Source organism: Nicotiana tomentosiformis, chromosome 11, assembly GCF_000390325.3.
Source record: "Nicotiana tomentosiformis chromosome 11, ASM39032v3, whole genome shotgun sequence".
In the NCBI taxonomy this organism is placed as follows: domain Eukaryota; kingdom Viridiplantae; phylum Streptophyta; class Magnoliopsida; order Solanales; family Solanaceae; genus Nicotiana; species Nicotiana tomentosiformis.
In genome coordinates this window covers 95,700,608-95,761,555 of record NC_090822.1, presented here as the reverse complement: position 1 = coordinate 95,761,555, position 60,948 = coordinate 95,700,608, and the positions used below count along the sequence as shown (strand labels likewise).

The 60,948-nt window shown below is 38.7% G+C and overlaps 2 protein-coding genes and 1 non-coding gene across 3 annotated transcripts; all 3 read right to left on the bottom strand.

The window, feature by feature from the left end:
• Nucleotides 1-12,670: 12,670 nt before the first annotated feature.
• Nucleotides 12,671-15,920, bottom strand: LOC104121508 (uncharacterized). The gene is made up of 2 exons (XM_009633520.4): nt 15,620-15,920; nt 12,671-14,907 (listed from the first exon to the last, which is right to left on the bottom strand). Exon 2 carries the CDS (start codon nt 13,880-13,882, stop codon nt 13,013-13,015), a length of 870 nt encoding a protein of 289 aa, XP_009631815.1. The 5' UTR covers nt 13,883-14,907; nt 15,620-15,920; the 3' UTR covers nt 12,671-13,012.
• A 10,454-nt stretch (nt 15,921-26,374) lies between these two features.
• LOC104121507 (large ribosomal subunit protein eL30-like) lies at nt 26,375-29,074 on the bottom strand. Its single transcript, XM_009633519.4, has 5 exons — nt 28,915-29,074; nt 28,694-28,799; nt 27,995-28,096; nt 26,674-26,742; nt 26,375-26,580 (listed from the first exon to the last, which is right to left on the bottom strand). Exons 1-5 carry the CDS (start codon nt 28,933-28,935, stop codon nt 26,540-26,542), a joined length of 339 nt encoding a protein of 112 aa, XP_009631814.1. The 5' UTR covers nt 28,936-29,074; the 3' UTR covers nt 26,375-26,539.
• Nucleotides 28,328-28,432, bottom strand: LOC117273713 (U6 spliceosomal RNA). Its single transcript, XR_004503740.1, has one exon. It is a non-coding gene; the product is annotated as a U6 spliceosomal RNA (small nuclear RNA).
• Nucleotides 29,075-60,948: the final 31,874 nt, after the last annotated feature.

The window sequence follows — 60,948 nt, the reverse complement described above, 5'->3', positions numbered from 1 at the left end:
TCTATTATGAGGTTTATACTGATCACCGGAGTCTACAACATCTATTTAAACAGAAGGATCTTAATTTGCGGCAGCAGAGGTGGTTGGAGTTGCTTAAGGATTATGATATCACCATTCTCTATCATTCTGAGAAGGCCAATGTGGTGGCTGATGCCTTGAGTCGTAAGGCGGAGAGTTTGGGCAGCTTAGCATACTTACCGGTAACAGAAAGGCCTCTAGCCTTGGATGTTTAGGCCTTGGCCAACCAGTTTGTTAGATTGGATATTTCCGAGCCGAGTCGAGTTTTGGCTTGTGTGGTTTCTCAGTCTTCTCTTTATGATCGTATCAAGGAGCTTCAGTATGATGATCCCCATCTGCTTGTCCTTAAGGACACAGTTTAGCACGTTGACACCAAGGAAGTCACTATTGGAGATGACGGTGTATTATGGATGCAGGACAGGCTATGTGTGCCTAATGTAGATGGTTTGCGTGAATTGATTCTCCAGGAAGCTCACAGTTCACAATACTCCATTCATCCGAGTGCTGCAAAGATGTATCAGGACTTGAGACAACATTATTGGTGGAGGCGAATGAAGAAAGACATAGTGGAATATTTAGCTCGGTGCTTAAATTATCAGCAGGTAAAGTATGAGCATCGGTGACCGGGTGGATTGCTTCAGAAGTTAGAGATTCCAGAATGGAAATGGGAGTGGATCACTATGAATTTTGTTGTTGGGCTCCCACGGTCTCAGAGGTAGTTTGATGCAGTTTGGGTGATTGTGGATAGATTGACCAAGTCAGCTCATTTCATTCTTGTGGTTACTACTTACTCTTCGGAGCAGCTGGCTCAGATTTACATTTGCGAGATTGTTTGGCTTCATGGCGTACTGGTATCTATCATCTCTGACCGGGGTACGCAGTTTACATCACGGTTCTGGAGAGTCGTACAACGAGAGTTGGGTAGTCGGGTAGAGTTGAGTACAATATTTTACCCTCAGACGAATGAGCAGTCCGAGCGCACTATTCAGATATTGGAGGATATGCTTCGCACGTCTGTGATAGATTTTGGGGGTGCTTGGGATCAGTTCTTGCCACTTGTGGAGTTTGCTTACAATAATAGTTATCCGTCGAGCATTCAGATGGCGCCATATGAGGCCTTATATGGTAGGCGGTGCCGGTCTCCAGTGGGTTGGTTCGAGCCAGGTGAAGCTAGGCTATTAGGTACGGACTTGGTTCAAGATGCTTTGGAAAAGGTTAAATTGATTCAGGATCGACTTCGTACAGCCCAATCTAGACAAAAGAGTTATGCGGACTGGAAGGTTCGTGATGTTGCATTCATGGTTGGTGAGCGGGTCTTACTTCGGGTTTCGCACATAAAGGGTGTTATGAGATTTGGGAAGAATGGCAAGTTGGGCCCTAGGTATATCGGACCTTTTGAGATCCTTGAGAGAGTTGGGAGGTGGCTTACAGACTTGCATTGCCACCTAATCTCACTGCAGTTCATCCAGTGTTCTATGTTTCTATGCTACGAAAGTATCACGGCGATCCATCTCATGTGTTAGACTTCAGCTCAGTCCAGTTGGACGAGGATCTATTTTATGTTGAGGAACTAGTGGCTATTTTGGACAGACAGGTTAGAAAGATGAGATCTAAGAGCATTGCTTCAGTAAAAGTACAGTGGAGGGGTCATCCGGTCGAGGAGGCGACTTGGGAGACCGAGTATGATATGCACATCCATTATCCTCATCTTTTCATCACTCCAGGTATAATTCTAAACCCGTTTGAGAATGAACGTTTGTTTAAGAGGGGGAGAATGTAACGACCCGACTGATCGTTTTGAGTATTACAACCCCGTTCCCCCATTTACTACTCTATTTATGATTTACAGTTGTTATGTGACTCGTCGGGGTGATTGGTTCAGGTCCGGTAAGATTTTGGAATAAATTCGAACACTTAGTTCCAAGGTCTAAAGTTTAAGTTGAAATAGTGATCGGATGTCGACTTATGTGTAAACGACCCCGGAATAAAGTTTTGATGATTCCAATAGCTCCATATGGTGATTTTGGTCTTAGTAGCGTGTCCGAAAAATTATTTGGAGGTCCGTAGTGGAATTAGGCTTGAAATGGCGAAATGAAAAGTTTGACCGTGGGTTGACTTTTTGATATCGGGGTTGGAATCCGATTCTATAAATTTGAATATGTCCATTATATCATTTATGACTCGTGTGCAAAATTTGAGGTCAATCAGATGTGATTTGATAGGTTCCGACGTCGTTTGTAGAAATTTGAAATTTCAAAGTTCATTAGGCTTGAATTGGAGTATAATTCGTGGTTTTAGCGTTGTTTGATGTGATTTGAAGGCTCGACTAAGTTTGTATGATGTTTTAGGACTTGATGGTGTATTTGGTTGAGATTCCGGGGGCCTCAGGTGAGTTTCAGATGGTTAACGGATCAAATTCGGACTTAGAAGAAAATTTGAAAGTTTCTGCCATCTGATGCAATCGCACCTGCGAAAATTGGCTTGCAGATGCGAGCTCGCAGAAGCGAGCATGGCAGGAACAGAAGAGGACGAAGGGATGGTGAGGCAGTGTTCGCAGGTACGGACGGGTGATCCGCATAAGCGGCATTGCACCTGCGAAGGTTCGATCGCAGAAGCGAAAATGAGGGGGGCCAGCGGCTTCGCAGAAGCTAGTCCGCAGAAGTGGACTTCTTTCCGCAAAAGCGATGAAGCCACAGAAGCGAAAGAATTCTAGCATCTGTGAGACAATAGATGCGGCTAAAAATCTCGCAGAAGCGGAAACCCCTGGACAGTACAAAACAAAGGGGGTTCCGAGCTTTTGCCATTTTTGGGCATTTCAAGCTCGGGCTGGGCGATTTTGAGCGAGGTTTTCACAGGAAATCTTGAGGTAAGTCACTTATGATAATTTCTACTCCATAATATTGAATTATCATCGAATAATCCGACTAGATTACATGTTTTTGAGGTGTAAATCGGGGATTTGAACCCAGGGATTTCAAAATGAGAATTTGAGATTTGGAGGCCGAGTTGAGGTCCGATTTTGGTAAAATTAGTATTGATAGACTCGTGGTTGAATGAGCTTTCGGATTTTGTAACTTTTGTTGTGTTCTGAGATGTGGGCCCCACTGGCGATTTTTGAGCTAAATTTAGGATTTTGTTGGAAAAATTTATATTTTCATATGAAATTTATTCCTATAATTTGTATTGAGTGAATCAAATTAACTATGACTAGATTCGAGCCGATCAGAGTCGAAAAATCAAGAGAAAGGCATTCTACCTGACTAATTGAGCATGATTCGAGGTAAGTGGCTTGTCTAACCCTGTGTGGGGGAAATCTCCTTAGGATTTGATATTGTTGTAACATTTTGTGATATGTGAGCGCTGTGTACGCGAGATGATAAGTGCGTACATGGGCTAAATTTGGAAATATCGGTTATTGCTGAGTAGTCTTCTTTTAAATTCTTTAATTGAGTTGCTTTAGTATATGTAGTGATCACGTTTAGCCTAGTATCACATGTCTACGTGCCTTAACTCTTACTTGCAATGTGTGCAACATGCTTAGCCAAATTACCTGCTTCTTTGATTTGATTTAAATCTTTAACTGTAAGATTTTTGATGAAATATTTGTTGTTCCTCCGACTACCTGCTGCATATTTACTTTGGGACTACGAGGCGGTTCCTATGGAAATCCCCCTATACTGCATATTTACTTTAGGACTATGAGGCGGTTCCTCGGGAGATCCCCATGTACTGCATATTTACTTTGGGACTAAGAGGCGGTTCCTCAGGTGATCTCCCTGTACTGCATATTTACTTTGGGACTACGAGGCGGTTCCTCGGGAGATCCCCCTGTACTGCATATTTACTTTTGGGACTACGAGGCGGTACCTCGGGGAGATCCCCTTGCTTATTTACTTTTGGGACTACGAGACGGTATCTCAGGAGATCCCCTGTTGAGCATTTACTTTGGGGACTACGAGACGGTATCTTGGAAGTGCCCCTGTTGTTTACCTCTTTTTGCTGTGTTGTTCTCTCTTCAGGCATTTCATTATACTATTATATCCTCTGTCATATTTGTTTTATATTATTTCCAGTAGTGCATGACCTGACCTTGTCACTACTCTACTGAGGTTAGGCTTGGCACTTACTGGGTACCGTTGTGGTATACACATGCTACTCTTCTGCACATCTTTTTGTGCAGATTCAGGTACCGCTTACCAGCCCAGATATCAGTGAGCTACCTGTATACAAAGATTTCAAGGTACATCTGTTAGCGTCCGCAGACCTCGAAGTCCCCCTCTATCCTTATCATGTTGTTTTCTTATTTTAGTAGACTCTGATGTATAGAGACATTTAATATTTCTCTTAGAAGCTTGTGACTTGTTTCTACCAGGTTTTGAGAGATTGTAGTTCTTTGACTTGCAGTTTTCATCTATTACAACTATTTAGGTTTGAGTTTCAGACTCTTATTATGTTATTCCACAATTTGTTAGGCTTAACTAGTCTTAGAGACTAGGTGCTATCACGACATCCTACGGAGTGTGAATTGGGGTCGTGACAGGCGGGGTAGATGAAATATAGGTTAGCATCCAGCGTCTTGTGTGACAAGAATATGCCACCAAAACTAAAAGGAAAGTTCTACAAAGCGGTGGTTGGACCGACTATGTTGTATGGGGCTGAGTGCTGGCCATTCAAGAACTCTCATGTCCAGAAGATGAATGTAGCTGAAATGAAGATGTTGAGATGGATGTTGATGACGTATACAACACACCTCAATAAGAGATATGATACGGTCGTATGCAATAATAATTACCCAACTATGAGCCAGAGTCGAATCCACTGGAGTTTTAAGGGGTGTCTGGAGTATATATTTGAAGCAAGTGAATGGACTACCTAAATTGCGCTTCCACAACAGAGTTTTGATTTCTACTTCTACTATAACTCTAATGATTGTAAGCTAAGGTAAATAACTAGATATGAATGTTTTTGATGTTTTTTCAGATAGTTTAAAGTCTAGGGTTGTGAGCATAACCTAGGTGTTTGCCTAATTGAATAAAGATGTTAACACTTGTTTTGTTGATTGGGGTGTATTATAGCTCTCAACTCTACGTTACCCACTCACTACCTCTCAGTTAGAGAGTGATTTTGCCCAATTTGGCTTTCTCAAGCCCAATTCCTTGTTAGCCAAGTTATCCTAGACTAGGTCTCTCTTTCTCAAGTAGAGACTAAGTTTAATAGGCATGAATCAATGTTTGAGACCATTAGTTCTAAAATTGAAGCATGAACTAAGCTAAATAATCAATACCCAATCATAAGCAAGAATTAAATTAATGACCCATACACACTAGGGTTGGGTCACAACTCTAGTGAAAACTAGCTACTCATAATGGGTATTGAAGAGAATAAAGAAAAAAAGCTAATTAAACCCATATTGAAAGATTAAAATGATGAAATATAATGTTAATTCACCAAAATAATGTAAAACTTCCTAAAGTAGTAAAAAGAAATGGCTACAAATTTTTAATGTTCAAACTTCACCTAATTTTGTGAAACTCGTTTATTTATACAGGGCCAAAAATCACGGACAAAAATGCCTATCGGGAGGTTCGGCAGCCGCACAATTCCATGTGCGGTTCGCAGATTTCTACAACTGGCAGGAAGGTGAGTTATGCGGCCGTATTTTTGAACTGCGGCCGCGAGGCAACTTCTGCGGCCGCACAATTCTTGTGCAGCCCGCACTTCACAAAGGCTCCAGGACTTGTTCTTCTTGCATATTCTCTGAACTTTGCATCTTTGTCGATAAAAGCCCAGTTCTGCGACCGCATAATTCATGTGCGGTTCGCACATTCCTGAAAGTCCTGTTGGGTTTTTCATCTTGGTTTGCGGCCGCAGATGGAATTCTGCGGTCTGCAATTTCTTCTGCGGACCGTACATTTATGCTTATGCGCCCTTTATTGCCTTGTGCTTCAGAACACTCCTTTTTTAATCAGAATTCATCTCGAGAGACCAAACTTCCAGCATTCCTGCAATTTGCACAATTTCATTAGTTTCGAGAACATAATTCAGTACTTTCGAAACAAAACAAAAGCTAAAAGGCGCTAATAAGCAGTCAAAATCTCCACTTATCAACTCCCCCAAACTTAAGTCTTTGTTTGTTCTCAAGCAAATAAATTAGTTCCCACCTCCAAAAGTTAAGAGTCATTTCAGCGAGTCAAAGGTGAGCGATCCACACATCAGTTGGGACTAACAATTATACACACTACTCATGCATTATCAACAAGGTGACAATTTAAACATTCATGCACATATAGTTCTAATGTGACAATTGAGCTTCAAGAATTGACTTTACTCATCAAGGACCTTTGCTCAGTCATGTAGGCCATGGTGAACTCCAAACTCTTTCTCATATACTTTCCATTTGCCAAGCTCACTAAAGAAATTTAGCATTCAATCCAAAGATTTATGAAAGGTTCACTCATCTCTCTCAAGAGAATGTCACAAGTATGGCTTCAAGTACCATAGGCTTGCTCCTCATGTAGATCGCCACTAATGTAAGCTCACTTTGTTTGAAATAAAGTAGGACTTCTTTCGGGATGTAATGAAGGCTTTTGGGTTAGGGTAGGATAACGTATGGGTAAGTGGTTACACCTTTTCTTAAACACTCTATCTTTCATTTCTCGACTCATACTTTGCCAATTCTTAGAGGCACTTTCTTTTCATTAAGGACTAGAGAGACTTAGCATCACTATTTCTTGATCATTTCATTCTTTTTCTCCCTTTTTTTTGATTTCTCCATGTTTGGGATGATTACCTCTTTTTGAATCCATTCAACCCATTCACTTATTCACTTTTTGCATTTTGCTTTTTGTACTTTTCTTTTCTTGCCTTCTCTTCTTATAGAGATCATTTTTTTTCTCTTTTTGTGCCTTGATACCTTTTTCAAGTTCCTCATCTATCCCCTAGATTTACGTTTTAATCCATTTGTTTCACAAGAGTGTTAAGGAAAGCCCGGGTGCCAAGAGAGGGTCACGATAAAGCGGGTAAAGGCTTGTACATGGTTATCAAATGAGAAAGGCTAGAGGCTCAAAGGGGTTGACTAGGGATAATGACATTGGTCAGCAATAGAAAACTCAAAAGGGCCAAGGAGAGCCTACAATCACTTCTCAAATCAAGCAAAACTTAGGATTTCGCCTTGAAACACATTCGGGGCAAGTTCTTTACCTTTCGCACGGATACTTGGACTAGCAACAATTTATCTCAACCCTCACGCAACCGGATTGTAAAAGAAGACAGAGTCGAGGGCCCAAAATGACCACATTCAAGTTTAAAGATCACTATGATCTAATTAAACCACTCCGATGATTGCCAAAGTCAACATAAGAGTCACAAAGTCACTAACTAGAGCTATTTATTTCAAAAACCTTATTTCTAATCATAAGCACGTAGTTTAAGTGTGTTGGCGCCAATTTAAGCATGGTTGACTCTTCGAGCATGACTTAGTTAGGTCTTTTTATTGATTACTACTATTATTGTTACCTAAACACAAAAAAATCTAACTCATTCCCTTAAGAAAGTTATCACGCCATCCATCGTTGGGACGAGTCACCCAGTTCACACTAAAACTACCTTTGGAAAGAACCGTGGCATTAAGAAAACCAATGGCTTATTATCTACTAAAACATAAAAAGAAGCTACTAAGCGAAACAAAAGCTAATACACTACTAAAATATAAAAAGAAGTTAATAAGCAAAAATAAAGATAAAGAAGCTAATGAACAAAACTACCAAGGATAAAATGAATCTACATAGTAAGAGAGAGAAGATATATGCATAAAAATAAGAAAAGAGAAAATATCATCAAATTATTACAGGCCAAATGTATCAAAGTACCAAATGTATCAAATAAATTCCACCCTCCCCCGAATAAAAGTAAGTATTGTCCCCAATGTATAGCAAAATAAGAGTAGAAGAGGGAAGAATGAAGAAAATTTCCTATGGCTCCTTGGACATTTCTGTGTCCCCAATAATGTCATCGCCCTCAGGATCAGCCATTTGAATCTCATCATCCTCAAATCTAGGTGTGGCTGGGTTGCCAAATATCTGGCGCACTGCCTCATTAGTGTCAGCAGCAAGGTCTTGCTCTTCAGACTGGCCAGCTGGTTCCATCAGTCACTACAAGAAAAGGGTTTTTAGTGGCAGGTATCAGTGGCGACTCTACTAATCGCCATAAAAGTTAGGAATTTAGTGGCGACTCTAGCGAATCGCAATAGAAAGGTAAAGTTATTGGTGGCGACTATAAAAGGTCGCCACGGAAAAGACACTATAGTGGTAAATTTACCTAGTCGCAACAAATATTTAAACTACATGACAAATTTCACTTTCCCGCTAAAGGAGAAAATTTGGCTCCAAAAGATAGCTCGTTTACTTTTGTGGCAAATTGGTCCCACTATTTGTTTTTATTTTAAAGTTTTAAGGATAAATTAAAATACTAACACTTCACAAATATATAAAGTTATTTATTCTACCTTTTAAAATTAAAAGAATCTGCTCTCAATTCTCAAAAATCTCTCAAGCTCAAAAGGGGAATTGAACTCAAAAGTAGCCCTAACTCAAAAGGGCATATATCGTATCTCAAAACCCAAATGGAACTTCTATCTTCAAAATAGCCCTAAGCCAGAACACAAAGTCGACAAATCCAAGTGACGATTCTCACCCAAATGGCAACTTTTACCCTGCTGCTCTGAAGAACCCAACGAAGGTGTATTGTTTCTTTGATTTTCTGAGGTTTTACCATAGAACATCAGTAAGCTATTTCTACTCAATCAGTTTAGGAATTATTTGTTGCTTGAGTTCAACTTTATTGTTGAAGAAAAGATTCTCATATATATCAGCCAACCTCTGTTTTTCTCTGAATTTGTCCGGTATACTATCTGTAATATCATATATTTTCTCCTTATTTTTTTATTAAATTTTGTTGGGATTATTTTATGTGTAGTCTTTCTAACATAAGAATATTTTTGGGATACAAAAAAGTGAGATTTGTGGGTGATTGATGACTCTATATGGGTTTCTCGCTTGAAGATATTGTAGGATTTCATTCCTCTGATTTTATAATATATATTTCTGAATATTATTAGAAGAGAAACATTTTAATAAACAAGAAAAAACCATTAACTAAACTATTAGTTTCATTCCCTACATTTTATAACATATGTTCTTTCTCAGTATGAGTGTTTGTCTCCATTGAAATTTCATTAACTAATCTATTTTAGTTTTACCGATAAAAGAAAATGATTACATGTGTTAATTTAAAGGATTCTGTATTAAATCGTCTTCTAAACTATGAGTCTTAATGAGAGGCCATTCATGACATTTAAAGTTAAACAAGAGGTTATTCACTTTTTGAGATGGGGAAAATAAACTTAGTCTAACCTTATATGACAATTGAATTAATTTTTTGGGGGACTTGTCTTCTATAAGACCATTTTATGGTATTTAATTATTTTTTAGCATATCCAATGTATTTTCATTATTATAAAAAATAATTGATATCCTATATCCTTGTGTGTGTACGTGTGTAGAATCATTCAGTTCAAACCGTATTTATATAGCCTGTGTTTCCATTATTGATTTCTACTTCTGTAGAATGATTGGGTTCAACACTTGCTTATATAATTGATTTGCTTTGATTATTGATTCCCTTTAGTTGATTAATTGATTGTATTTCTTTTTGTAGAACAGATATGGATAAAAGTTGGTTGAATATTAGGGATAGATGTAACCGAAGGTATATTAAAGGAATAGATGACTTTCTTGGTTGGGCATACAGTCAACCAAATGTGAGCTCTGTAATTCGGTGTCCTTGTAAAAGGTGTAGAAATACTGCGTTTAAGACAAGAGTCTAAGTAAGAATAAACTTGGTGGGAAAAGGTTTTTGGGACAATTATAAAGTGTGGGACTTGCATGGAGAAGTATTAGTAAGAGTTGAAAATTCTAATGATGTATGAAATGTCGAAGTAGATGATGATACTGTTGAAACAGATGATATTCCATAAATGATTCATGATGCTTGTGGAGTTACAAATATGGAGAATATGAATAATTATCAAGAGGAAAGTGAAGAGCCAAATGTGCATGCGAAAAAGTTCTACAAATTATTGGAAGATTCTGAGAAAGAACTTTATCTTGGCTGTAAAAAAGTGTCAAAGTTATCTTTTGTAGTTAGACTACTTCATTCGAAGAGCCTTAATTATTGGAGCAATAAATCTATGGATGCATTGTTGAGATTCTTTAAAGAAGTTCTTCCAGAGGGGTCATTTGTACCAAATTCTTTTTATGAAGCGAAGAAGGTACTTCAAGACTTAGGCTTGAGTTATACCAAAATAGATGCATGTAAGAATAATTGTATCTTAATAGGGAAAAACAGATAACTAATCACTCTTGTGGGTCAAAATCGTTTGCCGAAGTGGAGGAATCGACGGTAAATGTATTTACCACAATCACTATAAAATTATTCGTCATTAATTTATAACATATTATGTGCTTATAAATATTTTTCTCTACTGAAATATATTATAGAGAGATTTTGTTAGTAGAAACAAAGCAGCACCAGATCGAGTTTGGGAGCTCCAACATACTCGTAAGGATGACAAAGGAGAAATTGTGTGGTCGGATCCATAGTTGCAACAAATTCATGTAATTTCTTAGCATCATTACTTTGTTATTTTATTATCTATTTCCTATTTTATACTATAAATTCATTCATAATTGTTGGATCAAGTCAAGAAAATTGTAACTCAACAACAATTTGAAGAAAATGAGCAGCCAATGAGTGCAGATGAGATTTTAGCCACTGTACTTGGCGAACTAACTGGCTATGTTCGTGAAAAAGAGTATGGAAAGAAGCCTACAAAAAAGAGCAGTTTGCAGTAGGTAGACTTATAGGCGAGTATGTCTTCTCAAATGAAAAGAATGTGTCAAGAGATGCAAGAGGAAATGGATAAAAAATTACAAGAAGAGTGTGAGCAAATGGTTGCCGAGTTGAAAAGCAAGCTAGAAGAAGAAATGGTTGTTGAGTTGCAAAGTAAGCTAGAAGAACAAATGGTTACTGAGCGTGCGCGGACGAATTTACAAGTTGACAAAAAGATCGAAGAAAAGATGGATGCATGGCTAATCAGAATGCAACAAGTAGGGATTTCTCTTGAAATCAGTTTAGTGTATATTCATAAATCATGAGCTTATATAGGGATTTCTCTTGAAATTAGTTTTACTTTATATTTATTAAAACTGAAGGAGTTGTCCTTGAAAACATAAGCATATATAAGAATTTCTACTGAGTCCATTCCACAAGTAGCTTTTCTTATTAAATTTTAAATATCAAGAGTTAGTAAGAACCAGTTGACTACTCCAGTTAAAAGCACTAGTTAGAATGTAGACTCTCCTCTTTTAGATTTGGGAGTATATGACATGGTTCTCCTTTTCTATTAATTTAACTTGATCATTTCTCAATTTCCAATGTTCAACTAAACTTAGCACAATATCGAAATTCAAAAGCAAATACTTGGGGACTCCACTGTCCCCACCCTCTCCTTTCACATTCAAGAAAATAATCCCCCCTGCTTTGCTGAGTGTTAAGTCTGTTGACAAAACCAGTCTAGATACTATGGGGACCAGCTAATTACTAAGAAATTCTCAAATTTATATCTGGTCATTTTGGTCCATGGTCCATGTCCCTCTCTCCTTAATGCAGAAGTAGTTTTTTGGTGAATGAATAAATTATTGTTAGGTGGTTGACTGCATAGAGTTCAATTATGTTATTTTATTAACTGGTGATTGATTGTGCATTATAGATGGTTTCAGTAGGTTCCTAGTCAAACATTACGTTGTCGCGTTGTAATTTGGACATAGATTATGTAATACGACTTTGTGTATTCAATTCAATTCGTGCACTATATTCAGATTTATAATTATTTCTTTTGGTTTTGATAACTGAATTTCATAAAGTATCAGTTGCATCTCACACTAATTGACAAGTTTTATTATAATTCAGACTAAGCATCCTTACTCTCTCTCTCTCTCTCTCTCTCTCTCTCTATATATATATATATATATATATATATATATATATATATATATATATATATATATATATTGTGACCGGAAGGTTGATGTTTCCATGCATTATAAAGTTATTGCTTGTGAAATTTTAAAAGGTTATTGCTTGTGGGGTTTTAATAGCTTTTCACAAATACCTTTCTTTGCTTTACTTCTTCTCATTTTTCTCGGCTAATTTTCTCTTCAAACTTACTATATTTTTTGTACATATGCATATATTAATGATGTTCATCTTTATTTTTTAATAGCAAGGACAAGATACTTCAAGAACGAGGAAGTGAAGTTGCTCAAAGAGTAGTTTGAAGATATTTTTATGGTCTTTTTGTTTATCGTAGAAGACATTGGAGTATGTCTTGAAGGCTATTCGTGAAATGACAATGTATAAACATTGACTACTTTTGATTGTGTAGACTTTTTAATATTAAAAAGACTACAATTCAATTTTGAGAATTGTTTTAGGGTTGTACAAATATTTGTAGTTTTATATAATTTTCTAAAACAAAAAATCCTTTTATGGAAAATTTGTGTTGTGACAAAAAATAAGAGCTTATGTGATTATAACCTACTGCCACTAAAAGAAAATATAATTAGTAGCGACATTTTGATGCCACAAAAAATAGAGATTTGGTGGTAATACCAAGTTGTCACTAAAATATAATTTTTAACAGCGACAAAAGTAGCCACCAAAGTTAGGCTTTTGTTGCACCCATAGTCGCCACCAATGATCTGTGGTGATATGAGTCACCACCAAAGGCTAGCGATTAGTGACGTCAGATTCTCTAGAGTGAATTCTAGTGGCAATCCAAAATAAATTTTGTGACGACAAATGTCGCCACAAAAGGTGGATCTTTTATGGCGACCATTATAAGTCGCAACCAATAAGTATCTGCCACTTAGTATAGTCAATGACCACTTGCTCGCCACGTCGTCGCAACGAAAGCTATTCTGTGGTGACAATTAAAATTTCTGTGGCAAATTTTGTCGATACTAAAAGCCCTTTTTCTTGTAGTGAATACAGATGGTGCTGAAGGATATGGGGCAGAATGGTGTGGGTCAAGCAGCATATCAAATGGGAGATCTCCGGCTGTAGCAACCCTGGTCACCACTTTCCGGAGCTTGTCCACTGACTTTTTGCTGGCCTGGGACTTCCTCATCTTCTTTACTTCCTTTCCTAGCTCTTCAATCACTGATCCATGTTGTACCAAGGTATCTGTGATAGTCTTCTGATTTTCCAAAATTTTCTTCAATGTCTCCTCAATGTCAGAGGGAACATGTGATGCATGTGAGGTAGATTGCGATGCAACAGTACTGGACAAGTCAGACAGCTTTACAGTGGCTATCTGCATCCAATTGTTGAGACTCACCAATGTCTGGGAGACTCGCAGTGCAGATAGTAGATGAGGAGGCACGGGCACTAGCTTCAAAGCCGAGGTGGGAGCTGTGGTAGGAGCTGCAGTAGGGGTTATGGAGGAAGGCGTAGGTATAGTTGTGGCACTGGAGGAAGGCTCGGCTGAAGTGGATAGAACATCAACTACCTCAGCAGCTACCATAGCTGGCTCATCAGACTGGCCTGCGGTGGTAGGAGGTTGAACTTTCTTCTTCGGATTGTTCGCATCCATCAGTGAGTACCAAGTAAAAGGCTTCTTCGGCTTCACCTTTGTGTCATAATCTCTGGGCTCTACCCTTACATCCATGAGATATTTTGTAATAGTGTTAGGGTATGGGTAGGACGAGTCATCTTGTCGAGAAATCACTGAGATGTTGGCCGACATCACGGCGCCCACATTGATAGGCTACTCGGCCATAATAGAAGCAACCAAAACTGCCCGAGGAATCGAAAGGTGAGTCTCATTTTGGCTCGGGTCCAGTCTGCTGCAGACAAAGGTTTGCCACCCCTTCGCCTTGAAACTCAGAGTGTTTCAGTGGATAGGAACCCCAACGGCAATCCATGGTGGTGGTGGTGGCCCTGGTGTTGCTAGAATCTCCGCTAACCAAGGTTGGACTGCGTCTCCCAGTGCAAACTTCTCCAAATACTCCTTCGGCTCAACATCTTCAAAGCCCAAGTACGTGTTAAGTGTGTGTTCATCAAACCTCACTTTGAGGTTATGCACTTTGGTCACCTTTGTCCCCTTTTTGATATGCGCCACATTGGCATAGAATTCCCGGACAAGGTACTCTTTGACATCTACTACACTCTGAATGAACCACATCCACTATTTGCATTCCCTGAACTGCCTCAAAATGGATGGATTGTATCTCTCTAAATCTTTCAACAGAAACTGTCGCTCAAAGGTTAGCGACTTCGCTGGCCACCATGTACGAAAGCTGGTGAAGGCATCCAAGCTAACAAAGCAGTCCTCCCTAACCTCTTTCTTCTTCGATCTTTCAAGACCGGAAGTTGTGGCATCTCCCCCTCTTCCGTCATTGGGGATATCCTGAACTGGTGCATCCCGTGCCTCAAATAGTGGTGTAGTCGATGGCTCTAAAGCCTGACTAGCACTTTTCGATTCCTCGGATGTGCTATGAGATAAGGACGACTCGTCCCTGAGTTGGTATCTCCCAGCCTTGACTGTATGGCCAGCTGCTCCTAAATAGAGGGTGAGTTTCCATCTGATGCTTTCCTAGACGGGACATATGAGCTCGTCTCGGAGAGATCTGCACCTCTCTATCTGTCGGCTGCACCTTTCTTTGTAATTGTCTTTTGTTGGCCAAGGGGTAAGACACTCTTGCGTCGACCCCGAGAAGGTTCATCTCTTCCTTTAGATGTGTCACCGCATCTTCTAGATCGAACCATTGTCTGTATCAAGCAAAGGTGATTGTTAGTTGCTATTCAATATTAAAACATACACAAGATATATGCAAGTAAGCTATAAACCAGAGGACACAATGAGGGTACACTGTTGGAACATGCTTGTAGGGAAATGATGTGCGGTCCGCATAATTTTTCTTACGGCCGCATATGAGGACTTGCGGATCGCACAATTTTGTTGTGCGGCCGCAAAAATGAAGTGCGGTCTACATAATTTCACTTGCGGCCGCACCTTTGAAACCCAGAAGATTCCAACTCTCTAATGACAGAGAATTGGTTGATGTGCGGTCACAACATGATTTTTGTGGTCCGCACAATTAGACATGCGGCCGCACATTGGAGTCAAAAAGTATAGACTCTCTGATGATAATAAAAATGCTATTCTGTAGCTGCGATGGAAATATTGCAATCCGCATATTTTATCTTGCGGCCGCAAATCTCTTCTTCACTAATGCTTCCCTAAAATCAATCTCTGCAGACCGCATGAATAGTTCAATTTTTTTCTATCTAGATTTTTCAATTTCGTGCACAATTTGAGATGGCAAATGATAGAGGCATGAAAATATGTTGACCCATTCCCCATAGAGCATGTATTAGTTAACCCATTACAGATTTACCCATACATGGATCCACAATTGAATTCTAATGACAAATAACCTAAAAATAACTAAAAATCTACAAATGAAAAGAAAAAAATTACCAAAAAATTAAAGCATATCAGATGAATGAGTGTAATGAGTGGCTGATCAAAGATGTTGTGTGTGTTGACAAATGAAATCACCAAGAAATTGCAAAAAGGCATTATTTTTTTGTTCAGAGAGTGAAAATAAAAACGTAATTGTGGCCATAATCCTCTATTTATATAACTTGGTTTGCTAAGGGAAAGAAGGGCGAGTGCGGTCCCACATTTTCATGTGTGGTCCGCACTCTGTTACCTGAAGATATCCTCTCAACACTTCATCTGCGATCCGCACAATTTTGTGTGCGGCCGCAGATTTCAAGTATGGTCGCACATCGACCTTTTCTCTGACAAACTAAACTTCAGAGAGTTGACATTTTCAACCTCTCATTTGTGTGGTCCGCAAGCTAATTGTGCGGCTGCAATGTTCTTTTGCTACAACACCCAAAAATGTGTGGTCCGTACAAATCAACTACTCCGAAATTCTTGCAACACTTACCTAGATTTCTATCCATAATTCCTGCAAGTCACACCCAGCCCTGTATCACACTTCAAATCAAGTTAGAACAAAAATAACACCTAATTACAAAAGAAAAAAAGGAAAAAAAAAACATGGGGTGCCTCCCAAGAAGCACCTGATTTAACGTCGCGACACGATGCAGAATACCATCAATTGAAATAAATGACCGCCACAATGTGGCTATCTCCAACCTTCCCCAAATAGTGCTTCACCTGGTTACCATTGACTCAGAATACTTCAATGTTTTTGTTCTTCAAGTCTAATGTACCAAAAGGTGTCACATCCACAATTTTAAAAGGACCACTCCATTTAGACTTTAGCTTCCCGAAAAACATCCTCCACCTTGAGTTAAACAACAATACAAGATCGCCCCCCTTGAACTCTTTGTTCCAAATGTATTTGTCATGAAGATATTTCATCTTTTCTTTGTACAAGGACGAACTTGCATAAGCATGGTACTGGAACTCATCCAATTTATTTAAATGTGCAACCCTCAAGTTAGCGACTATATCCCAATAAAGATTCAACTTCTTTAGAGCCCACATGGCCTTGTGCTCTAGTTCTACCGGAAGATGATAAGCTTTTCCGAACACCAACCGGTATGGAGACATTCCGATAGGTGTTTTGTAAGCCATCCGATAAGCCCATAATGCATCATCAAGTTTCTTGGACCAATCCGTCCGATTAGCATTCACTGTTTTGGACAATATACTCTTTATCTCCCGATTGGAGACTTCCATTTGCCCACTAGCTTGTGGGTGATAAGGAGTCGTGACTTTGTGAGTAACACCATACTTGCTAAGCAAAGTGTCGAAAGCCTTGTTGCAAAAATATGACCCCACGTCGCTTATAATAATACGTGGAGTACCAAACCTTGTGAAAATATTCTTCTTCAAGAAAGCCACCACACTTCTCGCCTCATTATTGGGTAAAGCAACAGCTTCAACTCATTTGGACACATAATCAAATGCGACCAAGATGTAGGTGTTTCCACATGAACTCACAAAAGGGCCCATGAAGTCAATACCCCACACATCGAAAATATCAATCTCCAAAATGGCTGTGAGAGACATTTCATTCTTCTTTGAGATTCCACCAGCCCGTTGACATTCATCACATCTTTTCACTAGCTCATATGCATCCTTGTAAAGAATGGGACAATAGAAGCCGCAACTAAGCACTTTGGCTGCCGTTCTTGCTCCACCATGATGACCACCATATGGCGAAGAATAACAAGCCACAAGAATTTCACCTTGCTCTTCTTCCGGTACACATCTTCTAATCACCCCATCCGTACAAATCCTGAAAAGGTATGGTTCATCCCAATAATAATCTTGACAATCCCGTTTGAGCTTCTTCATTTGGTTTGAAGATAACTCATCCAGAATGATTCCACACACAAGAAAATTTGCTAGATTAGTGAATCATGGAAACTTTTTCATTGAAATAGCCAAGAGTTGCTCATCGGGGAAGGAGTCATTGATTTCAAGTCCATCATGCGGCCTCCCCTCATCCTCCAAATAAGACAAGTGGTCTGTCACTTGGTTTTTACTCCCTTTTCTATCTTGGATGTCAATATCAAACTCTTGCAACAAAAGAACCCATCTCATCAACCGAGCTTTGGAGTTCTTCTTGCTCATAAGATATTGAAGTGCCGCATGATCCGTGTGGACAATGAATTTTGCACCCACCAAATACGGGCGAAATTCTCAATTGCAAACATAATGACAAGGAGCTCTTTCTCTGTAACGATATAGTTGACTTAGGCACTATTCATGGTCTTACTAGCATAGTAGATTGGATGAAATTTTTTGTTGATATGTTGCCCAAAAACAGCCCCAACCGCTACGTCACTTGCATCACACATGAGTTCAAAAGGGACACTCCAATTTGGAGCGGTAGTGATGGGAGTAGTTGTCAACTTGAACTTCAACAATTCAAAAGCCCTCATGTAATCATCATTGAAGTTGAACTTAACATCCTTCTAAAGAAGCTTGCACAACGGTTTCACCACCTTAGAGAAATCTTTGATGAAACGCCGGTAAAACCCCGCGTGGTCCGCACACCCTTCACCGAAGTTGGAGGTGGAAGTTTAGAAATCACCTCAATATTTGCCTTGTCAACATCAATTCCATTCTTTGAGATTTTGTGGCCAAGGACAATGCCTTCCTCGACCATAAAATGACATTTTTCCCAATTAAGCACCAAATTATTTTCTTCACATCTAGCCAATACTTTACCCAAATTTGCAAGACAATCATCAAAAGAATCCCCAAAAACCGAGAAGTCATCCATGAAAACTTCAAGGTAGTCATCCACCATGTCCGTGAATATAGTCATCATACACCTTTGAAAAGTCGATGGTGCATTGCACAAACCAAATGGCATCCACTTGAAGGCGAAAGTACCATAGGGAGATGTAAAGGTTATTTTCTCTTGATCTTCCGGAGCAATAAGAATTTGGTTGTAGCCTGAATACCCATCAAGAAAGTAATAGAAAGCACGACCAGCTAATCTATCGAGCATTTGATCTAAGAAAGGAAGTGGAAAGTGATTCTTCCTTGTGACTTTGTTGAGCTTGTGATAGTCCATACACATCCTCCGTCCGGTCACCGTTATTGTAGGAATCAACTCATTCTTGTCATTGGTGACCACTTACATGCCCCCTTTCTTTGGGACACGTTGAATCGGAGAAGTCCACGAACTATCGGAGATGGGGTAGACCACCCCGGCATCCAACCACTTGATAATCTCCTTCTTGACAACTTCTTGCATAGCCTTATTGAGTCTCTTTTGATGTTCAATTGATGGTTTGGCGCCATCCTCCAACTTGATCTTATGCATGCAAAAGGCATGGATTATCCCTCGAATATCCGCCAATGTCCACCCAATAGCCTTCTTCCTCTTTTGCAGCACCTCCAATGTGGAATCTACCTGCATGTTAGTCAAACAAGAGGAAAGAATAACCGGTAAAGTAGAACAAAGGCCAAGAAATTCATACCGAAGATGTGGAGGCAATGGCTTCAACTCCAAGGTGGGAGGCTCTTCAATAGAAGGCTTTGTAGGAGGAGTTGTCCAATTTTCAAGATCCAAAGATAATTTTCGGGGTGCATAGTTGTACGACCCCATTCCTTGCAAAAAGTTCACACATTCCATGAAGCCATCCATCTCGTCATCATCAAAGTTGAGAAAGAAGTACTCCAACATATCACCAACATTGATTGTAGCACTTGTATCATCAATAATAACATCGATCACCAAGTCCACAAACGAACACATCTCATTGCTATTTGGTTGCCGTATGGACTTGCACACATGGGATATCACTTTTTCATCACCAACCCTAAATGTAAACTCTTCGGCTTCAACATCACAACGAGCCCTCCCCGTAGCAAGGAAAGGTCTCCCAAGAATAATCGGCACTTCATAATCAACCTCACAATCTAGGATGACAAAATCCACCGGAAGAATGAATTTATCAACACGAACCAAGACATCTTCAATCATTCCCAAAGGCATTTTCATAGTACGACTGTCCGTTTGTAATCTCATAGAGGTGGGTCTTCGTTGCCCAATCCCAAAGTTTTAAAAACCGAATAGGGCATCAAATTGATACTTGCCCCAAGATCACAAAGAGCTTTAGAAAATTCAGCACTTCCAATTGTACAAGGAATCGTGAAAGCACCGGGATCCTCCAACTTAGGAGCCATTGAATGCACAATTGCACTCACTTGATGAGTGACTTTGATAGTTTCAAAATTTATTGACCGCTTCTTTGTCACGAGATCTTTCATAAACTTGGCATAACCGGGCATTTGTTCCAAAGCTTCAACTAATGGCACATTGATTGAGAAACTCTTCATCATTTGAATGAACTTCTTGAATTGATTCTCACAATTTTGCTTGGCAAGTCTTTGAGGGTATGGAGGTGGAGGCTTAGGCAATGGTGCCTTAGCCTTTTGCACTATCGGCTCCGATATGTCAACAATGTGATCCCTAGACGGTTTCACCTCCTCTTGAGTCTCTTCCACACTATTATCAATATCAATCCGAACTTCATCATTAGGTTGCACAACATTGTTTGGGAGCTCTTCTTTTTGTACCACTTGCTCATCATCCACAAGTTTCCTTTGACTTGAGGTCGGTGCATTCCCACCTCTTCCACTTCTTATAGTAACGGCCATGGCATGCCCCGTGTTGTTCCCACCCTTTGGGTTTACTATCATGTCACTTGGTAATGCCCCCTTAGGACGAGAATTACTTTCTTCCTGCACATAATTGTCCGCTCAATTTTGCATTTGTGGACCCTTGGTCCTCCTCTGGTTCACCATCATATTCACTCCCTCAATGGCATTGACTTGCTTGGAAATTTGCACTTGATTTAGTTGGGCCTTTGCTAGTTGCGTCATGGTGGTTGTCAACTCAGTAATAGCTTTTCCATGGTCTTGCAACTCTTTGTGAAGGTGGATCATGTTTGGGTCACCTTGTGGAACATTTGCCCGGGATTGCTAAGCCGATGACGTTTCCGCCATCTCATCCAAAATCTCACACACCTCCGCATAAGGCATAGTCATGAAGTTTCCACCGGCAAGTTGATTCACTACACATTGGTTGGTTGTGTTAATCCCACGGAATCATGTTCTCCGTCATATCATTGTTCGGACATTCCTTAACCATTGTTCTATAACGTTCCCATATCTCGTGTAGTGGTTCATTTGGCTCTTGCTTGAATTCCAAAATCTCATCTCGAAGTGTAGCCATATGCCCCGGAGAGAAGAAACTTAGAAATAAACTTTTCCGCCAACTCATCCCAAGTGTGAATGGAATGGTTCGCCAAACGTTCCAACCAATCTAAATCTTTCCCCCGCAGAGAGAAAGGAAAAAAGCCTTAGCCTCAATGTATCCTCGGAAATATTTGTTTATTTGCTCCCCCAACAAGTATCCACAAACCCCTTCAAATGTTTGCATGCATTTTGAATTGGAGCGCCGGTGAAGAAACCCCATTGCTCAAGCAAAGTGAGCATCACATTTGTGATTTAAAAGTTGCCCGCCCTAATACGGGGAGGGACTATTGCACTTGCATATATTTCATTGGGTAATATCTGGTATGGAGCCGCTTATGGTGGAGGTGGTGGTGGAGTGGGGACATTGCCATGAGGCACTCGGCCTCTTCTATTGACTTGAGGTTCGAGAAGAACCTCATCAAGTTGCTCATTCTCGACATCCACATCCCCCAAAGGAAATTTTTTGAGCTCATTGTTCGCCATGGTTGTACCTACGATTTCTCACACAAGTTAGTAACACGGAAGGAAAAGAAGATATTCCAAAAAATACACCCAAATATATAGCTAACACTGTTTTAACTCCCCGACAACGGCGCCAAAAATTGATGACGTCCACAACACACCTCACTAAGAGATAAGATACGGTCGTATGCAATAATAATTACCCAACTATGAGTCGGGGTCGAATCCACTGGGAGTTATAAATGGTGTCAGGAGTATATATTTGAAGCAAGTGAATGGACTACCTAAACTGCGCTTCCATAATAGAGTTTTGATTTCTACTTCTACTATAACTCTAATGATTGTAAGTTAAGGTAAAAACCTAGAGATGAATGTTTTTGATATTTTTCCAAATAACCTAGGTGCTTGCCTAATGGTATAAAGACGTTAACACTTATTTTGTTGATTGTAGTATATTATAGCTCTCAACTCTACGTTACCCACTAAATACCTCTCGGTCAGAGAGTAATTTTGCTCAATTTAGATTTTTCAAGTCCAAATGTGTATCAAACAAAATAGTTGATATGAGCTCAAGTCGGGTTCTTACTATCTCTAATTTAAACCCTTTAATTAGCCTAATCAATCTCTCAATTAACCCAATTCCTTGTTAGTCAAGTTATCCTAGACTAGGTCTCTCTTTCTCAAGTAGAGACTAAATCTAATAGGCATGAATCACTATTTGCAACCATTAATTCTAAAATTGAAGCATGCACTAAGCTAAATAATCAATACTCAATCATAAACAAGCATTAAATTAATCACCCATAAGGTTTACACACTAGAGTTGGGTCACAACCCTAGTGAAAATATAGTTACTCATAATGGGTATTGAAGAGAATAAAGAAGAAAAGCTAATTAAACCCATATTGAAAGATTAAAATGATGAAATCTAATGTTAATACACCAAAATAATGTAAAACTTCCTAAAGTAGTAAAAAGAAACGGCTACAACAACTTTTAAATGTTCAAACTTCACCTAATTTTTTGAAAATCATATATTTATACAGGGCCAACAATCGCAGACAAAAATACCCCTCGGGAAGTTCTGCGAACGTACAATTTCATGTGCGGTCTGCAGATTTCTTCAGCTGGCAGAAAGGTGAGTTATGCGACCGCATTTTGACCTGCATCCGCACAATTCTTGTGTGGTCCGCACTTCACAAAGGCTCCAAGACTTGTTCTTCTTGCATATTCTTTGAACTTTGCATCTTTGTCAGTAAAAACCCAGTTCTGTGGCTGCACAATTCATGTGTGGCCGCACATTGCTGAAAGTCCTGTTGGGTTTTTCTTCTAGGTTTGCGGCCGCAGATGGAATTCTGCGGTTCGCAATTTCTTCTACGTCCGCAGAATTCCTTCTGCGGATCGCACATTTGTGCTTTTATGCCTTTTATTGCCTTGTTCTTCGGAACACTCCTTTTTGAGTCGGATTTCATCTCGGAAGACCAAACTTCCAGCATTCCTGCAATTTGCATAATTTTATTAGTTTCGGGAATACAATTCAATACTTTCGAAATAAAACAAAAGCTAAAAGGTACTAATAAGCAGTCAAAATCCCCACTTATCAGATGTGCGGGCACACTAGGTTGGACAAGATTAGAAATGAAGATATTCGGGCGAAGGAGTGTGTGGCCTCCATAGAGGACAAGATGTGAGAAGCGAGTCTTAGATGGTTTGTCCATGTGAAAAGGAGAAGCCACGCTCCAGTTAACAGGTATTAACGGTTGGCTTTGGCGGGTACGAGAAGAGGTAGAGGGCGGCCTAAAAATTATTGGGGAGAGGTGATTAGGTAAGACATGGCGCGACTTCAGCTTACTAAGAACATAACCCTTGATAGCAGGTAGGAGGGTGTGGAGGTCGAGGATTAGGGTGGAAGGATAGCGGGTAGCCGGGCATTTTTCTGATCCTTACCGGGTAGTTTAGGGCTAGTATGGTACTATCTTGTCGTTGTTCCTAGATTGCAAGTATTACGTCTATTTCTTACTATCTTCCGATTCGATTTTCTAGTATCTTGTCGTGGTTACTGCTTGTTGATATTGCTAGTGCTATTGCTTTCTTCCATTTTTTTTTTTAGTTCTTATATTGTTGTTATCATTTTCTGGCTATTGTTGTTGATATTTCATTGTTTTCTATTCATCTTCTCGAGCCGATGGTCTTTCGAAAACAACCTCTCTAACTCCCCAAGATAGGGATAAGGTCTGCGTACACGCTATCCTCCCCAGTTCCCACTGCTGAAATTTCACTAGGGTTTTTGTTGTTGTTATTGTTGTTGTTGTTGTTGTTGTTGTTGTTGTTATTATATAGTATTATCCGATTCATAAGGATAGAAATAAACCGCTTTATGCTAAAAATGAAAATGAGCAATAGTCATAAAATATTGTGTCATCTTTCTTCCATTTTTATTAGTTTGATATTGAATTTTTGAAAAGAAAAAAAGTACTTTCATTATGATTCATTATTAATACACAAGAGTTTTTCTTAACTCCATTTTTATGCCACAGAGATACTGAATAGAAGGGTTTTTTTTTTAAAATTTTCCACCATAATTTTGAAAACGAACGTTTAAATGCCCTTCAAAAGTAAATAAATAGATCTGAAACATATAAAATGCGATTAATCCCTCCGCGGTCCAAGCTATTATTGCGTATATTGGCAAAAATACTGAAGTACAACCTTAGAATGTTCGTTTGTTCAACAAGTGATACTTAAAAAGTTTTCTAACTTTATGTTGTACTTGTGGGTATAGTTTAGATATAACTTTGACTAAAAGCTCCAAAAAATGTAAAAGATATAGTATTTTAACCAAAAGTATCATTTTGATACACGACCGAAATAATCTAACCTATCAATTTTAATTGAAATACACAAGAAATTCTTCCATTGTACTTTGCAATAGAATTCTTTAGACGTAGGAAGAAGCGCTTTCAATTAGATATTTTTTCTTTCCAATATATTGAATGAATAGATTCCATTGCAATTTTGAATGTGGAATAAATAGGTAGAAGCAATAAAGATTTTTTTGAGTTCATCCCTAGCTTCATTTCAGAATAAAACATTGTAATAACTTGAGTCAACTTTAAATAACATTTCTAACACCTAAAAGTTGGGTCTTTAAATGGGTAAATTAGTAAAAATTTACCGCAATTGGTTTTAACACAGTGCGCGGGTAAAAGTTACCCTTATGAATGTTTTTACTTTATTGGAATTCAAATAAAAACTTTAAATAGTAACAAAAAAATATCTCATCTTATCTTCTCTCCACACAAAAAGAAAAAGAATGTGTAACTCTAGTTTTGTCTATGCCCTCTTCTAACGGCTCTTCCTCAACCATTCTATATCTAATCATCCGATACATTTTTACTGCCGGATAATCTATCTATATCTATACTATATTAAAAGTACGAAAGCCCTTAGCGAAATGTTATTTGTCTTTTTTACCTTTTAAAAATAGATTTCGCATGTGAAAAAATTATAATTTAAGTTATATTCCTAAAATTTAGGACTTTAAAATCAACTAAAATTTTAGTTATCAAATCTTTCTTTATTTGAAATATTTATGGAGCCTTAATATTTAGGACCTTAAAATCGATTAAAATTTACCTTACATAAATTCTTTTCTAATTGAAATATGTAACATAAGTAGAATTAGTAGTACTAAAAGTTGGGAAAAAATTAAGGCTAAACGTTGGTTGCCACTACTTGTCAAGAAGACGGGTAAAAAGTAGTCTTGGGACATAAAATTTTCATCGCAAACTAAGTATAATTCTTTAATGTTGTTTTTTCTAATATGGTATTTTGAGATCAACTAAATTTATTTTAAATTAAATTCTCCTTATTTGATCTAAGTTCTTACGTTTTAAAATTTTGAAATTAATTAAATTTAACCAAAATTAACTAAAATTTAACCTTATATAAATTATGTTCTTATATGAATAATGTATAATAACAATATAAATTCCTTCCATGCTACTTTTGTATTGTATATATGCACTATAATATATTTTCATATTAAACTTGAACTCCTTTCCTTCACTAGCTTGTTTAAATATCCTTTTTGAATGTATTTTTCTAATTTTTGTTGCACTTTGGTTTTGTGTTCTTCGTATTTTAAGGATTACGTATTTTTGCTGAAACTGAAAAAGAAGTATGATAACTTACGAAATTGAAGTTATGATACTATAGATTTGAAACAAATTTTAAGTTAAATTATCGACTAATGATTGAGTACTTTTATGATACAATTTCTTACCAATATTCATGATCATCTTCAAGAACTTACACTTTTATTTTATAACTCAAGCATAATTTTTAAAATAAATTTATACTTATCGAGACAAGATACCACACCGATTAATAGGCGCATCGCGCGTACCTGGAGACTAGTTTAATAAATTATAGCATATCATGTACATTAAGTTTAACTTTTAAGTTTCTCAGCTCTAAAGACAATTACATACTGTTAGGCTGTTAGCTTTTAAACAGATAGTAAAGTAAATGATGTGTATAATGTCATTCTAAACAGCTAGAGTCTTTAATGGATTTAATATAATTGCGCATTGCAAATTAATGATGAAGTTAATGATTTTGCGCTGAATACATTGTGGAAAGGAATAAGAATAAAAAAATTATGAATTCTATACGGCAAAATCCATATAATTAAAGTTAATCCAGACATGAACATAATATTTTACTGCTTTTACTTTCATTTCATTTTCAAAAATAAATATTTGAGGAAATGGTTATCTTTGCAAACTTTCCCACATAACTTCGAGTGAGCTAAGTGCATTTTTTCCATCTTCAAGCGCAATGCAAACTGGGGTTTGATTAATTTATAACATAATAATTAGACATAATTACCATTCTTCAGCTCTTCTGAGAGTAGTTCAACTTGGTGAGTGTTCACTGCAAGATTAGGAGTTCCACATTCCAAAAACTAATACAGAACTAAAGTGTAATCAATGGCACAACAAATCATTGTCCATAAAGTAGATTCACTAAACAGAAAATTGGTGTCGTGAAGATTCCAATATCATCAAAATTATCTTGCAAATCACCAGAATAAAAGTAAAATTTTCATCTACATTAAGCTATTCTTCATAAGAAACAATGGGATATTTTCCCAAATTCAGAATGGCATCCTCACTTGTCATCGGGCATGCTCTTAATGATGTCAGAATCACCTGAGTTTTTGGAGAAAATTAAGAATACTATGATCAGAAAAAACTTTTTTAAAGTATATTCAAAACCACTAAAGAGTCGAGCCAGAATCTCACCTGGGTCAATGATGCTCAGACAACAGACCCTGAAATATTTACCACAAGCCGTTCCCAAATCTACATTGTCTGAAACAGGAAAGAGTAAAGAGATATCAGCATATAATTACAGAAGACTGGTATGATACTACCGATCCAAAGATCACAACCATGAGTGATGAACAAAAGAGAATGAACTGCGAATTAACTGCAAGTAATTCATCAACTTAAATTCTTAAAATGGACAATGTGACAAATTGTAATGTTCTATTCAGCTTGATGTTAATCCTTCACAAAATGCAGAAACAAACTAGCTTTTGACCTTGAATAAGAGGAATAAAGATGGCTCAGGAATTAAACGAATGCATCAGCAACCACCAACGGGAGTAGATTTAATATGGTAAATGTCAATAAGGCTGTGGTCCACAACCAAAAGTTAGTAGTCAACCTCCTTTTCGTTTTTCTTTGGAATTATAGCAAGACTACAACTCCAGCAGAGTACAGGCCCGACATTCTTCTTTGCCACACCAGGCTTTGTGTGTGGCAGAAAGGTTCGAACCCATGATATGGGAGTAACTCACACATAAACTGACCTGTCGCAGTTATCATATTAATCTTCACACAAAATAGAAACTACATACTTATTTTCTGGACTAAGGGTACATGGACAAGAGCTCACAGAAGAATGCATGAGCCACCACAAAGAAAACAAGCAGATAATTCTTATGCCAATAAACTGTAATGAAGATCTCCACTGACCAAGCCGTATATTTTTAGGAACTTTTTTTAAAGGTTTTCATGGTTAATAGTTTATTCTCACCATACATGTCAAGTACCTTTTTTTGAAGACATGTCAAATACCTCTCCAGTTGATATACATATTTTGTTGCTTTGTACACCCTTAATTTCATGCTTAGTTATATCATAAAATCAATCCAGCAATCATTAAAGCTTAAGATCTATGCTTTCTGAATCCCATAGAATCATGACTTATGAGGCATCTGTCTTTTACCAAGCAGTAATCACATAGAACTTTAATAGACCATTCTCAACATTTTGGAAAAACAAAAGGTACTAAAAACCAAAGTTACATAATTCTGACTCTGGCAAGACGAAGGTAACCTATTAATTAACACCCACACAGTCAACCTCTCTACTCCTTGGGAGTAGAGGTAAGGTCTGCGTACACATTACCCTCCCCAGACCCCACTAGTGGGATTTTAATGGGCCATTGTTGTTGTTGTTGTACAGTAAAAACAGCAAACTACAATTAAAAACATTTCAACAGCACCAAAAGAAGGTTCAGATATCTAAAACCATACAAACAAAGAGATGTACTTACTTCCATTGTAGTGGTGGACTCCAACTTTAGCCAACATAGCATAGTACTCTATCTCAGACTTCCTGAGTGGAGGGCAGTTGTTGGCAATGATGATAAGTTTTCCTGTAATTTATCAAAGCAAAATTTAGAAATCCATGTTACATAACAGTCTAGACATTTCCTTCATAACAGCAGAAACCCATAATCTCTATGATTCCGGAAAACAAAAGTCTTTTACATATATATAACCAGCACCATAACTCTCATTATTCAATCAACATACCGTGCCCACAAATAGTTAAATCACTCATTGAACATTTTCTGATAATTTCTTAACCTAAGCAAGTTTTTAGTACAAATTTGGACCATTTCTCGATCTGTGCAACACATCCTTGGGCACAGACCATGCTAATCTACTCAGTGTCGTTGCAATTCTAACCTAAGCAAGCTTTGAACTACCACAAGCAAGAAATTGAAATATATGGGATCTAACCCTAGACCACATTTCTTGTCAAATAAAACCCATGTTTGACAATCTACATTTTTGCATAATAATCTGCTAAAAGAACAACTTTTTACACTGCTTTAATCAAATATTAGCATATATTTACAGCTGCAAAGCTCGACATACAACTAAAATGCAACAAAAACAGCCAAAATAACAGTACACGAATCAAAAGAAGGTCAAAAAAGGCTATAGGAGCTAAGCTAAAAACTAACCTTTGGAGTTCCGAAGGGTCTTGAGAACAGTCTTATAACCCAAGGTGTATTTGCCGCTCTTCATAACAAGAGCCAGCCTATTGTTAATGCTTTCATGAGTCTTTTTCTGTATTCACAAAAAAAGATGTCTTCAGACCAATCAACAACCCCAAAAAAAAAAAAAGAGGCTGCATTTTCTTGATTTCATTATTAACCAGAAATAAAAAGAGAGAGAATCTTACGGTTTTCTTGGCGGCAACCATTTTGGCTCTCTGCTAGGAAGAAGCAAAATCCGTCGACGGTGCGGCGAGATAACACCCTACTGATGGTAGAGGGAGTGTTCTTTTTCCTAATATAACCACGGGACACTCCTCGAGTTTGAAGAATAAGGCTAGGGTTTTGCAAGACCAACAGATTATGGGCCTATTGTATTGAAAGTCTTGGGAGAAATTCAAACAATAGCCAAATTTATAAGTGGTAATTGAAAAATAGCCACAGTTTTAAAAGTAATCGAAATTTAGTCATTTTTCATGTAAAGTTAAATCTTAACGAAAATACTATTCAAAATCCAAAAAATATTCCAGCATAATATACTGGAGTTTCAGTATAATATACTGGACTTCCAGCATAATATATTGGGGTTCCAGTATAATATACTGGACTTCCGACATAATATGCTGGAATTCATACACAGATGCTCCAATCTCCAGTATATTATGCTAAAACTTTTCGTGTGTTGGAGTTTCAGCATAATATGCTGGAAGTTCACAGGTGCACCAATCTCCAGTATATTATGTTGGAACTTTCGCTGTTACAGCAAAATAGTAACTATTTTTCAATGACTTTGCAACCGCTAGTTAATTTTTAATTACCAGTCCAAAAATTGGCTAGCCCGACTTTGGTAAACCATTTGTTTGGAGTTTGGGGTTTAAGACTAGGCCCAGTTACTCTTGTGAAGTCCAATCAATCTAATGTCAAGGACATTGAAATTTTTACACAAATAGCCAATCGAATTTACTCTTTATTTTTTCTAACCAACATAAGTTATACACAATTAGCATATATTATATTTAAAAAAATAAATATATTATACATATATATATATATATATATATATATATATATATATTATGCCACCTATTCAAGTAATATTTAATGGCTGGGATCATTCTATTATTTATGGCTACTAAAAAAATTAGAAAAGCTAAAATAAAATAAGAAAAAAAGTAAACTAACAAACTTACGATCAAATTTTCTAATTGTTTTAGTAGCCATAAATAATAGAATGATCCCAGCCATTAAATATTACTTGAATAGGTGGCATGAATCAAATGTACCATTGGACATTACTGGACAAATTTATACTGGAGCTAATCCGCTCCGGAATCTTTATTTTCTCTTGTTTTGCTCATCACAATCAAGAAGTTATCATTCCAAACATTCAAATTCAAGAACTTCCCTTGAAGATGAAGAACCAGTATAAAAATGTGAAGAGCAATAATGAACAAAATTATAAAACAAACATTCATTTGCAAATCAAAATCATGTCCTGACGCCAACTAGTGGCCATGTTTGCCAATTCTTTATCCTGATAGTGCATACTGCATGGGCTTCATAGTAGGTGCAAGCGAGAGACGAAATTCATTAAGTGCGAATTTTTTTTTTCTCGTTTTATCTTGGTTTCAAATAAAGTTCTATAACGATGTAATTCTTTGGGCTGTTCGGGGTGTCTCCTTGTGGCAGAGGCCTACAGCCGGCGTATGTAAAGCGAGCCGTGACAACAACCTCTTGCAGAAATGCAGGGAATGATTACGTACTATTGTTTACCCAAAAAACGAATAGAGTTGAATTTGTACGCAGCTCTAAGGATGTGCAGCTTAATACAAATCGCAAGGATAAATAGAAATATCAAGTATGGATTGCGAAAAATGCAAAAATAGATAAGATTGTAAAGAAGATGAATTTTAGGACTAAACAAGTGGAATCAAATTAAGAAGCTTGAAAGAACAACTCTTCACTATAGGGGAATATGATGCTTGAATTACAATGTTAGCAAAAACTTGCCTCTACAGAAATGATAACCATCCCTTTTATAGTAGAATGATCTTACTTTAGATATATTAAAAAAAATACGTAGTGGGAGACCCATGATAAATCAATTTTCCCACAATTCCTGACAAGATTCTCTCATCTAGTGGGATTGCAACGGCTCTTGTCTATGAGCTCGATATTAAGTCGAGTTTTTCGGTCTTGACTCGAGCTCTCGATCATGGCTTGAGCTTGATTCTGACTCGGACCCTTGAATTGATTCGGGGTCAATGTTGGTCGGTCACTGGATCATAAGCTCGACAACTTTACTTTGCATCATAGTTCGATTTGGATTCGAGCTTGATAATAATATCGAGCTCGACATTGATCGGCCCCGCGGACTCGAAGCTTGTTTGTACCATCTTCGGAACCCATCTCAAAGTCTTACTTCGATCAATTATGTTTCGAACTTGATCAATCATACGAAGGTCGAAATCTATTTCGACCGTAGGCTTAATAGTCGAGTGAGTGATTTCGAACTTGAAGTAATATAGCCCGTAGGCTAAATGGTAGAGTAGGTGATTTCTCGAACTCAAGATAAGAGTAGCCCGTAGGCTTAGTAGTCGAGTGAGTGCTTGCTCGAACTCGAGTCGGTGTAGCCCTTGGGCTTCGTTGATTTTCAGTTGGCAGTCCCCGATTTAAGGGGTAGTGGTCGACCCTTAAGCCTGTTTGCATAATAAATCTCGAAATAGAGGAAATATTTCTTGGATATAAGATGTGGGTAAAGAAAGTTTTCTTTGTAAGTCATTATACATGTGTTCATGTTTTGTGTCAGGGCTCGGGCCAACTACATGAGCATGGTTCGTTTTGACCATTTGGCTCTTACAATTTTTCCTATCGGAACCCTGTTGTTATGAAGTAACTTTCTTGCATCGAGCTTGATATGTTTGAGGGGTAATTCCCCCCCCCCCCCCCCCAGTATTTTAGGTCGATTGTAAAGAGGCCTCAGATACTGTTGAATTGTTCTAAGTTAGCACGATCAATGGTTGCCTCATTAAAAACCTTGCCGAAAAACCCATTTGGGATAAAATCGGTCTAAGGGAAAAAGAGTGCAACACGTGCTTTCAGACCTAAGGCTTCGTATTGAAGGATCCATCTTAGCTCCTGATCGAACTTCTGTAGGGGTTAGTTTTGAAATGTAAACGAATATGGGAGGGTCGTACCTTAGCAGTATTATCGTTTTAGATGCGACACATTCCAATTGCTTGATAGTTGTTTGCCGTTTATAATGCCGAGCTTGTATGATCCCTTTCCGACATTTTCGAGAACCTGATATGGTCTTTCCCAGTTTGGTCCTAGTTTTACTTCGTTTGGATTTCGGGTATTGAGGGTGACTTTCCTTAGCACTAAATCCCCGGGCATAAAATGACGAAGCTTGGTTCTTCGATTATAGTATCTTTCAATTCGTTACTTTTGGGCAGCCAATTGGACGAGAGCAGCTTTTCATTTTTCGTCCGATAATTCGAGGCTAGTGTTCATAGCCTCGTTATTTGATTCTTCTATTGCATATCGAAATCTGGCACTGGGTTCGCCGACTTCGACTGGTATCAAGGCTTCAGATCCATATACTAAGGAGAACGGGGTTGCCCCCATACTAGATTTTGATGTTGTTCGATATGCCCAAAGGACTTCGGGTAGGATTTCTCTCCATTTTCCTTTAGCGTCGTTCAACCTCTTCTTTAGGTTTTGAATGATAGTTTTATTTGTTGATTCAGCCTGTCCGTTCCCACTGGGGGTGATACGGCATTGATAATATCCTTCTTATTTTGTGGTCTTCGAAGAATTTTATCACTTTGCTGCCGACAAATTATTTTTCATTGTCACACACTATTTCGGCGGGTATCCCGAATCGACATACGATATAATCCCAGATAAGTCTATAACCTCTTTGTCTCTTACTTTCTCTAACGCATGTGCTTCAACCCATTTAGAAAAATAGTCAGTCATAAATAAAATGAATTTAGCTTTACCTGGGGTTGATGGCAGAGGGCTGATGATATCCATTCCCCATTTTTCATGAATGGCCATGGGGATAGGACTGAGTGAAGTTGATCTCCGGGTCGATGGATCATTGGTGCAAACCTTTAACATTTGTCACATTTTTGAACAAACTCCTTTGCATCTTTGCCCATATCGATCCAATAATACCCTACCCTGATTATTTTTCGGACTAATGAATCGGCACCGGAGTGATTCCCACAAGTGCCCTCGTGCACCTCACGTAGGATGTAATCGGTATCTCCTGGACCTAAGCATACTATCAATGGTCCATCGAATGTCCTTCGGGGTATAGCGTTCCATCCGAAGCTAACGTGAATCGAGCAACTTTGGTTCGTAGGGCCCTTGAATCTTTAGGGTCCGATGGGAGCTTTCCGTTCTTTAAGTATTCAATATACTTATTCCTCCAATCCCAGGTTAAGCTTGTAGAATTTATCTCGGCATGACCTTCTTCGATCACAGATCTCGAGAGTTGAACGACAGTCCCCGAGCTTATCTCGCCTTCCTCGACCGATGACCCCAAATTTTCTAGTGCATCGGCCTCATTGTTTTGCTCTCGTGGAATATGCTGTAAAGTCCATTCTTTGAAATGGTGCAAAGTGACCTGCAGTTTGTCCAAATACCTTTGTATTCTATCTTCTCAAACTTCGAAGGTTTTATTTACTTGATTCACCACCAGCAAAGAGTCACACTTGGCTTCAATGACTTCTGCCCCCAAGCTTTTAGCTAGCTCGAGACCTGCAATCATGACCTCATACTCGGACTCGTTGTTAGTCAACCTGGTAGTTTTGATAGATTGCCTAATAGTGTTACCCGTGGGTGGCTTTAAACCTATTCCTAGCCCGGACCCCTTCACGTTCGAAGCCCCATCCGTGAAAAGGGTCCATACCCCCGATGACGTACCCGATTTCAACAAGAGTTCTTTTTCGACTTCGGGTACGAGGGTTGGCGTGAAATCGGCCATGAAGTCTGCTAAAATTTGAGACTTGATGGCCGAAGGGGGTTGATATTCGATATCGTACCCACTGAGTTCGACGACCCATTTGGCCAATCGGCCTGATAGTTCGGGCTTGTGCAAAATATTATGGAGCGGGTAAGTGGTTAATACGCATATGGGGTGACATTTAAAGTACAGTCTTAACTTTCTAGAGGCGCTTATCAGTACAAGTGCCAATTTTTCTAGCTGCGGATATCTAGTTTCTACTTCTCGTAAGGTCCGACTTATATAATAAACGGGATATTGTGTACGTTGATCTTCACGAACTAGGACACCGCTTACTGTGATTTCTGATACTGCCAAGTACAAGCAGAGTTTTTCTTCTATTTTTGGAGTATGAAGTAGTGGTGGGCTCGATAGATATCGTTTTAGTTCCTCTAGTGCCTGTTGGCATTCTGGGGTCCAAGCGAAATCGTTCATTTTTTTAGTAGAGAGAAAAATTTATGATTTCGATCTGATGATCTCGAAATGAATCGGCCTAAGGCTACAATTCGTCCTGTTAGCCTCTGTACAGCCTTCACGCTGTCCACGATGGTGATGTCTTCGATGGCCTTGACTTTATCGGGGTTAACCTCGATTCCCCAATTTGACACCATGAAGCCGAGGAACTTGCCTGAACCGACCCCGAAAGCATATTTCTCGGGGTTAAGCTTCATGTTGTATTTCCTCAAAATCTCGAACGTTTCCTGTAAATAGGTCAAATGGTCCTCTGCGTGCAGAGACTTAACTAGCATGCCATCAATATAAACTTCCATTGATTTACCTATTTGTTCTTCGAACATTTTATTTAATAGGCGTTGGTAGGTAGCTCCTGCATTTTTTAGCCCGAAGGGCATCACATTATAACAATATGTTCCATATTTGGTGACAAGTGAAGTCTTTTCCTGGTCTTCCTGGTTCATCTGGATTTAATTATACCCAGAATAGGCATTGAGAAAAGTGAGTATCTCGTGGTCGGTCGTGGCATCGATCATGCAATCGATGTTCGGCAGCGGAAAGGAATCTTTGGGGCATGCTTTATTCAAATCTTTATAATCTACACACATTCTAAGTTTGTTTCCTTTCTTAGGCACTACAACTACATTGGCTAACCATTAAGGATATTTTACCTCCCGAATGGAACCTATCTTGAGAAGTTTGGTTACCTCGTCCTTTATGAATGCGTGCTTTACCTCAAACTAGGGTCTTCTCTTTTGCTTCACCGGTCTGACCCTAGGGTCCAAGCTTAGCCGATGCGTCGTTATGTCCGGTGGGATCCCTGTTATATCTAAATGGGACCATGCAAAGCAATAAATGTTATCGATAAGAAATTTAACAAGTATCTTCCTAAGTTCGGGGCTCAACCCCGTTCCCAGGTATACCTTCCGTTCGGGCCAGTGCTCGATTAGTGTGACTTTCTCCAATTCCTCAATCGTTGATTTGGTAGCGTCGGAATCATCGGGAATCGCGAAGGATCGAGGGATCCTCTGATCATCATCTTCTTTGATCTTCTGGTTATCTGGTGGGGTCAAAGCCGATGTATGTGATTGCTATTTGGTATCTCGTTCCTCTTCTGAGCCCGATCCCTTTACTGGCGAAGGCGAGGATATTAGTTTTTCTTTCTCGATGACAAATATTTCTCTTGCGGCTGGTTGTTCTCCGTACACTATTTTGACTCCTCCCGATGTTGGGAATTTAAGGACTTGGTGTAGGGTCGAAGGTACAACTCTCATGTTGTGGATCCATGGCCTTCCGAAAAAGGTGTTGTATCTCATGTCGCCTTCGATCACATGGAACTTCATTTCCAGGATGGTTCCAGCCACGTTTATCGGTGGAACTATGTCGCCTTTAGTGGTTTCACATGCTATATTGAATCCGTTTAGAACCAGGGTTGCGGGTAAGATCCGGTCCTACAGGCCGAGCTGTTCTACGACCTTCAATCTGATGATGTTGGCCGAGCTACCTGGATCAATCAACACACGCTTAACTTTAGTTTTATTCATGAGTACGGATATTACCAGTGCATCGTTATACGTTTGTATGACTCCTTCTGCATCTTCATCATCGAAGGACAAAGTTCCTATGGGTGTGTAATCTTGAGTTCGAGATCCTTTTTCCTTTACAATCAATGTCTTAGTGCATTTAAGCACCTGTCCTTGAGGGGTATCAGCACCGCTGATGATCATGTGAATGACGTGTTGTGGTCCTTCTTATTCGTTTTGCTTGCCAAAATCCCTGTTTTTAAAATGGTTCTTCGCCCTATCGCTTAAAAATTCTCGAAGGTGCCCTTTGTTGAATAACCGGGCTACTTCCTCTCTTAGTTGCCTGCAATCTTCCGTTCTGTGGCCATGGGTGCCATGATATTCGCACATTTGATTGGGATTCCTCTGGGCAGGATCAGCATGCATGGGTCGAGGCCATTTAGTGTCTTTGATGCGTTCAATAGCAGACACGATGGCGGAAGCATCAATGATGAAGTTATATTCCGATAACTGAGGCACTTCCTTAGATCCGGCAGGCCTATCGAACCTACTTCTGTTTATCAGCCTCCGGGACCCTTGACCTCGATCACTTCTTTTGTTATTTTGCCCGGGGTTATGTCTCGATTCACTGACTCTGCGGTTTCCATTGTACGGTCGGTATCGATCCCCGATCAGACCTTGTTCTCGATTAATATCCCTTCTAACAGCGGGTTCAGACCCCAATTGATCATCTTCGACCCTAATTTTTGATTGGTACCGATTGTGCACGTCGGCCCACGTGATGGCTAGGTATTCGATCAGGTTATGCTTTAACAGCCGTAAAGTTGTCGAACTTCGTTCGTTCAAACCTTGAGTGAAAGCCTGAACAACCCAATCATCTGTGACTGGTGGTAGATCCATTCGTTCCATTTGAAAACGAGATACGAACTCCCTCAGCATTTCGTTATCCTTTTGTCTTACCTTGAAGAGGTCTGATTTCCTTGTTGCGACTTTTTTGGCACCGACATGTGCTTTCACAAAAGAATCTTCTAACATGGCGAACGAGTCGATGAAATTTGGTGGTAGGTTGTGATACTAAATCATTGCTCCCTTCGAGAGGGTCTCTCCGAATTTTTTTAATAACACAGATTCGATTTCATCGTCTTCTAAATCATTGCCCTTGATGGCACATGTGTAAGAAGTGACGTGCTCGTTGGGATCGATCGTTCTGTTATATTTGGGAATTTCGGGTATACAGAATTATTTGGGATTGGTTTTGGGGCTACGCTCGAGGGAAAAGGTTTTTGCACGAATATTTTTGAATCCAACCCTTTTATCATTGGTGGAGCTCCCGGGATCTGATCGACCCTGGAGTTATATGTTTCTACTTTTTTATCGTTGGCTTCGACTCGCTTTGTGAGTTCCTTGAGCAATTTAGCAATTTCGGGAGTAGTCCCCAATTCTTGCTCATTTGACTTAACTATGGCTGGCTTCGTTCTGTGGGTGATTTCTCGAGGTGGATTGGGATCCGGCCTGCTTTGTAGCTGGGTTTGGCTCTGCAACTGAGCTATTGCTGCCTGTTGAGCTTGTAACATTTCGAAAATTATACGCAAGCTAATGTCGTTTTCCTCGACATTGTGGGTATCTCGAGCTGCAGATCGAGTGCTACCATAAATGCTATTTTCGAGTTCCGAATGTAGATTCCCCTTAATAGCCACATGCGAATTGATATCTATCGGTGTTCCGATTCGGGCTCCAACGGCGTTGACAAGCGGTCTTTCGGTACTGGGTGTCAAGTTATTGTTCTCATATTGAAGACCGACTTCGTTGTCAATCGATGTGGCCATTTGACTTGTAGTTAGTCGTTGCTAATCCGAAATCCCAGATATTTTTGGAAATAAGTGCAAAACACAACAATGTATTTTTGCAGATTCATATCAAATAACCACTGTTATCCTTAGCCCCACGGTGGGCGCCGAACTATTTATCCAAAAAACGGATAGAGTTGAATTTGTACGCAGTTCTAAGGATACATGGTACAGCTTAATACAAATCGCAAGGATAAATAGAAATATCAAGTATGGATTGCGAAAAATACAAAAATAGATAAGGTTGTAAAGAAGATGAATTTTAGGACTAAACAAGTGGAATCAAATTAAGAAGCTTGAAAGAACAACTCTTCACTATAGGGGAATATGATGCTTGAATTACAATGTTAGCAAAAACTTGCCTCTATAGAAATGATAACACTCCCTTTTATAGTAGAAGGATCTTACTTTAGATATATTTTAAAAAAATACGTAGTGGGAGACCCATGATAAATTAATTTTCCCACAATTCCTGACAAGATTCTCTCCTCTAGTGGGATTGCAACGACTCTTGTCTATGAGCTCGATATTGACTCGAGTTTTTCGGTCTTGACTCGAGCTCTCGATCATGGCTTGAGCTTGATTCTAACTCGGACCCTTGAATTGATTCGGGGTCAATGTTGGTCGGTCTCTGGATCATAAGCTCGACAACTTTACTTTGCATCATAGTTCGATTTGGATTCGAGCTTGATAATAATATCGAGCTCGACATTGATCGGCCCCGCGGACTCGAAGCTTATTTGTACCATCTTCGGAACCCATCTCGAAGTCTTACTTCGATCGATTATGTTTCGAACTCGATCAATCATTCGAAGGCCGAAATCTATTTTGACCGTATACAACTATAGACCCTTGTGATCCGACCGTTTCCCAGACCCCGCATAAAGCGAGAGCTTAATTGGGTTGTCCTCAAATCTTCCTCTTTAGAAATCATTTGGACCTACACGATCACGTAGGTTTCCTCATCAAACATGTTTACAGTTGTAGTATTTTCTATACATGCTATTCTGTTTACTGCAAAAGACACATTCCAAATTCATTTCCAGTTGTAGCATTTGCTGGAAAAGGAATTTAAATCCCTAAATAAGAATGCATTTTGAAAGGAATACATTTTAACATATTTCCAGAAGCCAAAAGGTTTTGCTCCTTACGTTTGTTTTTTTTGTGTTACTTGTTGCACTTGCTATGTTTTTATTCTGTTATGTGTTTACTCTATTTTTAACTTTTGTTAATTTTTTCTAAGATCTTTTTATTTTTAGTTGTGAAAATGACACAACCCACACTGTCACGATCCCAATTTTCCTCCGTAGGATGTCGTGATGGAATCTAGTCTTAGGGACTAGGTAAGCCTAATACTTACTGAATTAGTGGTAAACTCAACCAACAACTAATAAATATGAAACAAAATATTTCTATACAAAGCCAACAAACCCCAAAACCGGTAGTACAAGTTATAAGCTCTACTGAGTTTGCTAGAAAAATTCCTAAATAAAACTGTTTCGAAATACAAATAAACAGTACGGGTACAATACCCGAAGGTGACTCCGAGGCCTACGAACTCGACGACATGTTTACCTTAAGTCTCCACAGCAAAACCCGAACAACTAGCTATTGACCAACAAACTTCGAGAACATGGATCTGCACAAAAATATACAAAAAGCGTAGCATGAGTACATCATGTCGGTACCCAGTAAGTATCAAGACCAACCTCGGTAAAGTAGTGACGAGGGACAATCAAGACACCTACTGGACTTAATAACCGGTACAAGTATGAATGTAAAACTAACATAGAGCAATATCATTATAAAGCTAAGCATGGTAGAGATAACAAAACAATACTCAAAATAGGAATCTAGAGACAACAATTAGCAACATGGAACAAACAGGTAATACATCGTAGAGTAAATTGAATACAGTTTAAGTCCGGTAAAACCAATTAAAGGAAAGCAAGTAATAACTCAATAAGAACAACTGCTTTCACACAAGATTTATGCAAAAATTTCCCCGAGGTTCCAAACCTCAAAATCATAAATCAAGGGTCCCACATCACAAACCCAAATCACTTGGCATCTTATGCCAACATAACAAATTTTAACCGCACGGATAACTCACGTGCCAATACCATTAATACCTCATATCCGTACGGACAATTCACGTGCCAATAGTACAACTCTCACACAGAAGGCAAGCATACGAGAATATATGTAAATGATCAATAAATATCAGTGTTCATCTTCTCAAACCGATATGGGTGATTAATTACGTGTATACTTGTGCAAATGTTCTATCACAACTCGAGTCAACACATAAGAGTAGAGATAATGAATGGCACATAGGAAGCAACACAACAAAACGTAAAATGCATAACTCACACAAGGTAGGCACACCATTACACAAATATTATCAATAACAATGCCCCCATGCCATCACAAGTCATCACAAATCATCCCCGACATAGCCCACCTTGTCTTTCCACGTGCGCAACAATAAAGTAAATGCCCTCCTTGTCTCGCCACATGCGCATAATAATATTCCCACATTGTCTTGCCACATGCGCAAACCCACATATATAGCCCGCCTTATCACGTCGCATGTGCAAATATCAATAGTAATAACAACACGGACAACTCACGTGTAAACATCCAGACAATCCTCTCAACAACACCACGTGTACCAAAATATAACAACACAATAAAATGACTTTTACAACATGTACCCATATGCCACAACATTTCCTCAAAACAGTTTCAATACCACAACCACGCATAGCCCTCGGCCCAACAACACTGAGTACAACATCAACAACAACAATAACATGAGAATACGATAAGTAAATCAACTCAGGAACTTCGGAACACAAAGAAATGGAGGCACGAGCTCACAAAAAAAGACACAACAAAGAATAATGGTCTCAACAAGAATAGCTCAACAAGGGAGAGATAATGTGTAACAACGATTCCACAAAAGCACAATTCGACGATAAGAGAGAGAGAGAGAGAGAGAGAGAGAGAGAGAGAGAGAGAGAGAGAGAGAGAGAGAGAGAGAGAGAGAGAGAGCATGAATCAATGACTCCAATTAAGAATACTTCAACAATGAAAAGGGATAAGAAAACTTCAATTAAGGCTAAGCAATTACGGAAAAGATAATAATAACTTTAATTAAGGTTAAGCAATTACAAAAGATATAATAATAATTTCAATTAAGGTTCAACAATTACGAAAGAGATAATAATAACTTCAATTAAGGTTAAGCAATTACAGAAGAGATAATAATAACTTCAATTAAGGTTAAGCAATTACGGAAGAGATAACATGTCAATAAAAGAGGTAACAACTTTAGTTAAGGCACATAATAGTTTAATTGGCAATAAAGGTAGAACATGAATCAATTAATTCCAATTAATACACGTAAGAGTGAATTTAGTAAATGGAGGATTTAACATGACAAAACAACTTCATATCTAATGAATATAAGAACCTAAGAGCCCTAAACGGTCAAATTTTCATAATTAAGCCTGAGTACGTACTCGTCACCATGCGTACACGACCTTCACATGACACAATTAACACAAATGACTCAAATCCTAAGGGGTAGTTCCCTCACACCAAATTAGGCAAGACACTTACCTTAAAGAAACTAGACCGATATTCTAAAATGACCTCCTTGTGTGAAACAACCTCCTGAAGACTCAAATCTAGTCAAAATAACTTCATCTCATGAATAAAAACCATAAGAAATAAATTCAGATAATAAAGTTTCAATCTTTAACAAAACTAAAAAGTCAACCCCCAGGCTCGCACCTCGGAACCCGACCAAACTTCATAAAATCCGAACACCCATTCAATTACGAGTCCAACCACATAAATTTTATCCAATTCTGACTTCGAATCGATGTTCAAAACCCAATTATTCTCTTTAGAAACGTTTTTTGATAAAAAACCTCTAATTCTCCAATCAAAACATGGATTAATTCAAAAATGAACTTCTGTAACCATATTAAAATACAAAAAATATAGTTAGATACCGACCCCCCATGAAAAGACGAGAAGACTCCGTGAAAATCACCTCAATCGGAGCTTTAGAACTCAAGATATGCTCAAAATACTAAATAAACGCAATCTGATTTTTTAAATACATAGGGAATTTCGCTTCTGCACCCAAAACTCCGCACCTGCGGTCTGCCAGCTGTAATTTCCGTATTTGCGAACCATTTTTCGTACTTGTGGGGTTGCAGATGCGGATTTCGAAGCACCAACAACAACTCTCTTCCCCGAAACTAAAATGAGCATAACTTCCTCATACGTTGTCCAAATTTGACGATTCTTTTTGCTATGGCTCCGTAATTATAATACAGATCTAATGCTTCAATCAAAACAGAAATTAGAACTCATTTTCTTAATATGATACCATTTATGATTGAAGATACGACGTCGAAACATAAAAACCGAGTGCAACACAACCCAAACCTATCGAAAACTCACCTGAGCCCCTCGGGACCCCATCCGAATATACCAATAAGTCCCAAAATATAATGCGGACCTGATAGAGGCCTCAAATCACATCAAACAATATCAAAACTACGAATCACACCTCAAATCGAACTTAATGAACTTATGAACTTTCAACTTCTATAACTCGCGCCGAATCGTATCAAATCAACTGGAATGACGTCAAATTTTGCATGCAAGGCCCAAATGATACAACAGAGCTATACCAACTCCCGAAATCAAAATTCGAACCCGATATCAACAAAGTCAACCCCCGATCAAATCTCTCAATCTTCTAAACCTTCAACTTTTCAACTTTCTCCAAAATGCATCAAATCAACCTACGAACCTCCAAATCTAAATCCGGACATACGCCTAAGTCCAAAATACCATATGAATCTATTAGAGTCATCAAAACACCATTCCAGATTCGTCTACATAAAAGTCAAACTCCGGTCAACTCTTGTCACTTAAGATTCTAAAACAAGAATCATTCATCCAAATCAATCCCGAATCATCCGAAAACCGAACCCGACAATACACACAAGTCATGATCCACAATACAAAACTGCTTGAGACCTTAAGCCACATAACGGAGCGCTAATTATCAAAACGACCGATCAGGTCGTTACACAGACCGCAATGTGCACTGAACTAAGACCTCTAAAAGAGACCTCTAATTCTGTTGTCCTCCTTTGTGCTGCTTTAGTTGTACTAAGTTTCGGATCACAGCCAAGACTATATCTTGATAAGAGGCGGAGCCAGAATTTTAATTTTATGTGTCATAAATTTTAGAATGACGATTTTTAATAATTGACTTCCAAATTTTTATATTTGTACATATTTAATGAATTTATTAACATAATACACTATTTGAGCAAAAGTTATTCGGTTCGATCGAATCTGTAACCGAGCTTCTAGCTCCGCACCAACCCCAATCGTGGTAGCAAATGAACAATCTTAGATACAAGCAATTTTACAAGGGGTATATTAAACGCCTTGGCTATGGTCCAAAACTTAGTATGCTAGAATAACACAAGAACGGACAACAAAATTAATAGGACTATCTAAGAAAAGCAAAAGAGGATGTTCCTATTGCTCAACGTGATTTATAAGAATATTTTAATGGATCTGAAGTCGTGATAGCAAATCAACAGTCTCAGGTACAAACACTAAATTCGCAGTTGAATACTGGAATAGCATCCCAAGAAGATAGTTTAAAACAAGCTCATTTTATTAGCTGAAGCCATGATAGCAAATAACAGTCTTAGTAATTTATTATTGAGACACTCAACTTCAATAATAATTCTAGGGATTGTATTTATTACATGTTTGGTTATCAATATTAATTAATGGTGAAATAAATTTTATACCAAAATGGAAGATTAGTTATTCCACATAAAATTATTATACAATTATCATACAATTCTTGCAACTTCTTCTTCTTCTGAGTTTCAATCTGAATTTCACCTAAAACTAACTCTATACTTAACCAATCTCCCTCAAAATTAAGATATAAACTCCAAAGGATATTCTCAATCACTTGCAAGAAAATCCAATCCAAATAAATCATAAAATCTTAAAAACCCAAAATTATGTACTACTTTGATCCAACAACTTGTTAGGAGTAGGTTTTGGCTTGAAAAAAACCCGTGGATGAGCGAGAAGTATGTATGCTCGAGAATCATATGTATTTTTGATCCTCGAATGGACCAATTTGTGGATGAGTGTATTAGACAAACAAATTGAAGAAATTAGTGAAAGGAAAGCAAAAAGGAGAGAGGATGAGAGGAGAGGAAAAAAAGAGGAAAGGATTTAATTGAATCCCTTAATTGAAGGAACTAATAATGGGGTGAGAGTTTTTTCAGAGTCACTACTAAAAATCAACTTAAAACCGTCAAAACAACCGACCAATTTCGGTCAGTACTGGCCAATAACTGTCCAAAATACGACCAATTACGTGTGGTCAGTAGAGCATACCGACCAAAGTCGGTCGAAAATTACCGACCAACATCGGTCGGTCACTATAAACGGCCATCTGACAATTTAAGTGACCTACCGACCACTATCGGTGAGAATATTATTTTAATAATTTAATATTACCGACCAATGTTGGTCGGTCTGCTAAATTTAATAATTATCATTACCGACTAACTATGATCGGTAAATAAAAATAAATTAATCAAATAATATTTTAATTACCGACCAATGTTAGTCGATATTAGAATTATCCTTTTTTTAAAAAATAATTAAAATTTAAGATTACCGACAAACGTTGGTCTGTAATTTTGATTTTCTGGACATTGGCAACCAACTTACCGACCAAAGTTGGTCGGTAATGTTCAATTTCTGAGAATTTATATGCATTAACCGACCAACATTGGTCGGTATTTTCCAATTTAATTATTTCTTCATTACCGACCGAAGCCGGTCAGTTTTTTGGGAATAAGTTTGGCAGAAAATGCATGTTTTGGTAGCTACACCACCTGCCAAATAAAAACATATATTTTCAGCATACCAAATAACCCCCAATTCACATCAAACAACCCCCCAATTCACTACAAACAACCCCCCGATTCACTACAAACAACCCCCAACTCACCACAAATCTAGTCACACCCATATCCAACCAAACATCTAATCAATACTTTAAACAAACAAGTTCAATTAAACATCACAATTCAAAACCAATCAAAAACTAAGTAATTACAAAATGTTCTTTCGAATTCAAAACAAGTTCTAATAGTCTAGTTCAAAGTATATCAAAGTGTTGTTCAATGGGTATTTTCGCATCACCACTATCTGATGAACTTTCATCTAGAAGACGGTAAGAATGGTTTTGTGAAGGACGAGAAGAATGATCACGTAGAGGACAGGCAAAATGATCACGTGGAGGTAGAGCCTCTAGCGATGACTCACGAGACCGGGGCAACGGAAAAGCTCCAGTAGAAAGGAAAGTTCTGATCTGAGCTTGCATACCAAGGAATTGTGCATCTCTAAGCCTTTCGCTTTCCTTGACTGCTTCTAGCTTGGATGTAAGCCTTGTCACTATCTCCTGCATAGCCAAAAGGCTCTCCCTATTAAGTGCCTCGCCCTATGAGGAAGTCCCTATTCCTTGCATTCCACACCTGTAGCAATGAAATGTTTTCTCAAGAAGCCCGTATACCTTCCCCTTTCTTAGACCGCCAACAACCTCCAACCATATTCTTTCACCATCCTCGCCCGAAGGTTGGGTTGGCTCACTCGATTCACTAGCTGGCTGACTACGAATGAAGTTCTCAACGGTACTTTGGTAGCGACCCTACGTTATTTTAAATTAATAGTATATAAAAAATCTTATAAAAGTAAATTATAACTCTTAAGGAAATTTGAAAGCTTACATATGTAGTGTCTACCCGGTCCTCGACCCACCTATTTGCATCCGCCTCTTTCTTCCTTTTTAAAATATGAATCTCCCTGAATAGCTCATCTTGCTGTAGTGGACGCCCATACTTTATTTCCTGAAAACAATTTAATTTGGTTAATAAATAGAATTGATATACTTAAAAAAGTAAAGACGTAATAATTTAATGAATTACCAATCTTCTTCTTATTGTCCCGATGCTGATAGCACCCCAGTGTGCAAGGAGCCTCCCTTCTCAGATGAGCGAACTTTATATATATATATATATATATATATTCTTTCCTTGTTTGCTCTTATTTAAGAAATCCTCGGTCTGCCATTGCCTTAACAAATCATCCCATAAATACTGTAGACACCAGTCATACCTCTTATTCCTCTTTCTACCATCCGAGAAATTATCCGCCTATCTCTTGCGGGCTTTATAATAAAAATTTGCAGCCACTACGTCGCTATAGCGATCTTCCTATACACACTTACGCTGCATATCAAAAGTTAAATATTAGATGGAAACATCATAAATATAAATTATTAAACTGCTTGAAAAAATATTTATAGGTTAAACTGATTGAAAATTTGCTCCTTCGGCGAGTATGGAAAATCACTCCAAGTCGCATAGGGGCTACCATAAAGCGTTTTGATGGCATTAGTGATTATCTTAGTAGTCTTCTTCCTTAGTTTGAACCTTCAATGTAACAATAAAAATATATAAAAATATTTGTTAAAATATTATAAAACAATAAACGCAAAAATAACAAAAAACTCTTGCCCCTTCCCCTCAAGGACTATGATGATCCTGCCATAACGATCATAATGCACTACCTATGGAACATCATCCTCAGCATGTGTATCAGAGGCATGCATAGACGGTGTAGATGGGGGATCAGAGCTACGGTCTCGCAGGCGAAGTCCTGAAATGGATGGAGTAGATGATGAAGATAGATGCGATCCCTGTGACTGCAATATGGATGTGGTTGTGATATGGATGTTTGCGATCCATGTGGATGTGATGCAGATGTGTGCGATCCAAGTGGATGTGAGACAACTGGACTGTATGACAGACGTATAGTCCTATGATCCTGTGCTGGAAGATCCGGTGTCTGAATGAAAGTATAAGCCTGGTGATATTGTGGTAGCTCAGTATAGCCGTGTGGCGGAGGATAAGACATAGGCATCTGTAAAGAGACTGGAAATGAGGGAGCAGTATTATCCTCAGTAACTCCAAGTACGATGTTCCATCTATACAAAGAAAAATAATAAATTGAGATACTTCCATAAGTATTAGAACTACTTAATTTATTCTACAATTATAAATCAGTTTTAGTTAATTAAGATAATTAATTTTTACTAATTACACTAAAATTAAATTATAGTAAATATAATTAATTATGATTAATTCAATTTAAACATAAACTATAAGTTCAATTCATATCCAAAGAGTTTTAACATTTACCCCTAAAAGTTCAATTCATATCCAAAAAGTTCAACAATTACCCCTAAAAGTTTAATTCATATCCTAAAGGTTCAACCCATACCCTAAACAATTCAATTAACCTCACACAACATAAGCTCTATCTAAAAAGTTCAACACTTACCCCTAAAAGTTCAATTCATATCCTAAAAGTTCAACCCATATCCTAAACTGTCACGATCCAATTTCTCCTACAGGTCATGATGGCTCCCAACGTCGCCGCTAGGCAAGCCAAAGGTGAACTAGCCATGTATTTATTCTTTTTAACAATTTTAAAATAAATTATTTTTATTTATTAAGTAAGTAAGAGGGGAAATATTGAATAAAATAAAGCATAAACAAATATAAGAACAAGTGTGATGAAATAAATACTCAAAAAGCATCAAATGTCCACTGCCATTTTTTTCAAGACCTGGTGTCACAAGTGTGTGAGCTACTAGTATGATATACAAAACTCTACACTATTGTCTGAAATAGAGTAGACATAAAGCAAATGCAAAACAGATACTCTGGGTGCTGCAGGTCGGATTCAGAAAGCAGCTCACCACTAAGTCTTAAAGTATCAGGGGTGAGCGCCTGGATGACTGCCAGATGCTCCTGCTTCAGATCCTGCACGATTAGTGCATAAGTGTAGCGTGAGTACATAAACAACATGTACCCAGTAAATATCCAGTCTAACCTCAAAGAAGTAGTGACGAGGGGTCGACATCGACATTTACTATGGGACAACAATAAAATACAGAAATTCTAAACATGTATGAGACATGGAAATAATAATAATAACACAACGTCAACCAGTGAATAAATAACTCATTAACTGATAATAAATTCCAAAATCTCTAGCCAACATCTACTAACCCTAAATCAATTTCTGTCATTAAATAAATTATAACCTCTCGAGCCATAAAGTAATATCAAGTGTAATCAGGCTTCGAGTATTATCACGCACGATTTATGCAGAGGTCGTACGACCCAATCTAAAAATATATTATGTGCACTGCTGAGGGTCGAACAACATGAACCATAGATGCATCTATTATACTACCGAGGCGAACAGACCGCTTCCATGAGAATAGAGAAGTTTACCTCGCTCGCGAAAGTACTTGCGATGCGAGAGGACATGAATTTCTCAGAGATATTAAATATTCATCAATTCTTCCCCAAAATAAGAATTTTAAATTGGAAGTTTTCAACTCTAAAATCTCTAGTCTCTGCTCTATTCAAGATAATTAATATGCATAACAAATATGACAGTACAATTAAAGCATGATATAAATCTAAGACTACCCAGACATCTCATGAAATATAGCTACGCAAGGACTCTCGTTATCTAGTGCGTACGTAGCTCCTCACACAAATAACACACAACAAGATACACCTAAGAGGATGAGTTCCCTCTTACAAGGTTAGGCAAGAGACTTACCTCGTTCTCAAGCTCACTTCCGGTCCACCAATACGCTCTAAGTCCTCAACTTGGTCCCAAACAACCCGAAACTAGCCAAATATTATATAAATAAATCAATATATACTCAAAAGTTCATAATTTAACTATTGGAGTAATTACCCAACCCAATTTGGAAGATTCTTAAAATTTACCCCCGGGCCCACGTGCCCAAATTCCGGAAATTTTCGAAGATAATTGTTACCCATAACCTCACGAACTCAAATATATAATTTTCACCCAATTCCATAACCATTTTCTTGGTTAAATCCCATTTTTTAAAATCAAAACCTAGGTTTTTCAACTAAACCCATAATTTCCACTATTTTACATGTTAAAATCAACCCATAATATATGTATTTAATTTATATTGGGTAGAAATTGCTTACCTTCAATAGTTAGGTGGAAATCCCTCTTTAAGAAGCTCCAAAAATCGCCCAAGAAGTGAAATAAATGAACCAAAATGGCCTAGGTCCCGTATTAAATGGACCTCACTGCCTCCCAGTGATTTCCGCTTATGCGGAACTTGGGTCGCACCTGCGAAAAATCCATCGCAAGTGCGGTTCTCACAAATTCTGGCCAAGTTTGCTTCTGCGGATAAGCATGCGCACCTGCGCATCCGCTTCTGCGGAAATGGTCCGCATCTGCGCACTCGTGCATGCGGAGAAACTCCCGCTCCTACGACCCCAAGCCTTCATGGCTTAGCCCTCACCTGCAAAAGCTTTCCTCGCACCCGCGAGCTCATATGTGCGGTAAATACTCTGCTTCTATGACCACTGGCTAGCCTACTCCAAGCCTCTTCTGCGATCATTTGCCCGCTTTTGTGGGCTTACACCTGCGGCTAGTTCCACGCAGGTACGAACGCACCAGACCTGAAGCCACCAACAGTCCTCCATGTCCAAATTCGAGTCCGATTCCAATCCGTTTTGCATCCGGGCCCCCCGAACCCCATCCAATTACACTCACACATCCAACAACATAATACGGACCTGCTCGATCAAAACACCAAAATAACATCTAGAATTACGAATCGGATGCCAAAACATATGAATTTGACATGAAACTCAAAACTTCTAAAAACACTTCCACGCGTTCGATTCCTATCAAATCAACTCAGAATGACGCCAAATTTTGCGTGTGAGTCATAAATCACCATATAGAGCTATTCCCATACTCAGAATCCCAAACGGACCTCGATAACACCAAAACCTACTTCAACCCAAATTTAAAGCACTTTAAAACCTTCAATGCACCAACTTTCAACTTTAGGCGCCGGAACGCTCCCGGGTCATCCAAAATCCTATACGAAGACACGCCCAAGTCCAAAATCATCATATGAACCTAGTGGGATAGTCAAATCCCGGTTTTGAGGTCATTTACTACAAATATTGACCCAAGTAAAACTTATCCCTTTTAAGCAAATAATAAGAAACTAAGTGTTCCGATTTCAACCTGAACCCTTCCAAACCCGAACTAACACTCCCCGCAAGTCATGAAATAGTAAAAGCACATACAGGGGGGGGGGAGAGTCTCTTATTTAGGGGAATGGGGATCTAGAAAGTAAAATGACCGGTCGAGTCGTTACATAAACCAATTCAATTCATACCCAAAACATTTAATTCATACCCTAAAAGTTCAATTCATATCCTAAAAGTTCAACCCATGCCCTAAACAATTCAATTAATACCCTAAATAAATCAAATAACCTCACAAAACATAATCTTTAACCAATAAGTTCAACACTTACCCCTAAAAGATCAATTCATATCTTAAAAGTTCAACACATACCCTAAACCAATTCAATTCATATCCTAAAAGTTCGATTCACAAGAACTAAACCCTAAAAACTCAATTCAATTCAAAGTTAAACATTTAATTTACATCCTAGGTAATCAATTCAATTCAAAGTTAACAAGACCTAAATCCTAAATTTTCAATAAAATTCAAAGTTAAACAATTAATTTAAACTAAACTTGTTAAACAGGCCGGGCCAGCCCACTGACAACCCGGTTCGACCCGGTTCAGCCCGGTTCGCTAAGGGGTAGGGACGAGTTGGTTAGGGTTAGGGGTTTAGCTGGACGGGGGCGGGCCATTTTTGCTAACCGGTGCCCTGGAACCCGGTAACCCACTAACAGATTTTTACCGGGTTACAGCCCGGTCCAGCCTGGTTACCATTATTTTAATATTTTTACCGTTGCCAGCGGTCAAATTCAAACATGACGGTTGCCAACGGTCTAATTCAAAAAATGGCTATTGGGCAACGACCATATTTTGCATTTTTGGCTATTTCGGCCTACCCCTAATAATTGATAAATTAAATTTTTAACTTTTTAATCTATAAATACCCCCATATCTTCTTCATTTTTTCTCACAATTTCCTCTCTCACTACTCTAATTCTCTCTTGATTATTGAATTGCTTATTGCTCTCAAGTTCTCAATTACTTATTATTTTAAGTTTTATCAAATATTTACGGTAGCCACTACAAAATTATAATTATCAAGTGAAGTGTGGTATCAATATCATCAAATATCAATTGAAGTGTGATATCAAATTTTGTGTGGCATCCGAACTCCCGGTGCACTCGTTCCATCTCTTTCTCTTCTTTGGTGTTTATTTTTATTTTATTATTTAGAATTATTAATTTAGTTTTTTAATTTAATTTATATAATGGATATATTTAGAGCAACCAAAAAAACGTGTACTAGCAGGTGTGGTATTAGTAAGAGTAAAAATCCTAAAAGATCAAGAGGTGGTACTGTTTTTCTAGTAACTTTACACATATTTCTGAAAGGTCACCTGAAAATTTAAATGTAGATTATGAACAACTTCAAGAAGGTTATGGTATAGATGATAATTTGGATGATATTCAATCACATGATAATCTTGAAACACCACCATCTACAATTGGTACTGCTAGTCAAAATACTAGGGGTGGCGGTCGTCGTAATATATATAGGCCTCCCCTCCCTATTAAGAAGAATCAAAGATTAAGAAGTAGGTGTTGGTAATTTTATGAAAGACTAGAAGAAGATATATGTAACGACCCGACCATTCGTTTTGAGTATTTATGCTCCTTTAAACTATTTGAATTCTTGAATAGTTTCATATGATGTATTATGACATGTGTGAATCATTGGTTTTGGTTTTCAGGTGTTTCGGAATTAGTTCGGAAGAATGAATTTCTTGTTTGAAGCTTTAAGTTGGAAGAATTGACCAAGTTTGACATTTTAGTATTCAACCTCAGACCAAAGTTTTGATGATTCCGTTAGGTCCGGATGGTGATTTTGGACTTGCACGTATACTCAAAATTTTATTTGGATATTTCTAGAAGGTTTCGACACCAATTGGCGAAAGTTGGAAATTAAAGATTTGGAATGTTCATAAGTTTGATCGGGAGTTGACTTTGATGATATCAGGTTCGGATCATGGTTCCAAAAATTTCAGTAGCTTCGTTATGTCATTTATGACTTTTGTGAAAATTTGAAGTCATTCCCGATTGATTTGATACGTTTCAGCACGAGTTTTGGTAGTTGGAAGATTCAAAGTTCATTAAGTTCGATTTGAGGTGCGATTCATGATTTTGATATTGTTAGGTGTGATTTTAGGCCTCGAGTAGGTCTGTGTTATGTTACTGGACTTGTTGGTTTATTCGAACGGGGTCCCGAGTGGCTCAGGTGTGATTCGGGGTGAGTTTTGAAGAAGTTTGGGCATTTTGGCACTTTGATGATGTCGTGGAGCAGTTGAAGTGCGGAGAGCACATTTTTGGAGTGCGGATGTGCGACCGCAAACCCCCAAAGTGCAGAGGCAGTGGAAAATGTGCATTGTGCAGACCGCAGTTGAAAATGTGCGGACCGCAGTTGGAAATATGCGGACCACAAAAATCCTCCTGCGGCCGCAGAAAGGGGAATCTGCAAGTTTGATGGTTTGAATTCACAAGCTTATATATTTTAATCTATAAGAAATTTGGAAATGATCCAAAAATAAAAGTTGTAGCCGTTTGAATCTAATTTCTAAAAAGTTAAACTATTCATAATTTAGACATTTGTACCGAAAGTTATAGTCAATTTACTGAAGCTTGGTAGTGCAATGATTGGGAAATTTCGAGAAAATTGTGGAAATTTCATAAAACGATTTTTTGGGATTTGAATGTCGATTTAGAGTCGGATTTAAGTAAAACTAGTATGGTTGTACTCATAATTAAATGAGTTGTCGAATTTTGTGAGTTTCGTCGGATTTCGAGACGTGGGCCCTACTACTGACTTTTCGAGCAGAATTGGGAATTTTTATAAATTGTTAAATTGTAAGCATTGGAGTTTATTTTGATAAATTTTCACTTTGTTGGACTAGTTTCAAATCGTTTGGCTTAGAATTGAGGAGATAGGAAGGCGTTCGAAGGTTGATACGTGCGTAATGGAATTTCTGGAGTATTGTTCAGCTTGCTCGACATTGGATTCGGCTTGTTCGAGGTAAGTAACATTTTTAAACTTGGTTCTGAGGGTATGAATCACTGAATTTTGTGTTCTATCAATTGTTAGAGGTGACACACATGCTAGGTGAAGAGCGTGTGGGCGTGCACCATAGAAATAATGACTTAAATAAATTCTGTGGAGTTGTAAAATTAAAGAATCATGTCATTATTCGCATATCCTCCACGTGCTAGAGAAATTGAGCTGAGACTCGTATTAAATATAATGTTTAGGCTACATGCCGATACGTTGGGACCCATAAGATCGTGTTGCTGTTGAATTTAATTATTTTAGAATATACATTTCATACTCAGTCATGTTCATCCACCGTTAGGATATTTATGGGATCGGGGCTGCCCGCTTGTAGTAGGCCATATCGGCTTTATATATTTTATTATTATATGAATCGGGGCTATCCTCCTGCAGTAAGCCATCCCGGCTTTATCATTATATGGATTGGGATTGCCCGCCTGCAGCAAGCCATATCATCTTTATATCACGCTTGGGCTGAAGGAGCCCCTCCGGAGTCTGCACCCCCCACAGTGAGCGTAGATGATTTATATGTTCGGTATGGACTTCCCAGGGCATGGACTTGCCTTATTAATATATGTTCAGGATGGACTTCCCAGGTCATGGACTCGCCTTAATTATTTATAAATGTGATGAATTTTCCCTGGACATGGAACTTGTCCGATTCATTTATATTTGGGGATAAATTTACCTCTGGGCTGGATTGGCCTTATACGGTACTGAGTCACTGATTGGAAGTTGATGTATATATATATGGGACGGATCTTTCCATGGGATGGATTGGCCATATACAATACTGAGTTTAACTGTAGAACTTGAAAGCATGCCTACATTTGTGTACTGTTATTTCTATACTGAATTGTACCTGCTGAGCTCGTCACTACTTTCAGCCCAATAGCTAGTCTTGTTACTTATTGAGTTGGTTGTACTCATACTACAGTCTACACATCGTGTGCAGATCCAGGTGCATCCGGGAGTACTATCAGTTGGAGACTATCAAGGTAGCTGCCTGGCGTCCGCTGACCTTGACTCTCTTTCTTTCAGTTATTGTATTGTTCTATATTTTTAGACAATGATTTAATCAGTCAGACTTTGTTATCATTTAGATGGCCATGTACTCAGTGACATCGGGTTTTGGGAGTGTTTTGTATCTGAAATTATGAGGTTTTCTATTGAATTCAAATATCATGTTTTCAAACTTATGAGATAATGTGGTTTATTGAGGTTGTCGGCTTGTCTAGCATTGGGATAGGCGCCATCACGACAGGTTAGGATTTTGAGTTGTGACAAGTTGGTATCAGAGCCTAAGTTACATAGGTCTCACGAATCATGAGCAAGTGTCTAGTAAAGTCTTGTGGATCAATATGATGACGTCCATACTTATCTTCGAGAGGCTACAGGACATTTTAGGATAAACTTCCCTTCTTTCTCTCCTTATCGTGCAGAATTGATTCAGCTTAAAATATAACTCTTTGAATTCCTTCCACGCATTCGTGTGCGCATGTGAGAGCTCGGTATCAACTGTGCATCACCAACTTATGATTCCATGAACGAGGTTCGAGATGAGTATTTTATGTTTTGGTGATGGGCCAGTCCGGAGGACTTGAGGCCAGGGTTAGACCGCAACTTAAGCTCGGTAGCTTCAGTTGTAACTTATACATTTGGATTCATATGTCCGGTAATGCTCCTACGAGTGGAATTTGTGGCTCGATGAGCGGTGGAATGGCTTTGTGATGAGCATGATGTGACTGCGGGATGTGTTAAGATGATTTGAATGTGACCAGAAGTGTTTCCTTAAAATGTAAAAAGGGCCATTGGGTGCTTGATTTTCATTTTGATGTGACGTACAATCTCGAGTATAAATGTTTTGAAGGATATTTTACGTTGTTAAATTTTGGGCCAAATTAAATTCTCATGTCTTGGTAATGAGTTTGGACTCAGAAAGATTAAGTGATTTGCATAGTAATTGTGACTCCGAAAGGGTATAACAAGATGCCAATTTGAGGCTAAGCAGGTGGATTATCCCCTACAGAGTAATCTACGTAGGTGTGTTCCTTATAATGTTGAGTGGAGGGTTTCTTTTCTACCAGCGGGGCGTATGTGTTGAGATTTGAATTTGAATCTGGTTGAGAAAGTTGACTTGAGTGTCAAGAGAATGAATACGAGCTTAGCGGATGATTGAGGTATTTTTATGGTTGGCGTTGCATGAGCTTAAGAAGAATTTTTGTTGAAATGACTACGATATTATGACAGTAATAGAGTATGGGTATTGTGAGTTATCGAGTGTTTTAATCTATGGCTTTGAGCCAAGTGGGGGAGCCTGCTATTGGCAATTTAATTTCATGGTTATATGTTAAATTTTAGTTTTGGTCTGAGGCATACTTATGGATTAGTTATGACTTGTAGAGGTTGAGATCGAGGATGACTCGAGTAGTGAAATTCCTAAATACAGGTTATATTGCGCTTTATGAGTATATGAAAATCATGAGATGAGTGAGTTGTTATTTGTGAAGTATGTAGTGCGCACGGAGTATGAATTTGATTGATGGTGTTAATGCATGGTTACTTCTTGAGTGTTGTTGTGCTAATGGGGCACGTGTCTTTCAGCACGTTTGGGAGGTGCAATTTAGATTTGAGCAAAGTGGGTGACTCCCGAGAAGGTTCTAATGGGTTCGAGATTTATATATAGCAATCGATAATTTTTTCGGATTTTTGTATGAATAGAATCTGAGATTTACATTTAATGGTGCCGGGACTTGCGACAATTCTATATGACTATGGATTCTACATTTTAGTATAAGAAAGGTAAGAAGAATAATTTTAAATTCACATAAGGTATTTTCAGAGTGAGTGTTACGGTTGTGGTATTTAAGGAGGTGCTTAAGAAGAATACAATGGCTTATGGGCCTTAGGGCAGTGTGGTTTTATGTTGGGATGTCTTATATGAGCTTTAGGTAAGGATCGTGGAGTTATGACAGGGAGAAGTGTCAACTTGAGGGTAATTCAGAAGAAACTCGGAGAAAATAGGACGACTGGGTAGTAGGCTAGACCAGTATGGCATGATCGGTTCTTTGGGTACCTATGAAGTGGTGAGGCTCTACGAGCGTTTTAGTGGAAATATTCTTGGGTTGGTGACCTGCATGGTTTGGTCGAGTTAGAGGAATTCAGTTCTGATAGCTTAGTTATGTGCAAATGGATTTCAAAGTGTTCTTGATGGTTTCTACCATCGTTCGAAGCAGATATTTTCTACCGGTGTGGGGAACATGTTGTGTATTGTGATTTCCTCCTGGATGAGAGCAAATGAAAGGTTTCTAACTAACCGGGTATGTAATTTGCTGGTGACTCAGAGTGTTAATGAGGTTCTCCTATTTTCATAGGATGGCCTAATAGAGGTTGTGCATGGAGTGAGATTAGGATTTGCATGTGCAAGTATACGATTTAGTTTCAAAAGGAAGGTCATGAGTTTATGGAGCACTGTCGATTTCAGATATTGGCACTAGTGGTATTACCCGAGAAGAGTGTACATTCAGAAGGGCACATTGTGTTTTGACTTACGGATGTTTCGTTGGTATTGCGATATTCGCCTAGTTGATAGACTGTTGATATTCAAATTATTGCTATGTGGCACGGAAGAATTATGGAAGTATTCCTAGTGGGTTGATCGTGCATGAAGGATGTGATAATCATTCGAGTGCTGGAGTTGTGATCAGTTATGGTGGTTCATGTGTTCTATGAATTTGGGAGACTGGGAGTTCTCAGAAGCAAATTGTTTTGGGGTTGCGGCCTGTTTGAGGTGAGTATTTTATTTAAACTCAGTGGAAGTACTAATTGCGTTAATTATTTATAATATTTGTGCTCCGCGAGTGCGTACATATGTGAGGTTTGAGCCATGTACGGGCATCGGGGCAAGTATTCATACTCGGAAGAATGCTTAGGCAAAGATATTCCTAGAGTTGACTGTTAAGCATAAAGTTATAACATTTCTCGTAATCATACCTACGTCGAGAACTATCTGGATACACTTGAGGTTACAAAGGGGATAATTCCCTGAATAAATTAAGTTGGCCTAGAAAGTGATTATGGTTCTGGTTGGAGCGAGAGAGCTCCATGACTAGTTGATCTGATAAGTGGTTATGTGATTCCGTGTGTTTCTTTCATTATTGGTGTAACACCTCGGAAAATTTTGAAGTACTTAAGTGTAAAGCCCGGTAAAATTTGCAAAGAAAATAATGTTTCATAGTGCCGGACTAGGCTTACGTGTTGAGGATTATAGCTCAGACTTTTTGGCTTGAACAATATACCGGAAAGTAAAGGAAAATTTTTGGTGGAAAATCGCGTTTATGCGGTCCATTATGCAATCGCATAATCACTCTGCGGGCCGCATAATTGCCGTAGAAGTGATCAGGAGAGGGCCAAATATGGCAGCAGCTATGCGGTCGACTATGCGACCACATAACTGTTATGCGGTGCATTATGCGACCGCATAGTGACCGCATACACAGACAAATTTTTGATCATTTTGTCAACAATTATGCGACCGATATGTGGTCTGCATATCCACTATACGGTCGCATATGCGACCGCAGAACCGTTCCGGAGCTCCATTTTTGGGTTTTTAAAACCCGACCCTACTTCGTTAAAAACACTCTTTGGGTAATTTTTGAACTATAATCTGACATTTTAGAGTGAGAGAGAGTGCCCTAGAGTGAGAAGGTGTTCTTCAATTCTTGCTCAAGTCATCCTAATCATTCGCCTAGTCTTTGATGGGTGCCCAATCATCTGGACCCAGTCAGGGCAACATGGGAACCCACCAGCAGGGTCGGCTCGACAGAAGGTTTCAGCAGTGGAGGCTTCCATGCCCTAAGTGTGGGAGGATGCACTTTGGGTCCTATTTCATGGACCTACCAGTATGCTATAGGTGTGGTTTGAGGGGTCACATTCAGAGAGATTGCCGCTCGTCCCGCCGAAATATGGGTAGAGGTGCGGCATATCCCGCTAATTCTGCAGCTATTACATCCACAGCACCTCCAGCTCAAGGCACCCTAGCACCCGCAAGGCGTGGTGCAGCTAGGGGTGGTGCACAGAATTCAGGAGGACCTAGCAGATTTTATGCTATGCGGAGATGTCGGGAATCAGAGGCTTCTCCAAATGTTGTCACAGGTATATTGACTGTCCAATCTCATGATGTATATGCTCTTATTGATCCCGGTTCCACTTTGTCATATGTCACTCCTTATGTTGCTATGGAATTTGGGATAGAACCAGAACAACTTCATAAGCTGTTAACTGTATCTACTCCGGCTGGTGAGTCTATTTTGGCCGCGCGGGTTTATAGGGATTGTGTTGTCATGTTGCGTGGTCGGGGCACCGTGGTCGATCTTATTGAATTGAGAATGGTCTATTCTGATGTGATAATGGGGATGGATTGGCTTTATTCTTGTTTTGCCAAGCTTGATTGCCGAACCAGAACTGTTAGGTTCGAATTTCCAAATAAGCCAGTTATTGAGTGGAAGGGTGATGATGTAGTGCCAAAGGGTAGGTTTATTTCTTACCTTAAGTCCACAAAAATGATCAACAAGGGATGTATTTACCATTTGGTCCAGGTTACAGACACCGATGTGAGGCACCTACACTTGACTCCATGCATGTTGTGAATGAATTTCTGGGAGTCTTTCCGGATGAACTCCCTGGGATCCCACCAGACAGGGAGATTGATTTTGGGATTGATGTGATGCCAGGCACGCATCCTATATCTATTCCACCCTACAGATTGGAATCGACAGAATTGAAGGAGCTAAAGGAACAATTGAGAGATTTGTTAGAAAAGGATTTTATCTGGCCAAGTCTGTCGCCTTGGGGCGCACCGGTCCTTTTTGTAAGAAAGAAAGAAGGGTCATTGAGAATGTGTATTGACTATTGGAAACTTAATGAGGTCACAATCAAGAATAAGTACCCACTGCCAAGGATAGATGATTTGTTTGATCAATTGCAAGGTGCCAGGTACTTCTCTAAGATTGATTTAAGATCCGGTTATCACCAATTGAATATCAGGGAGCGGGATATTTCGAAAATAGCTTTTAGAACCCGGTATGGGTATTTTGAATTTCTGGTGATGTCTTTTGGGCTAACAAATGCCCCAACAACCTTCATGGATCTTATGAATCACGTTTTCAAGCCATTCCTCGATTCTTTTGTGATAGTGTTTATTGACGATATTCTTGTATATTCACACAATCGAGAGGACCATGCCGGTCACCTCAGGGCAGTGTTGCAGACTTTGTATCAACACCAATTGTATGCGAAATTTTCAAAATGCGAATTTTGGCTCGAGTCTATCACATTCTTGGGTCATGTTGTCTCTAGTGAGGGGATTAAGGTTGATCCTCAGAAAATTGCGGCTGTGAAGAATTGGCCGAGGCCTACAACTCCAACAGAGATTCACAGTTTCTTAGGCTTAGCTGGATATTACAGAAAGTTTTTTGAGGGGTTTTCTACTCTTTCCTATCCATTGACTAAATTAACGCAGAAGGCAATTAAGTTCCAATGGTTAGATGCTTGTGAAAAGAGTTTCCAGGAATTAAAAGCAAGATTGACTACGACGCCGGTGTTGACTCTACTAGAGGGTATAGATGGATTTGTGGTATATTGTGATGCTTCAAGAATCGGGCTTGGGTGTGTATTAATGTAACATGGGAAGGTAATATCTTATGCTTCTAGGCAACTAAAGAATCATGAAAAGAACTATCCAACACATGATTTAGAACTTGCGGCAGTGGTGTTTGCATTGAAAATTTGGCGTCATTATTTATATGGGTCTATGTTGATATATTCACGGACCATAAGACCCTTCAATATATTTTCAAGCAAAAGGAATTGAACCTGAGGGAGAGAAGATGGCTTGAGTTACTCAAAGACTTCGACATTGATATTCTATATCATCCGGGAAAGGCCAATGTTGTGGCTGATGCTCTTAGCCGGAAATCGATAGGTAGTTTGGCTCACTTGGAGGCATATCAGAGGCCATTAGCCAAGGAAGTTCACCGATTGGCTAGTTTGGGAGTTCGTCTTGCCGACTCTAGTGAATGAGGGGTAATTGTGAAAAATAGGGCTGAATCATCGCTTGTTGTGCAAGTCAAAGAAAAGCAATACAATGATCCATTGTTAGTGCAGTTGAAAGAGGGGATTCATAAACATTAGACCGTGGCCTTTTCTCTTGGCATGGATGATGGTACACTAAGGTACCAAGGGCGACTCTGTGTTCCAAATGTGGATGGTCTCCGGGAAAAAATTATGACTGAAGCTCACACTTCTAGGTATTCCGTGCACCCAGGTTCTACGAAAATGTATCATGATCTTAAGGAAGTCTATTGGTGGAATGATATGAAGAGGAATGTGGCAGATTTTGTGGCAAGATGTCCAAATTGTCAGCAAGTGAAGGCCGAACACCAAAGGCCCAGTGTGTTGGCATAGAACATAGAAATTCTAATGTGGAAGTGGGAAATAATTAATATGGACTTTGTGGTAGGATTACCACGCACTCCACACAAGTGTGACTCAATTTGGGTGATTGTGGATCGACTCACAAAATTAGCACACTTTTTGCCGGTTAAGTCTATTGACACAGTGGAGCAGTATGCTCAATTGTATATCAAAGAAATAGTCAGGTTGCATGGCACCCCAGTTTCCATCAGTTTTGATCGGGGGGCACAATTCACTGCTAATATTTGGAAGAAATTTCAGCTAGGTTTGGGTACTCAGGTGAATCTTAGTACAACCTTTCACCTGCAGACTGACGGGCAGGCAGAGCGGACTATTCAGACACTTGAGGATATGTTGCGCGCTTGTGTTATAGACTTCAAAGGTAGCTGGGATGATCATTTACCACTCATAGAATTTGCATATACCAATAGCTATCATGCTAGCATTCAAATGGCACCATTCGAGGCTTTATATGGTAGGAGATGTAGATCTCCCATTGGGTGGTTTGAAATTGGGGAAGCAGAGTTGATAGGGCCAGACCTTGTGCATCAGGTTATGGAAAAAGTTAAAATCATTAAGGAGCGGTTAAATATTGCTCAGAGTCGTCA

Excerpts from the sequence above, each read along its gene's own strand:
- LOC104121508 (XM_009633520.4), bottom strand. The coding sequence starts at position 13,882 with ATGTCGGCCAACATCTCAGTGATTTCTCGACAAGATGACTCGTCCTAC.
- LOC104121507 (XM_009633519.4), bottom strand. The coding sequence starts at position 28,935 with ATGGTTGCCGCCAAGAAAACC. Across the intron at positions 28,097-28,693 it reads GACCCTTCGGAACTCCAAAG|GAAAACTTATCATCATTGCC; the intron begins GTTAGTTTTTAG and ends GATAAATTACAG. Across the intron at positions 26,743-27,994 it reads AGTCCACCACTACAATGGAA|ACAATGTAGATTTGGGAACG; the intron begins GTAAGTACATCT and ends TTCCTGTTTCAG.